Raw genomic sequence first — 52,560 nt, forward strand, 5'->3', positions numbered from 1 at the left:
GAGGCGGATTTAGGGGGGGGGGGGGGGGCAGGGGGCCCTGGCCCCCCCCTTTTTGGGAAAAAATTTGGTTGCTTATATAGGGAATCACTGAAGCGTGACTGGAGCGGGCCCCCTCTTAGGTCAGTCAGTGGGCCCCCACTTATGAAAATTTCTGGATCCGCCACTGCTGTCCCAGGCTGGGGGTGGGGGGTGGGGAGTATTTGGAATCCCGCTAGCAAGTTTAACCCCGCCACATTCTGTATGTATGTGCCTGTCCCAACTTGGCAAGTCAGGAGTCTGTAATTCAGTGGTTGTCGTTTGTAAATGCTTTACATATTTTTTCTCGTTCATTTTTTGTATTATTAATTAGGCCGTTAGTGTTCTCGTGTGAATTGTTTTACATTTGTTATTTCAGGGCCTTTTATTGAGATTTGCTCATTGTTGAAGGCTGACGTACGGTGACCTAAAATTGTTAATTTCTGTGTCATTTTGGTTTCTTGTGGATGAGTTGCCTCATTGGCAATCATACCACATCTTCTTTTTTATATTATGAATAACCGGCCGCTGCTGTAATTTGAAATAACAATATATAATAAAAAATTAAAATAAAAGGTAAATCAGTGTGCTCGTTTTCGAAAAACAAATCTTATTCTTCAGTTGAAATGTATTGAAAGAAGCACCAGAGATATTATAAGGATATTTTTTTAAAGTGAAGCCAAGTAAGACACCAAAAAATATAATTATCTGAAATATTAATGAGGGCGGGTAGTATTCGGAGGGCGGAATTCGGATTTTTCTTCAAAAGAAACTTCGTTTTCGTAAATTATTTTTTAGCTGGATCATACCAGTCCGTTAACTATAAAATGGAATGGCTTGATTGATTATATACAAAGTATGCCAAGAAATTCCACCAAAACCAGCAAACTGTTCACTTGGAACTTCCTCTAAGACGGGTTTAGTTTTATCAAGATATAATAAGTGCATTCTCTAAAACTATAGTCAAATTTTATCATCGATAAATATTGATAGTATAAGTAAAATACCATTTTAATTAGTTGAGCTTTATAGTTTCTAAGTATTTGTTTAAAATGTACTAAAATCAGAGCAGGAATCTTTCAGCTCCTTAGCTAAATACAAAAAAAAAAACACTTTCGAGAAAATCCGCACATTAAGTCAGATTTATGTAGTGGAAAACTAATGTTGTTGAGTTTCATTGCAGCTGGGATGAAGGATTCATAAACAAAAGTAAAAAAAGTACTCTCTCTAGCTTTAAAAGGTGAAAACAGTGTATACCTCTCTATCGTAATAAAAGAAAGACAACTCCGAAATATTTAACTCGGAATGCATTCGGAAAAACTACACGAAACGATCAATATGTTTGTACCAATGATTTGTATACTATACAAATCCTTGTTAGTCTTGTTTATACCACGTTATTAACAGTTTTAATATTTGTACAAATTTGAAGATATCTTCTAAAGGATATAAGATATCTTGTATTCTTTATAATATATAAAATTGAGAATGGGAATGGAAATGGGAATGTGTCAAAGAGACAACAACCCGACCAAAGAGCAGACAACAGCGGCTTCAATGCAGCGAAAAACTCCCGAACACGGAGGTGTGCTTCAGCTGGCTCCTAAACAACTTTCAGTGATAATGGACGTCATACTAAACTCCGAAATATACACACGAAACTAAAATTAAAAATCATACAAGACTAACAAATGCCAGAGGCTCCTGACTTGGGACAGGCGCAAAAATGTATATATAATATCATTTATAAGTGTCATTTAAACAAATACGGTATGAGATATAAATAATAGTCAACGATTTTTCCCACGAGGGCGCTGGATCGTTACGTGTAACAATACATGTACACAATAAATAAATTATATTAACGCCTAAAAAGTGCACCGAAAACAACACCAATAACAAAATAAGGAAACTATAAATGTAATTATTTATAAATATTTCCAGACGGATAACAGTTATCCTTCAGTATGATTGTGATGTTAGATAAATCATATCAGGCTTATCTGATTAAACTATAACAATCTTGAAATTTATACAATAAAAAAGTTAAACTGAACATCAGTTAAGACGCTAGAACCATTCTAAAAGTCTGTTAAATATATAGGTCATATGACTAATTACAACAGAGACTGCAAATATATGCTTCAAATAAAAATAATAATGTGCGATATGAACTAGCACAATTCTAAAATTTAAACGGTGACGACCGTTACGATATTTCAAATTTGACAACGGCAGAGTAGTAAACATAGTTTTAAATTATACAGCATATCTTATTTACTGTATTTGATATCTTAATAATCTCATAAGGTAGCTTATTAATCTTTTTTTTTTAACTTAAAAATCTTATAAATCTCATAAGATATCTTAATTCTATAAAAACTCATCTCAATTAGTTTATGGAATATATCATTTAGTTTATAAAACATGAATAAAAAAAAATACTTGCAATATATGACATATAGTTTTCCTCATCTGCAATACTAGAACCAAATACAAAACTTTTTCTCAAAGGAAAGATAGTCAAACGTCTGCCTCTCTTGGTGTTTTTTGATAGTAGGAATATATTGTTCTCATGTAGGATATGGTCTGTGGATTTTTTTTTAAATAATGTGACGTGGTTTCATTGTCAATGAGACACCTATCAAACAAAAACCAAAGGACTATAGTTTTGTTAATTTCCTTTTACCGTCCTCTTGGTATGTTCAAGGATTTGTATAGTAAGTTACTAAACAAATCCCTGGTATGATTTGTCTCTTTTTTCATTACCCGAGGTTATCAAAACCAACCATATAGACATGTAAAGTCAAGATTGAGACTTTTATCGGCATTTGCTGAGATTACACAGACACTTGTCTTTGAAATTTTTGTCCCCTATATACATTAATATAACCCAAGACAACTGCATGTGTGCGATTGGCCGATAACTATGAAACACTGTTTTTATTGAAACGTGCTGGAAAAGCACACGTTAACCAAAGCAGAATTATAAGATAACTGCAAAAGTCGTCATGTAGCTCCGAGGAAAAGGAAATCGTACACGTTTGACACCTTAGATAAGGTATCATATCGACATTATAGTGACGGAATAAAAAATGTCGATTATTATAAGAGATTAAATTCACCTATTATTACACAGTGAAACTTTTACACAGTCATGGAAAAACAGATTTTACTCTATTCATGAAAGTAATATTTAAATATTACTTCCATGCTCTATTTAAGAAAGGTCGTCATTGAAAGTCGTATGGTGCTGTTTTTGTTATTTTATTCAGTTAGCGTTTTGCTAGAAAAATTGGCAAAATTTGTGTACAATGGGTGCCATGCTTCTCGATTGGCTATTGAAAGACTGCTAACAAACCTGTTTTGGGTTGTTTTTTTTTTATTATTATTCAAACCTTACGAATACTGCTTTATTCTTTTAGCGAAAAGGCTAATCCAAGAAATCTTTTGATAAAATAAAAAATGATGTCAGTATACATATAAACATCGTTCCATCAGATTCCAGTAACATACAATAAAGCTTGTGTAAAAATATTGTATCACAACTACTATAAATCAAGAAAATTACAATTTCTTAAAACGATTTTTAAATAATTTCAAAATATATTCATTTCAATCATTCGAAAAGTTGTGTCCGGTGCATGATTGAGTTTTATAATACTTAGTTTTCATTTTATAGTCTATATAATTTTACTATACAAACTCAGACGCAGTATTTAAACTGCGCTACAGGAGCATCAATTATACATAGTACATTATAGTTGCCATGTTATTCAACGTTTCATTGACGGCAGCGGCAGCGACAGCGTAAAGTATATAAAAATCTGTATATTTCAAAAGGTAGTAAAGCCATTGGTGCTTTTATACCATGATTGAATGCAGATACCTGTTGTTACATTTTTTTGTCAACCAAATGTCCATTGTCTTTGACCTCATTTTCATGGTTCAATGACCATTTGAAAAAAATCTTCTTGGTAGGAATGTGAAACGCTCACTTTTTATTCAGTAATAAGATAACTAGTCTTTATCTGGTATATATTGGTTTCCTTGCAAGGTCCACATGTCTGTCATCAGAGTTAACCTGACATCGACCTCATTTCATGGAGCAGTTATCAAGGTAAGGTTTTCGTGGTCAAGTCCATACCTCAGATACTATAAGCAATAGGTCAACTATGATTTTGTATGTGCAATGATTGTAAGGTGTACATATCAGACAGGTTTTTTCACTTAATCTCGATCTCAATTTCTTTAACCAAATTTTAGTTTTTAATTTTTAGGGTTTGGTCTATTTTACCAGATCACCACTACATTTGGTGTATATGTAATGATATAAGATGAACATGTCTGTCTGGCAGGTTTCAAATGACTTTAACCTCATTTTCATAGTTTATTTGTCACTGTTAAATTTTTATGGATTTTCAATAGGCCAATCATATTTGGTGTTTGGAATGATTGTAAGGTTTATGTGTCTTTCATGCAGATTTTATGTAACCGTGACCTCATTTTCATAAGGATAAGTTGTCGTGGTCTTTTCTATAAGCAATAGGTAAACTATATTTGGAGTATTGAATGATTGTAAGTCCAAATCTACGTCACATGCTGATTTCAACTTTCAAGTTGATAATTTTCCAGTTCACCCAGTAACACATCCTCTGTCCTATCGTATGTAAGATATCCATTTTACGCTCGTGTACGCTGACATAGTACCGACTCCACAACCTATACCACAAAATATAGATCAACACCAAGGATATAGTCAGCAACAGACAAACAGAAAGGAACAAAGTCAAAGAAACATCAATAAAAGAGTTTATGACCAAAGAACAAGCATGCCAGTAATAGCTAAACAAAGTCATGCAGAAGAACTTGAAAGACAAAATCAATTGCAACAACTAACAAATCAGGATGATAATACTAACCAAATAGACAAAGAACCAACAAAAGAAGCTAGAATGACCATCAATCTGACAAATTCAGCTGCCGCCAAAAATAATGAAGCCAAAGCACATACAGAAGTAAGCCATCAAGTAGATGTCATGCCCAGAACTGGTCTTATAACAACGGCTTCTAGTGGGGACGCCCCGCTGGAAGCGGACTGCCATCAGAAGTTCCTCTCTCAAAGGGGGGCCAATGTTGGTGGTCCTAAGCATCTAAAGGGACTAGTTCAGGCGGACAATCTAGAAGCAAAAGAAGATGGGAATAGAAAGAAACCAAACCATTTTTTAGGCAGTGGCCGATCAAACAAGATAAAAGGGAGGATATCATTATAGGTACACTCAATGTACAAAATGTGAAATCAAATGCCCTCTATATCAAAAACTTGTTAAGGGATGTACATGTGCTATGCATTCAAGAACACTGGCTTTTCAATGCGGAAAAGAAAATCATAGCTGAAATTACTGAAAATAGCGGATACATAGCTAAAAGTGTTGATGATAATGATGATCCTGATTTCAACATATCAATGAAAAGGGGATATGGTGGAGTAGCCATAATCTGGAAAAAAGAAATTAATGAAAATATAAAGGAACTGATAGACGGTGGAAATAGAATACAAGCCATACATATTCAACAAGGAGACAAACCAATATGTCTTATAAATGTATATATGCCATCAGATAGCAAAAATGCAGACATCGAATACAAAGACACATTGGCTCAAATTGATGAAATGATAGAGAAATATAAAGACACACACGAAATTATAGTATGTGGAGACATGAACGGGTCCCTGGATAGAAGCTCGACACCTCATGATAAAATCCTAAAGACTTTCTGCAAGGAAAAATGTATAGGAAATACTGAGAAATGCCCAGTAAAAGAGACATTTTATCACCAGAATGGTATGTCGAAAGGACAAATTGATTACTTCCTCTTCAAAAGTAACTCAGAAATTATTAACAAAATCAGACAAATTGATGTCCTTGATACTGACCCAGAGAATACCTCGGACCATGTACCTGTTATCTTGACACTGAACAGCCAACTGAAAAAAGTCAGGGAAAAAGCAACAACTATCATAGCAAAACCTAAATGGACTGATTGCGACCATCAAATTTATAAGGAAGTCATCAATAAAGAACTACCAAAACTCATGCAAAAATCAAAAGGAATTATTGAGAAAGATATAAAAAATCTAGAAAAACTGCTACATAAAGCCGGAGAAGCAGCAATCCCAAAGTATAGAAGAAAAATCAAAATCAAATCAAAGGGAAAGGCGATATGGAATGAACAAATAGATAAGGCATCAAAGCAATCAAAAAATGCATTTAAAGTTTGGAGGCAACATGGAGCACCTCAAGAAAGAAGTAATGAGCTCAAAATCAAAATGACAGCTGCAAAGAGAATACTTCGAAAAGCACAAAGACAAGCTTATGCCTCGCAGAGAGAATCAACAGCGGGAAAAATTATGAAAGCTTCAAACTCAGATACAAAACTTTTTTACAAGCTTATCAACATGCAAAGAAAAACACCACTTATTAATACCAAGATACTAAAACTAAACGAAAAGACTGCAGAAGATGGACCAAGCATAATGAACATCTGGTAAGAACATTTCCAACAACTAGCTACTCCAACAATAGAGGAAAATTTTGACACTGAAAAACTAGAGCTAGTAGAGATACAAAACAATATAATAGAATCCATAGAAAGGGAAAAAGGTCAAGGCATAGATCTTGTTAATGTAAAGGAAGTAAATAAAGCTATAGAAAAACTTAAAGCAGGAAAAGCACCCGATGAAGATGGAATTTCGGCAGAACACTACAAACATGGGATGGAAGAGTTAACTCCCTTTATAGTACATTTGCTAAATTTAATCTTAACCTATTTGGATGTACCAATCTTCCTAAAGACAGGGATTCTAACACCAATCTTAAAGAAAGAAAAAGACAAAACATTACCATCTAGCTATAGAGGAATAACTGTAACTAAAACCTTTGCAAAAATATTACAAAGTATATTGAAGGATAGAGTTGACTCTGTATTTAACAACATACAAAACTCCCTGCAAAGAGGCTTTACAGAAGGAGTATCATCACTATGTGCAGCATTCCTCACATCAGAAGCAATCGAAGAAAGTAAGAAATTAAAGATACTGCTGATCTTAGTAACTCTTGACGCAGAAAAGGCATTTGACAAGCTAAACCATGAAATACTATTCAACAAACTGTACCATTATGGAATAAAAGGAAAACTTTGGATATTACTGAGAAACTTGTATAAAGGAATGAGCATCAAGGTTAAATGGGAAGGGCAATGTACAGAAGATGTCATGGTTCTACAAGGAATTCAACAAGGTGCAAAACTATCTACAACGCTATATAAATGCTACAACAACGTCATACTTGATAGCATATTAAAAAGTGGACTTGGAGCATGTATTGGTGATATACAAGTCCCTGCACCAACATGTGCCGATGACATTGCTGTCCTGGCAAATAGTACTGCAGATGCACAAGGAATATTAGACATCGTACAACACCATACGAGCAGAGATCTAGTCAAAATCAATCCAACTAAATCTGAAGCGGTTCCATACAATGCAAAAGGCTCAAACATATCAACGTTGAAATTTGAAGACAATGACATCAATATAACCAATGAAACCAAACATCTAGGTATCAAAAGAAACGAGCAAAACCGTGCAAATATCTCAGAAAGAATAAGAACCGGAAGGGCCACAATATACAGCCTTCTTGGAGCTGGGTTACATGTCAGAAGGGGATTCTCACCCATGGTTGCATACAAGCTATGGAGAACATATGCAGTACCAAGAAGCATATACGGACTTGAGGTGATGAACTTACTTGCAAAAGAAAAGGATATGCTAGAACTGGCAGAGAGAAAAATCCTCCGACAAATTCAAGGACTTCCAAATAATACAGCAAATATGGCTGTATATACCCTGGTAGGAGCAGAACCTATTGCCATCACATTAGACAAAAATGTACTTACCTTCTTCATGAATATTGTTCGAAATCCAGGAACCATAGAATGTGAAATTCTGCGCCGACAAATAGTATTCTCAGACCAAAGAGGAAAAGACTTTATCAACAGAGTAGAAAAAACTCTATCAAAATACAATTTGAAATCCAGTAGCTACTACATAGAAAATCCACTGAATAAAATGGAATGGAAAAGACTAGTAGGAATAAAGATCAAGGAATACTGGAAAAATGAATGTCATAATGAAAAAATGGAAAAAACATCACTTAAATACATAGAGATACAGAACAATCCATTAAATGAAGCTCACAATATATGGAAAAGTGTAAAAAACAATAGTAAAGATGTAAAGGCAGGAGAAATAAAAGCAAGAATAAGTACTCAAACGTACATATTCCAAGCCAAAAGAGCTAAGTTCGATCCAAAAGTTAACCCTTTGTGTACAATTTGCGAACAGGAAAATGAAGATCTAGAACATTTTATTCTACACTGCAAAGAACTAGAGCAAATAAGATCTAAATACTGCTCAAAAATCGAACAGACAATGGATGAAATTGATACGTCAACATACAAGAAGATCAAACAACAAGGGAATTTACTGCAGCTCATAATAGACTGTACTAGCAAGGACATAAACTGTTACCCAACTGTGTATGAAAACATTGAAACTCTGGCTAGAAATATGTGTTATGAGATGCACTTGCTGCGCACAAAAAGGATAAAAAACCTGATCACAAGTACAGTATAAGTAAACTTCTTAAAATTGTTACTTACAAATAGTATACCATCCAACTATTTTACGGCTTATAAGTTTTTAAAAATAAATCTTCCCTTTAAAATTGTAAGATATCAGTTATAATTTAAAAAGAGTAATGACAAGATCTCCATATAGAAATGAAACTGTAAAGAAAATTTTTGTATATATTATACCTTAAATTTATGTCCAAACCCCAACAACTTTACATAAGTCTTACAGGAAATTTTCATTATTATTCCTGATATATGTATAGCACCCTCAGCTATGATTATAAGTAATTTTAAACTTTTGACCATTTTAATTCTTGTAAATACATGTATATGCAGTTGTTTTTTAACATTTTCCTACACCCTAGCACATATAAATCATTATATATTTTTTAAAAACTTTATGATGACAATCCTATGAATTAATTATGATATCTATTATTTAGTGATCATTATAACCAAATTCAGTCATCTGTATATAATATAATAAATTGTTTCCCTATGTTTTAAGGTGTAAATAGTTGCTCAAACTATACCCTTTGGGTAGTGCTCCACATTTAATGGAGGAATATACAAGAAACTGAACTGAATTGAGGCTACGGTTACATTGCGTTATTGTTACATGAAAAAAAAGCAATGTACGATGGGACTAGTATAATATGTACTCAATAATAAAAGTTGAGGACATTTATTACATACATTTATAACATACAATTTATTTACTGTAATTTTTTATTTACAATGACAATTTCTACAAATCCAGTAAGTTGTTTTTAAAGTCCAACACATTTTTGATGAACGAAATTACGTCCTCCACGGATACGTGTACATACAGAATTTCTTAGTATTGTTAGCAAACTTTGTTTTTGATTATCAATATGCGTCAAGTTATAAAGTGTATGAAATATATGTCTTGATATTGTTTCAGTTTCGTTTAAAACGCATCCCAAGTTTTATTTTTTCACCATAAACAAAATTGGTCCAAAGTATAATGACAGTAATAAGAGTAAGTGTGCAGTTAAATACTTTAAAAAAGTGAAACCATTGAACTATTTTTTTCGCCTTTGACAGTCACACTCCTAATCTTGAGTAGTATCTTTAAGAACATCAAAACCATTTATACGTAAGTAAAACTATTCAAGTTGTACACCATTTGTTGAATAATAATATTTTATTATTTATGAGGCCCCTCATGGGGGGGGGGGTCCTAGTAATCACATAATCACCATTTTTTTGCCAATATAATCACATAATCATTAAATATTTGCTTATCTTTAGTAATCAAATAATCATAAACTAAAAATACAGTCCTATAGGTAATCAAATAATCATGAAATATTTGGCTTAATAATCAAATAATCATTAAAAAAACGGCCAATCTGTATCTGTATGTTACACAGTGCAGGATCCGATCGCGGATATATGCGCACTGGAAGGAGAGCGGGTTGGTTAGTCCAACCGTTGGAGGGCAGCCGTGAAACCCTCAACTGTCTTTTGACATGCAGTTACCTCGTCCAGATGGTTCCACTCAACTATTGTTTTTGGAAAAAAAGAGTTTTTACGAATGTCTGTTTTGCAGTCTATTAATTTATACGATCTGCTATTTCTGGTTTCTTGTCTTTCCACTATGTTTGAATATTGGAAGTCACTAAAGTTTTTTGCTTTCACTTGGCGTTTATTTCTTGTCTTTTGTAGATAATCTGTTGGATCAATAGCCGGCACCAATCCCTCAACCACTTTGTAGAACATAGTCAGCCTCTGATGTTTCCTTCGCTCTTGGAGAGGTGGCAGTTTTAGCTTAGAAAGCATATTTGTGACGCATCCGGTGTCTCTGGATTTATAGTCGTGCAGAATGAAACGTGCTCCTCTTTTCTGTATGCTTTCTATTTTTTCTATTTCCCTGATGGTGAATGGGTCCCAGATGACAGCAACGTATTCTAGTAAGGATCTAACCATGGCTAAGTAGGCAAGTTTTTTGCACTCTTGGGGGCACTGGCGTAAGTTTCTTCTCAGGAACCCCAGTGTACAGCTTGCCTTGCTTGTTGTTTTCCCTATGTGGCTGGTCCATTTTAGGTCATCAGATATGTTAAGACCTAGGTAAGGATTAGTTTGTACCTGTTCTAGTATGTGGTTGTCTAGTTGGTAGAAGTGTGTTGATTTTTGTTTGAAGCTCATTATATAGCATTTTTTTGCGTTGAATTTCATTCCCCAATTTAGTGCCCATACTTCCAGAGCTTTTAGATCTTCTTGGAGAGTTTGGTGGTCTTTTGTGTTTTTGATCTCTCGATAGAGTAGGCAGTCATCTGCAAATAAACGAACTTGAGATTTTACGCTTTCCGGGAGGTCGTTGATGTGGCATAGGAAAAGCAGCGGTCCTAGTACTGTGCCTTGTGGTACGCCAGAGTCTACGTGGGCATATTCTGAGTGCTCACCTTCTACGACAACCCGCATTGATCGTTTTTGCAGAAATGCTGCTAACCATTTGTTCAGATTTCCATCTATTCCGAAGCTGTTTAGTTTTGCCAGAAGTTTGTTATGCGGCACAGTATCAAAAGCCTTTGAAAAGTCGAGTATAGCCATATCAAGTTGAATGCCACTGTCGAAGCTCTTTAGTAGGTCTTCTGTTGTGACTAAGAGCTGTGTTGTACAAGAGTAACCTGATCTGAATCCATGATTTAAATTTGTCAGTATTTTGTGCTTTTCCAGATGTTTAAGGATGTGTTTACAGATGATGTGTTCCAAAAGCTTACATGATACACAGGTCAGTGAGACTGGTCTGTAATTTTCAGCTGCGTGGACGTCCCCCTTCTTAAATACTGGAGCTATGTTTGCACTTAACCAATCTTCAGGGAGAGTGCCTGTGTCAATTGATTTTTGAAAGATGGCGGATATACTTGGTGCGAGTTCTTCTGCACATGTTTTAAGGACAGTGTTTGGTATTCCGTCTGGTCCCATTGCTTTGGATGGATTTACGTTTTTCAATAATTTATGTACTCCTTCTGATGTTATGTCCAATTTTGAAATATTTGAAGTTGATCTTTTCTTTAGTGGTGGTATTTGTGAGTTCGGATCTAATTTAGTGAATACTGATTTGAATTGGTTGTTTAGAATTTCTGCCTTTTCTTTGCTGTCGTTTGTAAGGCCTCCATTTGACTTTAGTGGTGCTACTCCTATATTATCTTGTTTCTTTGCTTTCATGTAATCACATAATCAAAAACCCCATGAGGGCCCTCATTTATCAGTATTAAATTACATGTATTGTTTAGTACATATGAAAGAATGAAGCAATACAACTATAGAAGATTTAAATTTAATCAATCTAGCGTACATTTCTGTTTTTCGTGTAACAATAACGTAATGTAACGGTAGTCTCAGTAATTATTGTTACATTTGTAATTAATCGGTTCCTCACCCAACTTTGCATTCCGGCAATTAGTCTCCAATGTAACAATAATATTTTTATTATTGTTACATTTCCATGTAACCGTAGCCAGTGCCTTACTTTTATCAGAGACATATATACATGTGTAGATATGTCTCTGCTTTTATAAATAGTATTTGTCTTATATGTCTCTGATTTCTCTGATTACTTCGTGATTTGAATTTGGAGAATTCTCAAGAAAGAAAAAAGGACCGTATATATATATGGTCAGCCCATTAAGTAATTCTGACGATTAATTGTAGCAATTTTGACTCTAGTGGAAGAAATATTTATTTATCAGTTTGATTTTGTTGGGTACGGATATACACGTGATCGAACCGAAATTGTTTTTTTTTTAATTGTGGAACGGTACGCATGCGTAGTTGGTAAATCTGTGCAGGAATGGCTCTGCTACTTTTTCAGCGGTGTTTACCGCGACTTTCATCACGATTTTCGACCCAAAATGTCAAGTATATTGCAACTGAGGTAAATGGTCACAGAAACTGCATATATATAATCTCGAAAAAAACGTTTGCGAAAGAGATCCCCCTCAAAATTTTACAAAAACACCAACTTTTTGTCAAGGTCGTTTCGATATGATGAACATTGCAACATTTTACAATGTTTACCTTATTACTTGTCTTGTTCAGGGGAAGAATATAATCCTCCATGATCAGTTTGCATGCTATTTCTAAACTGATGAAAATTAAACATATATATATCGTTCTCAAAATCTAAATGTATATTCTTGAAATAAACATATGAAATGTTGGTAATAGGTTTAAAAAAAATAAAACCTGAGCCGACCGGGTCTTAATTTTGCCCTTATTCTGTGTCTTCTTCCATAGTTCAGACCACCATCTGGTGTGTTTTCGAACTGTTGCATGGTGCAGACAAACGGGTACAAGTCAAATCGGCACCCACAGAAAAAGTCAAATTGGCACCTGGTTAAATCGGCATCTAGTCAAATCGGCATCATTTAAAGTCAATTCGGCATCCAATAATATTTGATATAATATATGGGACTGGGACTATTATGCTAAGTTAGTAATTTAAGTATACTAGCATAATAGTCCCAAATATATATAGATATTTCTAAAAATGTATAAATTCGATCATGATTTATTTTGTTAAAAAGCATCAAGCTGTAAAAATGCAAAAGTTGATTATTTAAAGTTTTCTCAACATTATGTGACTGATGTTTTCATGGTTTTGATAAGTTTTCTTTTCAATTAATAAATAACTTTAATCAAGTACATAGTGAAAACACAATGTAACACCAGCTTTTGTTTCGCATATTTCTGTCATATTTTCACAACTATATGATATAATCTAATAGCGAGAATTAATACACAAACATGATTAGACCACAAAAAGACTTTTTATGGATATATGTGGTATCAGGAGAAATTAAAATTCGAATGTAAACTATTCGGGTATCCTCATTTCCATTGTGAGGACAAGGATAATAGTACGAAATGTTAAGTTAAAGTATATAAATTTGAATTTAAAGATTGAACTAGAACATTTTTAAAGATAAACTTGTATCACCTGGTGTAAGAAAATGTGTGTCAAAAAACTTATAACTTGTACAAAAACCCTGTACAAATTATAAATTGTACAAAGTTATATTTTGTACACATCATATATTAAACAAATTTAACATGGGTGCCGAATTGACTACATCAAGTGCCGATTTAACCAGGTGCCAATTTGACTAGGTGCCGATTTGACTATACTGGGTGCCGATTTGACCAAGTGCCGATTTAACCAGGTGCCGATTTGACTAGAATTCCAGACAAACCAATATTTACAGTGAAGTTAAAAATAATATGTACAACTAAAATTGTGCACAGGCCTGTCAAATATCCTACCGTAGTCTAAAATCGTTCATCTTGTCAGTTCGTTAGGTATTTGTGTTTGAACTTAACACACGGGAAAACTCCGCATTGACGTCACTACGCTACTTCCGGCGTAGAAAAACAATGTAGAATACGTTTTTTCTGCACTTTTGAATAAAAAAACATTTCTGAAGGTAAGTTTTCATTGTTGTTCTCAATTATTGCTAAAAAATGCCAAATTTCTAATGCCCGTTTCAATCCCGACTTCCGAATGTCTAAAAACATTCTAGAACTTCACAAAATCCCACTTCCGGCCTCCATTGCTTTGTGTACATTCCATTCAGCGTCATCAATCTTGTGGCAGGCAATACAGGTCAAGCAAATCGTATTTTTAGGAATTTTAAAATGACATGCTCCTTACGTCTTTCGCGATTTTCCCGCGAAAAAAACCCAACCAAAATGAAAGGAAAACTAATTGAAAAAACGATGCCCATGCCATAATTTTGAACAGGAATATAGAGTAGGTTAATGAAAATAATTTACATTTATTTTTCATAGAATTTTCTTTTTATTCATTATAAAAAGATCGATATTCTGACCATCATGACTGTAGATAAATATTCATACAGAATTCCATTGATGTCAAAAGGGATGGCAAAAAAAGAGTTTTCCTGTTGAATAAAACCCAAAATTATTGCAAACTATTTTGAAGCAATATCCCACAAAGAAATAACGTAATTGTCGTAGACTGGAAAATCCCCTAATTGACAGTAGAACAATTTGATTGGGTAGAACGAATTGACATCACATGATTTTGACGCCATTGAAATTTAAATGTAAACAAACAAGGTCAGAAGGTTCAGTATGGGACAGCATCGTACATTTAGTTACTGACAAATAATTATGAGTTACCAAGCTTGACAATGCATGGTAATAAAAAATGAAAGCTAAGTGTACAGAAAAAATAAGAAAAAAATAGCCTTAGGATAACGACTTATCATTACACCTGGATACAACTCTGTCTTCTGCAACTCGCACTTGAATGTGTCAATAGATCTATTTACCCTTGTATGCAAATTTGTCTGCCATTACCTGATTACCTAAAATCACACAGGTTTCCATAAACATTCACATCATAATTCAAAACATGGAGTCACAATTCAGAAGTGACTGTTGCTTGACTTCAAAAGGTGATCCAGAGTCAAAATACAGATAAGTACCCAAAGTGTTAATACATTTATTGAGTTGCAGACTACAGTAGTTGATTGAAGGCTGTTCAATAATCTGATGCTGTCTTGGAAGAAGGAGTGCAGGCTTAGCCAGGAATCTTTGGTTGTGTCCTCTTAATGTTGCTGCTGTTGGAATAAGCATGATGTTGGTATTAATTGCAACCGGGTAGTTAACCATGTAGGACTTCATTATGACTTTGTTCATAGCGTTATTGTAGGGTTGGCCTTTGCAGCTGATGTAAAAGGTTTGTTTCACTGGTGGTTCGATGGTAGTCACCAGTAATACATTTTGCTGCCCTATGTTGTACCACTTCCAGGTTAAAGATATTGTTTGCAGTGTGTGGATCCCAAATGATGCTGGTCTACTCCATCTTTGGTCTCACAAGGGTTTTTGCAGCAGAGTGCCTTGGTCTTTCATGGGCATTGGTATATGTTTCTCTGCAGAAAAGCCCTGATGTTGTTGGCTTTACTTACTACTTGGTCTATGTGCATAGTCCAGTTCAGCTTGTGGTTGATGTTGGCTCCCAGATATTTTGCTGATTCAACTTCCTCTAAGACGTGTCTATGGATGTTATATGGCTGTTTTATATTTTCTCTTGTTGGTATTAATGTGAATTGACATTTGTTGGGATGGAATTCCATGAGCCAATCATTCTACTATTTTTGTAGGGTCTCCAAATCTTTTTGTAGTGCTGCGTCTGTGGTTTTTTTTTTATTTCCCTGTACAAGAAGCAGTCATCAGCAAATAGTCTAAGGCCAAGGTTGTTTTATTAAATGGTTTACAGATCCACCGACCCGATTTTGCCGATTTTCAGAATAAAAATAAAATTGACTTTTCATGCTTTTTTAGTCCCGCCGACCTCAACAAATGCATTATCCCTGAAAAAAATAAAATTTTCTCTTTTATAAAATGAAATGCATTAATCACTTACAAAATTGATAACACTTTCTCTTGTGAAAAAATGAAACTTCCAGTTTACGTTTCTTAAAATAGACAAATCAATTATAACTGATCTTGAAATGTCGTTTGCGCAAATCATTTTGCGAAACGAAACCTGTGTTTAAGACCAATTACACAATAAGTTTGTTTCCCTTATTTGTCATCATTCGGCATTCCGTAAGGTGCCTCCTCTCATAGAAATAGACTTGTCCAAATGTGGACAGAAAGGAATACATCAAGTTAAAGTATTGAACATTAACAAATCACTTGGAATTTTCTTGTTCGATAGATAATAAAAAGAAATATTGACCATTTGGATAAAAACAGGAATGCATGACTACAGATTAACCCGATATTCTCGTTTCTCCAGTGGACGAGTCTATTACGTTTCTTGGCACGTGTGTTCAAACTTATTTTCGTACGACGTTTTTACAGTTTTTCTAAATCAGATTTTTGTGCATGAGGATCATTATTCACCAAGTTTTCTGGAATTGATTAAGAGCTGCGCGAATCTGTTTTACTTGTTTTTGAAATGACGTTTTAATTTTCGTCTTTATCCGTGCACCCCCCTTTTTTAACCTGAAATTATTAGACAATGTCATGCGATGTTTATGACAGCTGAGCAATAATATTTTATCTAACTAAAATTCAAGAAATTATGACTAAATAGCATAACAAACATATTGTTAGAAAGGTAAAATATATATTTATTTTGCATATTTTTCTGTCTTAAAAGATGCTTTTTTTTCCGGACCGACCAACCCGACTTTTTTATGGGGAAAATCCGTAAACCAACAAATTAAAAAACCGTGGCCTAACTGATCAGGGGTCAAAATAAACAATTTAAATTAAGGGCCAGTAGCCAGCTGGGCTACTAGACTTGAATATCAGTTAGCCCAGACAAAAAAGTTAGTGATCCACTTTATTTCACTATCACCATGTAAAGCCTGCTTTGCGCGCTGAACTTGCTTACAGGGTTTGCCATTGGGGTCATCTGACCTTGACATCATTTTCAATCATGGTTCAGTGGTTATAGTTTTTCTTGTACTGTTTGCAATAGACCGTCTATATTTGGTGTATGGAAAGATTGTAAGGAGTACATGTACAACGGGTCTGTATCATCTAACCTTGACCTCATTTTCATAGTTCAGTGGTCAAAATTAAGTTTTTGAGTTTTGCTCTTTTTAGCTAATACTGTATGCAATAAGTTTTTATTGGGTCAACTATAATTGGTGTATTGAAATATTAAATGATATACATGTCAGTCCCACAGGTTTTATTTGACCTTGACCTCATTTTCACAGTTCATTGCTCAATGTTTAGTTTTAGTGTTTTGGTCTGTTTTTCTAAATTTATAAGCAATAAATCAACTATATTTTTGTATGTCTGTCTGTCAGGTATCATCTTCATTTAAGCAGGGTGTGCTGACCACCTTCTTTTCAAAGTCGACCACCTTTCCATTTTAGGAGGTGGTCAGCTTTTTTTTCAAATTATGTTTTTTTTTTCGGTTCTGCACTGTGAAAATTTGAATACTATTCACGCCTCGCTGATTTGTTTTCATTGACTAAAATGGCGGATCGTCAAATTTCAATGTTTTCTTTTATTAATCGTGTGAATGGAAAGGCAGATGACGATGTTGATAAGGGAAATTCTTGACCAAATAGGTCAACTTAAACGGCTAATTCTGTTGAATTGAAAAAAAAGTATCAAAACAACAGAAAAGGCATGCAAGAGATTGTGATGATAAATAGGTTGGGAACAATCCCCCAAATGAGGGATATCCCTTAAATAAAGCCTTTAAGGACTGCCTCCTCAGGCAAGAGGTCATTTTACTGTTGAAGAAAAGAAAAAAAGAAAACCTTAGAATTTTTAACTTAAAAGGGGGAAAATCGTTTCATCTGGTTCAACTTTTCTAAATGAGGATCCCATTATTTTTAATGTACAAATTCTTGGACATGTTTTGACCAGATAGCAGGCCTGGGGTAATGGTAATTTGTAATTGTAATGCACTGTAATATTACATTTTTTGGATGTAATGCAAAGTAATTTGTAATGCACATTTTCTGCATTACAATTACATGTAATGTAATGATTACTTTAGTTAAAAATTGATGTAATGCCTCCATTACAGTACATTACTTTTCATTACAAATTGGTAATACATAAAATTGAAGAATATTGTATAATAAAAATTAAATATTAACAAAAACAAAAGAAAGTATGGAATAAAATTTTTGTCACAGTTAATTACTGTATTAAATATATTACATCAATCTTTAAAACACACATTAAGGTAATAAATATAAAATGGTTAAAATTATCAAGTCTTGATTTTGGTTTCTGATATTTGTTTAAAATGATATTAGGAATATTTTGGTGTTTGGTGGTTTAGTGTTCAATGAAAAATCTTATAAAAATTTATCAAACAAAACTATTTAGATGAATGGAAAAAACATGAAGATGAAATTTTCATAATTCTATACACACCTTACATGTATTTCAGTGAAAGATTGAATATGTCAAACAACATTTTTAAACCAAACTGTGGTTTGGGTCCTGTCTGTGTTGTTATTTCACCTAATTAATATCAAAATGTTTTTATTGCAATCAAATCTTCTCAACTTATGTTTGTCCTCACAGAGCCCTTAAGCATTTCAAAAGATAATCCTTTAATGACACATTTATTATATTCCTTTGAAATCCCTTAATGATGTCTTAATGATTAAGTGATCAATGTAAGAAACAAAATTATATGATAATTTATTTATTTTTTTACCACCACCTAAGAATTTTAAAAGTGACTTTTCCAGTTTCATGCCTCCTACTACTCCATCAAAGAGTATAGACACAGGTATGGTGCAGTACATGATGTTGACATCTACTTGTCTGAGCCATGTGAAGAAATTTCAATCAATGCACTGGAATGATGGAAGTCAAATTCAGTGTGCCTTTCTTCTTTGGCTAATACAGCTATCAAGTATTTAGCCATTTCACACACATCAGCTGCTGTAGAAAGGCTTTTTAGTATTGCCAGAAAGGTGTACAGAACTGATCGCTTTTCTCTTAATGACATCACTTTTGAACCTCTTATGATAATAAAGTTCAATGGACATATTGATTAACCAGTATTTGAAGTCTATGTCACTAACACTGTATATATATCTTCATATACCCCTGTATTATTTATCAATTTCTTATAAAAATCTGTTTTTTGAAATGTTTTTAGTTTTTATATTGAAAAAGTAATGTGTAATGTAATGCATTACATAGGCAAAGTAATTGTAATGTAATGCATTACATGTGACAAAAATGTAAATGTAATTGTAATTGTAATGGAAGAATCACAAAGTAATTGTAATGTAATGCATTACATTGCAATGTTATGGCCCCAGGCCTGCCAGATAGTACCAAATAAATGTAGTTCTTTGGGAAAAGTTTCTGTAAATGAAATATGTGCTCATGCATGTGTATCTCTTGAAATGTACCCCTCTTCAAAGGGTATAGTCAACATTTAGAGGTTACTCCTCATTCGTGGGGTTGTTCCCAACCTGATAAATATGAACAGGAATTTAAATGGCTAATTGTCACAGAAGGATATTACTGTTCTGGGTGCCAAAAATACAGCACTGAAGCGAGGAACAGGACAGAAACTTAAATCAATAGGTCATGCATTCACAGGAGGGAGTCCTGCAAAAGCCATCTGCTATCCGCATACCTGTCAAATCACCCGTTATTTTCACCTCTCACCCGGGAGTTTTTCTTTACCCGGCGGGTCCCGGGAATTTCTAACATTACCCGTTTCACCCGGATTTCTGACCGGAATTGTTTCCGGTATTTAGAAGTAATACGACCTTCGGTTTTATCGGTCTTTTTCAATGTAACCAAAAGTCAAAATGTAGGACTGTTTACCTGAGCTACGTAACGATATGAAGAGACAACAAAGCTACAAGATGAGTTCAGTGACTATCAGTTGACCCCATTAGATGAACTTCCACTTTGCACTTCCCCTGAAACTGACATTGGTACATTTTGGGGAGAAATGTCCAAGTTGCATGACATTTTTATTAACAAGCCAAGATTTTTTGTTTTGTCAAAACTTGCTAAAACATTACTGGTTTTGCCAAACAGCAATGCAGACATAGAGAGGGCATTTTCTTTAGTAAAGAAAATAGCTACAGAGTTTAGGGCTGATCTTAATAAGGATACTGGATACACTGTGTGCTCTTCTTTCTTGTAAAATGAATACACATTTGCATTGCTATGAACTGAAACCAAGTACAGTTCTTTTAAAGAATGCCAAGTCTGCTACTATGGAATATAACAATAGTCTGAAATAAACTTGTATACATGTTCTAACTGTTTCATATACATATTGACTATATAAATTATATGTAAACATATTTTTGTTCTTCAATTGAGCCCGCAAAATGTCGTACGCGTTATGACCTGAGATTTTTTTTCTCAATGCAGGTCATGACCTGACTTTTCATTTTCAGAGGTTGACAGGTATGTATCCGAGATGTACAAAACTAATTTGTCAAATGAAAGGCTAGCAGTGATAGCAGAAGAATGGTTCAATTCCATTAAACATGAATACAATACTAGTCCTTCTTTTTGTGACCCCCACCCACAGTAAAAAAAATAAACCTAGTTGAAAATATTTATAAAAAATCACCCGGTTGCAAGTGTTTTTTTCAAAACACCCACCTTACCTTAGTGAAAAAAGGAGAACACTGCCTCATTTTGGTGGTTCATTGGTCAATGTTATGTTTTCATGGTTAAGCTTTTTTCTTAGATACTATAAGCAATAGTTCAGCTATATTTAATGCATAGATCGATTGTAGACCTTGACCTCATTTTCATGGTTCATTGGTCAATGTTTAGGTTATTTTGTTACATGTACGTTTCTTATAAACTATAAGCAATAAGTGTATTTAAATTAATGATTGTAAGTTGTACCTGTATTTCCTGTTTGGTTTATCTGACTTGGACATCATTTTCTTGGATCATGTTAAGTTTATGAGATAGTTGTAGTAAAGCTTTATATGTAGGACTTCAATATAATATCAATGGTACCGGTATATAAAGAAGGCGAGACATTTCAGCGTATGCAATCTTGTTCACATATTTTTTAAGACAACTCAAGAATTCTCTGTCCTTAAATACTTGTAGATGATAGATGAAATATTTAATTTTATTTATATAATAAACTTATTTATGAAATATCATGGTCATTTTATTTTGCGTAACCACATAAATGACCCCTTTTTTTCTCAAGACATGTACACTATTTCAAAAGCATTGTCATAAAATTGATATCTCCTCTAATTTTCTCTTTTTTTGTAAACTGTTCAGTAAGTAGGAAACTAACCTCATTTTGAGCTGATGTTATATATTTGTGGGCGACAACATTCTACTTTCGTTATTTACCTTTATTCTCTGGAAACAATGTGGACTATGTAAAGGGAACTACAGTAGGTACTGTTGTCCAGATTCTTAACAATATTATACTTTCTTTTATTTGACTGATATTATTTAAGTATTGTGAGCCCTGAATTGTTAATAAGATATCTTGATGTTAAATTTACCTTTTTGTGGCTAAATTGAACTTCTTGTCATTAATATAATGACTGAGATCCCACTAATTAAAATTTTACTTTTATTGTGTTATAATGACCTAATTCTCAAAGTTATATACTAACTTTAATATCTGTTTAAGCAGTTCATCACTATACCATATAAAGTTTTCGGGAAAAATTTATTGATTATCTAGTCAAAGTTTAGTTCTTGGGTGTTCCTGAGAAATTGTGGTACCCCCCCCCCAAAAAAAAAAGTAGAACAAGTTTTGAAGTGTAAAACTCTATTATGAATTTATCAGTAAAAGTGATTTTCTCATTACAATGCAACAATGGGAAGATTATTGATGTCATGTCGAAATAAGAAATGATCATATAATGCAAAGGGCAAGTCACGTAAACCAAACATACTTATCAGATGGTCATTATAATGATATCCAATATGTTAGTGACAAGTGAAAATCATGTACCTAAGTCCTTAATTTTAACTAACTTGTTATTAAATAAATTATTAGGTTTGGTAATGATAACATGTCATATAGATCATGTAGATAATTTAGTATGAATTAGTAAGCAATAATCATACTAGTTTTACTTCATAGGTTATATTTTCCTTTATTTATCTTGAAGAGAAAAGCATTTGTATTTATATACATAAAATTTATGTATATTTGAAAATATGTAAATATTTCGAAGAAATTACTTTTTTTTTTAATTGTTAGCTTCCAGCTAACAAAATCACCTACATGTTTTCCGTATGTAGTAACCTCAGTGTGTGTGAACTTTCTCGTAAAAATCCTAGATTGCAATATGCAAGTACAAAGGGGAAAACATGCAAATTTTCAGAGAGAATAAACAATCAAAACATTTGTTTACATCCAAGTAAACTGTTACATCAGGATTCTCCCCATGACGCCTGTTAATTTTTACAAATATAAAAATGGAAGCCATTATAGATAAGATGGGATTCTAATTTAGCTCTTGAAAACAATAATTTATCCACATAGCACTATTATGATCTTTATACTCCCATTGTATATTAATAGACAAATGTATTTACTAGCTATTGTGCATCATTTACTGGACTCTGCATTCAATCAACTTAAACTATTGACTAATCACTTGTTAGATTGAATTTTCAAAAGTTTATAAAAAAACATTTAAAATAAATCTTAATTGAATATTTCGATGAAGGGCAGAATAAAAATTTTCAGAGGTTGAAGACCATAAACCCTAGATATCACATACAATAAAGAGACATCGTTTTTTCTGTGAATCTTTTTAATGCCCAGTTTGTTTTAGACATTGTCCACATATTCCATTTTTCAGAATATTTATAGTTTGTAGCACTATTAAGTTTTGACAGTATAAAGGCTCCTTCTTATGATGACATTACAATTATTGTAAATGGAATTTTCTCATTAAGTACACATGAAGATGTTTCTGTATTGTTGCATGATGTGCAGTTACTAGATTTTAGGTTCTGTTTGTACTGTATAAATTGTGTAACAGACTTTTAAAGGTTGTAAATTTCTTATTTTTCATGAGTATCTACATTAGCGCTAACATATTGAAGAGAAAAGCATTTTCTTGTAATTTCTATATTCTTTTATTGAGAAGAACTCTTGGCAACTTCTATGACATTTATGACAAAACATTAAGAGTACTTTGAATGGATTTTCATGCCAATCTGAAGACAGTTTTGATTTTAATCATAGCTAAGTGTCTGTAGAAAAATGGATTTTTGACGGGAGAAATTACACTTATACATGATTAGCTGCTATTTGTCATCTGTTTAGCAAAATAATTCACTTTATTTCCTATAGTAAATATTAAATCTTAAGAGTTGTTTGGTATTGATTATTCATTACACAACAAGCGAGAAGGAAATCATCCCTAAGCGAACATTAAAGGTTTTTCAGATAAGGAAAAGTTAATGATTAGAGCATCCTGTTTTACTTAAGATTGTGGCTAATACTTTAATGTAAAACCAAAAAAACTGTTAACAATTGAATTTTTATGTCTCTAATTACTGTTGCTGTTGTGTTTGAAGAGAAATGATGCATGTTACAAGTGATAGAAGTTTGTCTGTTTAATTTGTCTTTTGATTGGGATTTGTTTATACAATGTGCATTAAGTGACTGAACACAAAAACTTTTTTCTGCCTCATTAATGCTAATATTGCATGTCTTCTTTCTTCTTTCAGACAAGCCAGAGTTTAAGAGTAAAGAGTCATATCTGCTGTAAGTCTAAGAATTGATGTCATTACAACATGAAAGGTTAAAGAAAAACATCTCATCTTCCTCATAATTATGTACATTTCAATGGAGTTCATGCCAGCGATAAATGTTAATGGTTTTCTTTTTATTTTGGTCCATTTCCTATTGACTACCTTCTAGAATACCACCCTATTTCGTGACTCATTAACTTGGAATGGTTTTATTGTGATTAATGACTATTTTTAGTCAAAAGACACTAAAATTACATAAGGGCATAATTAACTAGCATCCGTTCCCACACTTAATATTTTGTACCAGAGAAAATACAGGAGAAGGGAAGATAAGATAATGAAACCTTTCAGTTGAGGTTACTAACTTAGAATAACAAGGAGGTGAAAATACAAATAAAAATTATGTTTATTTTTCTGCGAAAATTGTCAATGACATCTTTTAGCCGACCCTTGAAAATGATATCTTGGGGAAAAAAGAAAACAAAGGAATTTATCACTTCATATATTGGAATATAAACATAAAAGACAAACCATAAAAGTTTTATGTACAGAAAAACTGGTCAGCTAAAATTTTAAACTGTGTCAGAATAATATAAAAATGTGCATGACAGTATCTGATGCCTGATGAATGCCTTTGGAGAATACTGACAGATAGTTGGGATAACTTACAAGAGACAATATCCCATATATTTGTATAGATAGCACCATTATAATTCACACAGATCATATGCTAGCCAAAAGTTAGTGTTCAATACTCTTATCATATTGCACTACTGCAAATATACAGTAAGAGGTCGAAAGTGTTTCACCATTTGAAAATTCTGTTATACATTCATATGAAAACACATGTTCCGTAAAGTGATTTCTTATGTTTTTAAATATTTAGACAAAAATGTCTGCAATTTCTTGCAATAACTATGAAAGATACATGTATTTATAATTTACACTTTTAAGAAAATATTTTTAAAGACAAATTATAATTTCTGCACATATATGGTTATATATGTATAGGAAAATATTACTATTTTAATATTTGTGTATAAATAAGAATTTACCAGTAACAACATGTAGAAAAAGAAATCCTAGATGCTGTATATATTACATGTGTATCAGTAAAAATTTCATGAAAATCAGATTAAAGATAAGTTTTTGGACAATGTTTAAAGAAATGAGTTTTATTTGAAAAGATAAAATGGGAATTTCTAAGTGTTGAAACACTTGACCTCTAACTGATTAAAGCTTCAAGTTATCATTGTGATCGCTGATCAGTGACAAAATATGTTTTAAACAGTTTTAATAATGGAAGAATAAGGAAGGCCATTTTAAATTGTTAAAATTAAAATTCAAACGATAGTTTACTGGTACATTTAAAATACTTATTATGTATGTCGTTTTATCTTTCAAAATTTTTTTTCTTCGCATGTCTGGTTCTTCATATTTTTGAAAGGAAAAACAAAACAGACCGAGTTTACATTGTTTCAAAGCTTGATAGCTAGAAAATGGTACAGATATGTTACTTGATTTGATTCATTTGATTGATCACAGCAAATATATTTCTTATTTTAGGTTTATCACAATGTAACAAGAATACAGATTTATTAAATTTTGACAAGTGAGTAATCTGTATTATAGTTGAAGCTAGGTCTTTTTCTTTTTCTGAAGTTCATAGATCTCTATTTTTCATTTAACTTTTCCTTTTTATGTGAACACAGTTTTAGACAACTGACAAAATCAATTGAATAAACATATCATGTCAAATTCCGCTTGTATGAATAAACGTTAATAAGACAGCAGCCCAACAACACAACAAAACTAAGGAGACATCTACAGAGTAGCCATTAATCAGCAAGGAGCTTTCTATAAATAATGATAAAGGTTTGGTATATTTTGTTTCGCATTTTACAAATATGAAATTCATGTAATAAAGAAATTTATTTACAGAATATCAAAGTCATGTTGCAACCACAGTCAGTTTATTTTTACCAGGAAATTCCATGTGTCTAATTGTTACTGTAAGTATAACCATACTAATTCATTACCTTAAAAGTATATATAGTCGTTATGTCTTAACTACATTTCTAAATTTATAATGATACAATAGTAACTTTTTTTCAGGAAGACACCAACATGAATAATTATTTGAAAGCTGATTAGATTCATAAATAAGGGTTAACATTGTGGTTAATTGTTTACAGTACTTGGTTACAGCATTCTTTTATTTTTTGGAGGACAAAAAACACCTTTCAAATGCAAAAATATACATATTATCTGCATATATTTTTAGTATTTCAAGGTGTTTTTTTCTTGAAATTTATAGCAAAGGTTTAAATCTGCGATGATGTAAAAGTTTTCAAAATCAGTGCTAATCAACTATTATTACAGAAGTTTTGTCCAAATGTAAATTTGATATTATGGGAAATTGCATGGGAAGTGCTCTAACTTTCATTTCTTTGTCATATTTATAGGAAAAATGTTATCATTACAAAAAAAAGGTTAATAGTATAGTTATTGTCATTGGAAAGATACCCAATATGTAGTGCTTTTCAATAAAAAGAAATATATTTGACCTAGATTGAAGCTATGATAGTTTAAGAATGTCTGATTCAAAAACTGTGGAACCCAGGGGAGGCTCTGTATTTCACAATGCAGATTAGCTTTGTGTCCACAATTTGAATCAATTGATAGAAGACTAGATAGTTTAAAACAATGTGTAATGTCTTTATTATTTTATAGCATGTTTCATTATCTTTATTTTATATTACCCGAATGTTGTCTCATGGCAATCATACCACATCTACTTTTTTATATGACAAAAGATTTGTATCTCTCTTTCAGATAATGAAGTTGTGGTAGTAAATACACCTAGCTTTGCTGACTCTATATCTGATGGAGATGTAAAACTTGAAAAAGGTAGAAAACTCATTTAAGAATTGCATCGTTTGCAGCCAAAGATTTGGTTATCAGAATTCTCAATAACGGTGACATTGTATTATAGGGTTTAACACATTTAAACTCTGCTGAAAATATTATATATTGATGAATTATGAATAACAAATTTTTTGTCTGTGAAAAATATTTTTATAAGTACCATCAAGACCATTTGTCCTTGTTAATTTTATTCCAGGCAACATATGGTACCTCAATCCAATTTAATGAAATAATATATGTACAGGTTTGATGTTCTTACAGGCTACCAAAGTCAAGAAATATATGCTTTTTACCCCAAAAAATTCTGGTTGACTCATTTCACAAGTTCTTGGTCTTATGGACTTTTTGATTTTATTAGAAGAACACATTTAATAAATTTGAATTCTCTTGAAAAATGAATAGCACATATTCAAGCTGTTATATTGATTTGAGAGAGTTGTGTAATATTTACTAAGTTTATTTTTATCTAATTTTAGCGGTTGGTGACTTTGTAAAGGAAGATGATGTTGTTTGTGAAATAGAAACAGATAAGGTATTCATTTGAAAAAATATATATATCAGGTCAAAAGTCGTTCATTTAAATGGTTCCGTAAACTTTTTTAAGCAAGCATAAATTTGGTGAAATAAAAAATGCTATTCAATACATTACAATTACCCTTTACTTGCATTAGCCAGGGATCTCCATGGATGAAAATTGAATGATAACGAGAAACTTTCACAATGACAAAATCCCAGGTCTAGGCGTGGCGTGATCGAAAATATTTTATTCCTTCATTTCCATGTAAGGAATGGTGAGCAGGCTGTTAATATTGCTTATTTTATTTATTTCAACATAAAATAACAAATATTTTCATCTATTGTCTTTTGTAATAATTCTAATGCCAAGCCCGCATTGCTCCCATTTAGTCAAGAATGATGTGCTGTCCTTGGGTTTCCCTCTTCATTTTCTTGCTATTTTGGTAATTGTATAGTGCTTTAAAATCAGTTGGATATTATTTTTTTTCACTGTTAAAGTCAAAACAGGAATAGTTGATTTCACCATCAAATACAAGAAGTTTCGTACTCGTTTTGTAAAACGCTTAAGAAAATTTTTGGAGGGTAAACATTTACAAATTATTTTTTTAAATGACTTTAGATAGCTTATTTCATAGAAATATATATACTATGCGACATTCATCTTTCGATTCTGAATGAAACTGGAAGACTGGATGTATCAATTTGATTGTAAATTACAGAACTTGTAAAGATATTAAATATTATCGATAATTGCTGTGCTCGTGTTTTATGGCATGGATAAAGTTTAGTTTAACGTCATATTTTGTACTACTTTAAAAAGGGGGATGCTGATTGTAAAAGTTGTCAATATAAGCACGTTTTCGACTTGAAAAGCTATTTTTCTTTATTACTGGATTTAACATTTATTATTTTAATCTAAATTTCCATTTGCTGAAAATTGTAATTAAATAATGCAATCAGTCGTCTATCTTGTTCTCCTGTCAGGTGTGTCGATCTACCTGTACAAGTAATTAGTGATCTTTGGCTGGATATCCCTCAGGGCATTAAAACTGCAATGAGGAGGACCCTTTGAATTATAATAAAATAACCTAAGGGTTAAGGTAGCACAATACAAAGATTTTTTTACTTCCAATCTCCAACCTTTAAAATGCTGTTACTTTCTTAAAACTGCATATAGATTAATAAAAAAGGTATATATAGATAGATAAAAGATTAATCTTGTAAATTAATGCAATATTTTTGTTATGCAATCATTATGTAATCGATTGTTATGCAATTAATGGCAAAATCTTGGTCAGTTCACTTGAATAATTTAGCTCTTTCATCTCTATAGCTACACAAGAAATGTTAACGTTATCTTAATCAACACAGCAGGAGCTACAAAAGGGTGTCTCAAATTATCGCCATCGTATTCCATTCCCTCATAAATTAGTAATTAGTGTAAACATCCTTACCACATCAAAGTAGATAATGTATGATTAGGTGTAAAATTTGATCTAAACATTCTATCTAAAATCTGAGACACCCTTTTGTAGATATTGGCTCTAGGAACAACATATCATAAAATCAACCCTCTCAGGGGATCAATGAAGAAGCTAATTCCAATTGAAAGTGGCAATTTCTTGTAAAATTTTGTTGACACAGTTATCTTTATAATTGATTACATAATTGTTGTATAATACTAACATTGCATTAATTTAAAAGAGTAATCTGTTAGCTATCCATAGATACCACTTTTATAAATTTTCAAGCATTATAGAGAAAGTTACAGCATTTTAAAACTGGGGAATCGGAGGTATAAAATCTTTGTATCGGCTGCTAGAAAAACGAAAAAATAATTTGACAATGGCGGATATCATTTGACGATGGTGGAAGATAATTTAACAATGGCGGGCAACTTTTGACGATGGTGCATGATATGTTATATATATATATATATATATATAAACAGGCCATGGAGATCCCTGATTAGCCATAATATTCACTGAATTGAATGTTTGTCAAATGTCCAATACTGCCACCAAATCTTTTCTGTTTTTATTTTTTTTGCCCTTTTCCTCAAATAAAATTTTAACATGCTCCATACATTTTCAACATATGCAAGTTCATAGTTAGAATTTTTTTTGCCTCTACCACTCAGTAGCTATAGAACGAGAGAGCATAGTTAGATTATTTTTTGCCTGTACCACTCAGTAGCTATAGAACGAGTAGCAATATCAACCTAATATCTACATTTCATGACAACTGGCGAGAAATTTTCCACCATAAGTTTATATTTTTTTGTGAATTTATACATACCAAATACTGGTACAAACATTCATCATCCATCATAGGGGATATACCATCAAAACATGACAAAAGTCCTACTGTTAAATAGAGATAAGCCAGGGTCAGAGTGTTCACAGACACATAATGGCAGCAATTGTAACTGGCCCTTTATTTATTTATTTTGCAAAAATCATATTTCTAATTTAATCCTGGGTAATATCAATGATCATTTTAATTGAAGATACACTGTTCAAATTCCATTTTAAACTCATAATGAATTTATTTCTTTTTATAATTTTCAGACTTCGGTACCAGTTCCATCCCCTAAAAGTGGTATAGTAGAAGAATATTTAGTTGAAGATGGACAAACTGTTACAGCAGGGACACCTCTTTTTAAATTAAAAATAACAGGTAAAAATTACCATGATAATTACAAAAAATTGTTCAGTTGGCTGATAGCAAAAATACCAGAAAAGAACTGCAAATACGCCAGAGAATTGTTACGCTGACATAAAAATAGCAGATGAGGAATTCCCAAATTGCAGATTAGATTCATAATCATTTTGTCATTGAAAATGATATAAAAATTATGAAAATTACCACAAAAAGAAACATTTGAAAAATGATGTTGAAAAAAATACTGTTTATCAGAAAAATTTCCATTAGGGTCTTATTTTTTTTTATCTAAGAGGTATTTTACAAAGTAAATGTGTCCTTTCCCAAAACAAGATATTTTTATCTGTTGACCATTCTTTTTGTATGAAAAAAAGTTTTTTCTAATTCTTTTAATCTGCCAACAAAGAGGGATATTTATCTACTTTGCTGTCAGAGCACAAGATGACAGGATAGAAAATCCAGTCTGACCACCCTCCTAAAAAATGAATGAAACTACCATACCAAACCCTTCCATTAGTAACCAATTAGAATGATGTTAAATAAAAAATATATATTTAAATGATAATGTATGAATATTATTCATTCGTATTAATTTATAACATAGGATAGATATGGATATGTACTTCTGTTAATCTTTGCAAAAAGGATTCTTTCATTGTTTACATTTTCGCCAATAAATTAATAATTACTGAATGTACAGTATGTATCTTTGTTTATTTCAGATGCTCCTGCAGATTCAGCACCAAAATCAGCTCCTGCCGCAGAAGCACCATCACCTACACAACAACCAACAAAAGCAGAGGCAGCTCCTGCATCATCAACAAGTGGTCCCATACCAACTACACCTCCACCTGCCTCACCCCTCCCTAAAGAACCAATTAGTACTAAACCCTTAGACTCAATTAAACCAAAGTCTGCACCTGCATCACAGAATGTTCCACTTTCAGGATCTAGATCAGAAACAAAAGTAAGCATTTAAATAACATTTATAATTTTAATAGAATTGGGAATCATTAAAAGATATGGAGGTGGAATTTTATTAAACCTCTAAAGGATACCAAGACTTTAGTACAGAAAAAAACAATCTTCAAAACATACAATTCTTAAAAAAGAATAAGTATTATCAAAAAAGAAATATCTATTGACGTCAGTGTTCTAGCCAGGATTTGAAAAGGGCAGGGTGCTAGTCAGAAAAAGGACAATGTTATGCGTAATGTCATTGAAAAAGGGCAATTATTCAAGCTTCATAATTAATTAGCATATAACTCGGGCACTATGGTAAAATCAAGTTTCAGTTAAAATGGAGAATTAAATTTATTACTTCTGGCACAATATTTTTCTGTTTGATTTTGAAAATCTCCCATCTTTATGGACACACACTCTTTAGCAGCTGAATTTTAGAATTTAGGAGACTTTTGCTTCTATTTTATATGATATTGTTGCCTCAGCATTTTTAGAAGGTGAAGGTATACTTCTTCTTTTAAAGCTTTAAATTACATAAATGCACTTGATAGATCAATTAAAGGACATGAGCTCCTTTTGGATTTTTATGAATTTTAGATTTTATTTTTCTAAGTTATGGAGTTTAATTCATTAAATAAGGGGGATTTTTCAGTTTTCAGACAATAGCTCAAAATTGCTTCCAGCAGTTTTCATGAAACCTTTGGCAACAGGATGATATCTATTAAAATCACCTCACTTTTGTTTTTTAAGAATTTTTGATATGACATTGAGGAGTTATGGAACATCATTCTTTGAAAAAGGGAAGAGTGTATCATGCGCTTATGGCACAGCTATTAATTAGGGCTTGGAAAAACAAAATTATGTACAGGAAAGTGGCTTCTTCGTACTATTTGCCCTGTAGAATGAATCCTGTACTTTAATTGAAATAATGTACAGTTTTACTAGACATTCAAAACATTTTAAAAGACTGTTTCAATCTAACAATGAATGATATTTTTTCAGGTTAATATGTCTAGAATAAGACAGAGAACTGCTCAAAGACTAAAACAAGCACAGAATGAATGTGCTATGTTAACAACATTTAATGAAATAGATATGAGGTATGTTAACCTTTCTGCAATATGATATATAAGCTTAAAAATAAAGGTTTCTTTAGATTCAAGTATAAGTGGTATTCAAGATCAATTCAGTCAATCTCAGAAATCACAGAAATAAAATTAAGGGATAGGTCTTACTGCAGCAGTCATAATTAATTAGAGATATAGTACAAGGCTGTATTTTATTGATTTTATTTCAAATTGATTTGTTTTGTGTGTCGGTTCTGGTGTGTAATAATGGACACATTTTGGCGAATAACAATTATCGGATACCTTTGGGGGTTCTGAAATCAGACATGTTTGGGGAAAATACAGGTTTGGGAGTGTTACATATATAAAGGGGACACTTCGTGCAAAGAATTATTATTTATATTTTCTTTGCATTTAGTAGAAAAAGAGAATTTCGTGAAAATAAAACCAACCTGCAAATTTTAATACAGAGATTTTTATTATAAAATTTAAACATAGATTACTCACTTGTTTTTCTATGATAATCTAGTGTTTATTGTTTACAAAAAGTCCTAAACAACCGTTAAATTCCCAAACACCTGGTCACTAAAGTCTAGCTCACCCTAAAAGGTGTACTTGAATTGGTCCATATTTATATTTGTTTTAACCAATATCTTAATTTATAAACTTGTTTAAAGGAAATTATTACTAGCACTGAATGCAATAATCCCTCATCTATCAAGCATCGAATTGCCAAAAATGAGAGTAGAAGGAGAAAGACTGTGGATTTTCTATAAAATTTCCATATGTTTAGCATTGAATCAACACAAGGGTACATAGAGGATTCTAAAATGTTACAAAGTAAAAACGTATAAAATCATAACTTTATTCAACTTCATGTGTATGTCATTTCATACAAAACACACTTGAATTAACAATAAAAACAGTAAAAAAAGCACAATTTATCTAGTTAAAAAAGCAATTTTTTTTTACTATTTTCTTGGAATTGCATAGAATATACTACTTACAATAAAAAGGTTATTGCATGACATTAAATATAACAAATCTACCAAATTTCATGTAGTGAGGAAAACTTACATTTTTGTGGAGATTTGATTTCATGGTTGGCAAAGTTTGCTCATATTCCTATACAATAATTGTATTTCAATGAGCATTGAAATATGTGGTTCTCCTGTTCCCAAGATTTCCACAAAGATTGGTAACCAAAACAAAAATATTTCACAATATATTATAAAAAAAAAGTATGATAGTTTTGATCAGAAACAATAAGTTAAAATTGTCAAATTGTATTTTTCAGTAATGTAATAGACCTGAGAAAGCAGTATAAAGATGCCTTTTTAAAGAAATTTGGACTTAAACTAGGATTCATGTCAGCTTTTGTGAAAGCCTCAGCTTATGCTCTGACTGATCAACCCGTTGTTAATGCTGTGATAGACAATAAAGAAATTTCATATAGAGACTACATTGACATTTCTGTAGCAGTATCAACGCCAAAGGTACTCCGGAAAACTGTGGATTACGGTTGATTTATTTCTTGTGTAACTTCTTTCAAGGAAGTTTAAATAACATCGGCAAAGAAGATGGTCATGAACATAAACTTAGTTGACCATGATTTATGATCTTGGGTTATTATATACATTTTAAGAAGTATATCAGTAGATACTTTATAATCACATGGTTTGTATGTCAAGGTGATAAATATAGGTCAGTATTCAGAAATTTTCCCTTTCCTACATAATCTCAAGGAACTCACTTTTTGTTCAAAATATTTGTATAATCTTTTGAATTTTGATAGGTCTTGTTGCTAAATTCAGAAAACTAAACCAAGTATGTGAATAATTCATTTTGTGTGACTAAGGATAGGGAAAGTTTAGTTAAACTAGATGTTCTAGAAGCCAACTTAAAAGAGTATTTGTAAACCAAACTCAAAGAGTAATAGAAAAATTGGTTAGATGAACCCTTAGTAACAGACAAGTTCAATGGCTTGATAAATCATGCTATCCAATTTTGTACTAAATTCTTTTTTTACAAAAACATCAAATTCCTTATCATTCTGAATGAATGAATGAATCTTTTATTGCAGAAGCATAGACATGCTATGGCAAAATTAACAACATATATTCTGTAAACTTATCCTATTTTAATTATTTAAACATTATGTCATGACTAAATTGGTTTGATTGAGATTTAAGATTTATTAATATGCAGTTATTTAATTGACAATTCAAACCTTTTAGTGGTAAAGTATGGAAAAGTTTAATTTGTATATATTGTACTTTGAAATGTAAAGGTAAATGACATAAATTGCTAGAATTTGATTGTTCTTGATAACAATTGGACAAAAAGCTATGTAAACATCGAAATGACACTAACTTTAAGACAAAGGACTTGTAGCACCTAGATAAATGAAAGTTAAATGCATCTTTTGATTTTGAGATTTCTTTTTGTTTTTTATCACTGGTGAAGATGGTAAAATAAACAAAGACCTGAATTTTGTGTATGCTGTCCACTCTGACAGTTAAATCACCCATTGCTATGCAGATGTCGTTTATATTCCATTATCAATATTATAAAATGTTACATCTAAAAGATTTAACCTAACTAGGGGTTTATTTTTGCACTTTCTGCAGGATTAATAAAAATGCCCATCAAATCCAGGGAAGGTGGTTTTAGTCTTTTAAAGATTTTATTTTTGCATAGAAAAGTTTTTTAGGTTTTTTTTGTAAAAAAGTTCAGATGAATCATAACAGAGTAGTTAGTCTCATACAGGATAGAGGAAATTTGGTACCTTTAGCCTTACTTGTAAAATCTTTGCTTTACATTGGATATTGCTGTCAAAAGCATCCAATTCATTTTTGCAACAATGCAATTCAGTAATAGGAAGTGATTGCCAAATCATGTATTGCTGGAGAGAAAGGTAAATCACTTCTGGGGACCTGCTTAATAATTCTATAATTGAAGTTTATGATCTAATGTTTGCCAGTTAACAGCAATATCTGTTGTACCTGAATTAACAATGATATAAGTTGGCCATTTGGATCATATGAAATTCAAAAACCTGATTTATGTTTGTATTTTTAATGCACAGGTTTGTAACTTATTTACATATATTTTTCAGGGTTTAGTGGTGCCTGTTATACGAAGTGTCGAAAAAATGAATTATGCCGATATAGAAAAAGAAATAGCATCATTAGGTGAAAAGGTAAAAAAGGACTACGGTATTTGCATTAGGCCATAAAAAAAGAATATGTCTTTTTGCCCTAACCCTACCTACCCAAAAAATAGCTGCCGTCTCAAAATCTTTTATTGCTCTGATGTAAAAATGTTTTTTTTAATCAGATAGGCTTGAAGATTTAAAAACATCAATTTCACATTTTATGGGGAAAAAAAGAAATTGCTAACCTACCTACACAATGTCTCTACCTCTGGGTAGGGTTTGGGCAAACCAAAATATATTTAAGTGTGGCCTTAATGGTTTTTTTGCTCAAAATATGGCACAAAGATATCTCAGTAGTCAGTAGACAAGATAATATTACAATGCCATTACCGGTTTATAAGTTATGGTCAGAAAACATTCTTTATCTTTAGGTAGGTAGGCAACAAGGAAAGAAAGATCAAGGTAGCATATATTGAACTTTCAAAAGAATGTGGATTAGTTTTTATATGAATTATAATTATTTATATATATAAAAATTAATTTTGCGGTAGTATATTGGTATGACGTCGTATTCATCGTCCGAAGACACATTGGTTTTCGCTTTATAACTTTAGTTTAAGTAAATAGAAATCTATGAAATTTAAACACAAGGTTTATGACCACAAAAGGAAGGATGGGATTGATTTTGGGAGTTTTGGTCCCAACAGTTTAGGAATTAGGGGCCAAAAAAGGGCCCAAATAAGCATTATTCTTGGTTTTCGCACAATAACTTTAGTATAAGCAAATAGAAATCTATGAAATTTAAACACAAGGTTTATGAACACAAAAGGAAGGTTTGGTGATTTTGGGAGGTTTGGTCCCAACAGTTTAGGAATAAGGGGCCAAAAGGGGCCCAAATAAGCATTTTTCTTGGTTTTTCGCACCATAACTTTAGTATAAGTAAATATAAATGTATGAGATTTAAACACAAGGTTTATGACCATAAAAGGAAGGTTGGGATTGATTTTGGAAGTTTTGGTCCCAACAGTTTAGGAATTAGGGGCCCAGAGGGTCCAAAATTAAACGTTGAATGATTTCATCAAAAATTGAATAATTGGGGTTCTTTGATATGCCGAATCTAACTGTGTATGTAGATTCTTAATTTTTGGTCCCGTTTTCAAATTGGTCTACATTAAGGTGCAAAGGGTCCAAAATTAAACTTAGTTTGATTTTAACAAAAATTGAATTCTTGGGGTTCTTTGATATGCTGAATCTAAACATGTACTTAGATTTTTGATTATGGGCCCAGTTTTCTAGTTGGTCCAAATCGGAGTCCAAAATTAAACTTTGTTTGATTTCAACAAAAATTGAATCCTTGGGGTTCTTTGATATGCTGAATTTAAACATGTATTTAGATTTTTGTCGAGCCTGCAACTTTTGTTGCAGAAAGCTCGACATAGGGATAGTGATCCGGCGGCGGCGTTAGCTCACTTCTTAAAAGCTTTATATTTTAGAAGGTGGAAGACCTGGATGCTTCATACTTTGTATATAGATGCTTCATGTTACGAAGTTTCCGTCAATCACATGTCCAATGTCCTTGACCTCATTTTCATGGTTCAGTGATGACCACTTGAAAAAAAAGTTCAAATTTTTTGTAATGTTGAATTCTCTCTTATTATAAGTAATAGGATAACTATATTTGATATGTGCGGACCTTGCAAGGTCCTCGTGTCTGTCAGACAGTTTTCACTTGACCTCGACCTCATTTCATGGATCAGTGAACAAGGTTAAGTTTTGGTGGTCAAGTCCATATCTCAGATACTATAAGCAATAGGGCTAGTATATTCGGTGTATGGAAGGACTGTAAGGTGTACATGTCCAACTGGCAGGTGTCATCTGACCTTGACCTCATTTTCATGGTTCAGTGGTTATAGTTGAATTTTTATACGACCGCAAAATTTGAAAATTTTTTCGTCGTATATTGCTATCACGTTGGCGTCCGCATCGTCGTCGTCGTCGTCCGGCGTCCGAATACTTTTAGTTTTCGCACTCTAACTTTAGTAAAAGTGAATGGAAATCTATGAAATTTTAACACAAGGTTTATGACCACAAAAGGAAGGTTGGTATTGATTTTGGGAGTTTTGGTCCCAACATTTTAGGAATTAGGGGCCAAAAAAGGCCCAAATAAGCATTTTCTTGGTTTTCGCACTATAACTTTAGTTTTAGTTAATAGAAATCTATGAAATTTTGACACAAGGTTTATGACCACAAAAGAACGGTTGGGATTGATTTTGGGAGTTTAGGTTTCAACAGTTTAGGAATTAGGGGCCAAAAAAGGGCCCAAATAAGCATTATTCTTGGTTTTCGCACAATAACTTTAGTTTAAGTAAATAGAAATCAATGAAATTTAAACACAATGTTAATGACTACAAAAGGAAGGTTGGTATTGATTTTGGGAGTTTAGGTCCCAACAGTTTAGGAATTAGGGGCCAAAAAGGGACCCAAATAAGCATTTTTCTTGGTTTTCGCACCATAACGTTAGTATAAGTAAATAAAAATCTAGGAAATTTAAACACAAGGTTTATGACCATAAAAGGAAGGTTGGTTTTGATTTTGGGAGTTTTGGTCCCAACAGAATAAGGGGCCCAAAGGGTCCAAAATTAAACTTTGTTTGATTTCATCAAAATTGAATAATTGGGGTTCTTTGATATGCCGAATCTAACTGTCATGACTGTGTATGTAGATTCTTAACTTTTGGTCCCGTTTTCAAATTGGTCTACATTAAGGTCCAAAGGGTCCAAAATTAAACTTAGTTTGATTTTGACAAAAAATGAATCAGTTAGGTTCTTTGATATGCTGAATCTAAAAATGTACTTAGATTCTTGATTATTGGCCCAGTTTTCAAGTTGGTCCAAATCGGGGTCCAAAATTAAACTTTGTTTGATTTCATCAAAAATTGAATAAATGGGGTTCTTTGATATACCAAATCTAACTGTGTATGTAGATTCTTCATTTTTGGTCCTGTTTTCAAATTGGTCTACACTAAAGTCCAAAGGGTCCAAAATTAAACTTAGTCTGATTTCAACAAAAATTGAAATCTTAGGGTTCTTTGATATGCTGAATCCAAAAATGTGCTTAGATTTTTTATTATGGGCCCAGTTTTCAAGTTGGTCCAAATCAGGATCTAAAATTATTATATTAAGTATTGTGCAATAGCAAGTCTTTTCAATTGCACAGTATTGCGCAATGGCAAGAAATATCTAATTGCACAATATTGTGAAATAGCAATTTTTTTTTTAATTAGAGTTATCTTTCTTTGTCCAGAATAGTAAGCAAGAAATATCTAATTGCAAAATATTGTGCAATAGCAAGATTTTTTTTTAATTGGAGTTATCTTTCTTTGTCCAGAATCAACTTAAATCTTTGTTATATACAATATACAATGTATATTCACTTTTTACTACCAACTGATAAATTATAATAAATAACATTCAGTGATAACAAGCAGTTTTTTTTACATCTTAATATTTTATGATGTATTTAAATGAGTAGTTATTGTTGCAAACTCCATTAGAAATTTTAATTGAGATTAGTTGTGGAATAAGGGAAAGGGGGATGTGATTAAAAAAATTGGGTTCAATTTTTCTCATTTGAAATTTCATAAATAAAAAAGAAAATTTCTTCAAACATTTTTATGCCCCACCTACGATAGTAGAGGGGCATTATGTTTTCTGGTCTGTGCATTCGTCCGTCCATCTGTCCGTTCGTTCGTCCGTCCGTTCGTCCGTCCGTCTGTCCCGCTTCAGGTTAAAGTTTTTGGTCAAGGTAGTTTTTGATGAAGTTTAAGTCTAATCGACTTCAAACTTAGTACACATGTCCCCTATGATATGATCTTTCTAATTTTAATGCCAAATTAGAGTTTTTACCCCAATTTCACGGTCCACTGAACATGGAAAATGATAGTGTGAGTGGGGCATTCGTGTACTGAGGACACATTCTTGTTTTGAGAGGATTAATATTCAACAGCATAGTGAATTGCTCTAAGAGAAAACAAAAATTTTAAGTTCATTAGAACACATTCATTCTGTGTCAGAAACCTATGCTGTGTCAACTATTTAATCACAATCCAAATTTAGAGCTGAATCCAGCTTGAATGTTGTGTCCATACTTGCCCCAACCGTTCAGGGTTCAACCTCTGCGGTCGTATAAAGCTACGCCCTGCGGAGCATCTGGTTGTGTTTTGGTCTGTTTTTCTCATACCATATGCAATAGGTCTACTATATTTGTTGTATGGAATGATTGTTAAGTGTACATGTCTAGCGGGCAGATGTCATGTGACCTTGACCTCATTTTTATGGTTCAGTGGTCAAAGTTAAGTTTTTGAGTTTTGGTCTTTTTATCTAAGGCTATATGCCAATGGTCAACTATATTTGGTGTATGGAAATATTTTATGATCTTTATGTCAGTCGAGCAGGTTTTTTTAACCGTGACCTCATTTTCACGGTTCATTGCACAGTGTTAAGTTTTTGTGTTTTGGTCTATTTTTCTTAAACTATAAGTAATGTGTCAACTATATAATTATGTTGTATAGAAGCAATGTTAGCTGTACCTGTCTGCCTGGCATGGTTCATCTGACCTGGACCTCTTTTTCAAGGTTCATGGGTCTTTGTTTAGTTATCTTGGTTAATATTAAGTTTATGTGACAGTTGTAATAAAGCTTAGCTTTATACTTAGGACTATCAACATAATATCAATGATTAGTATAGAAGGCGAGACATTTCAGCGTGTGCACTCTTGTTGATTATAGGCCCAGTTGTCAAGTTGGTCCAAATCGGGGTCTAAAATTAAACTTTGTTTGATTTCAACAAAAATTGAATATATGGGGTTCTTTGATATATGCTGAATCTAACCATGTATTTAGATTTTGGATATTGGACCATAACAGGTAAATGTCCAATTTAAAATTTTTAAGTTTTTAAGTTTAAGTTCTTAGACCATATTCATTCTGTGTCAGAAACCTATGTTGTGTCAACTATTTAATCACAATCAAAATTCAGAGCTGTATCAAGCTTCAGGTTAATTTTTGGTTGAGGTAGTTTTTGATCAAATTGAATTCCAATCAACTTGAAACTTAGTACAATGTTCCTTATGATATGATCTTTCTTAGTTTAATGCCAAATTATAGTTTTTACCCCATTGAACATAGAAAATGATAGTGCGGGGCATCCATGTAATAGGGACACATTCTTGTGTGTAAGTGTCTTGGGAATAATGTTGTATTATATTTATATCAAAGAAGTTACAGATAGGTTCAAATTTTGTTCAGGTTGAGGTATTATTGTGGCTGTTGATCAAATTTGAGTGAGTGGTTTTTTTTTAAAGGTTGAGCATTTTTTGGTGGCAATTGTAGCTTCAGGATATTGAAAATTACTTGAAAATATTAGTACAATGTATCAACAGAAACTGAAATGTTAAAATTTTAACCAAAGTTGACATAAATGATTCTTTGTTTGTGTAGATTTTAGTTTGAGAGTTATATTCCCATCTAGCAATCACAATAATAGAAATCAGGTGTAATCACATAATACGTAAGATTCAGATTATCCGTTCCGTATTTGAGGTTACCGTTAGTCTCGCCCTAGTGATAACGTTTACTGCGAGATTTTGCGTTATTATGGGCATGTTTTGTGTCAAAACACATGTATAAAATGTACGTCATGTAAAATTATTATGATAGTTTTTGAGCGGTAAAGCTTCGAAAAGAAGCATGGTGAATTTTCACTGCATAGCGGAGGGTTGCTCCAACGATTCACGAAAGAAACATAATGCTGTAAAGTATCCTGATATGATTTTAAATGGATGTATCGTCGACTTTCATGTACTTCCTTCAGTCATAAAGAATCCTAAACTAAGGAAGCTCTGGTTGTCTCAGATAAGAAGGGAAGGGTTTAATCCCGACCCAAATTGTCACTGGCATGCACTTTGCTCCCGTCATTTTATTGAAGGAAGACCTACGAAGGAAAATGCAGTCCCAACCCTATTTGCCTACAACAACTACAAAACTGGAACACCAAGAGACACCAAGAACAGTACCTTACGTCCCATTGAACAATTGATATTGACAACACAGTAAGTAACAAATAGTTGAAATTAGTGTCCTCTTCCTTTTTCATTCTTCAATATATTTTTGTCTTGTTTGCCTATTATGATGAAACAGTAAAAGAAAATTGTGTGTGTTGGGGGGGGGGGGGGGGTAGAAAACAGATGTTTGTCCCTTTTATCTGTTTATAAGAGGCGGAAATTACCCCTCTTATGTCTACGAGGCTCCAAGATAATAAGCTTTGACAACTTAAAAAAAAGTTTTCATGTTTACGAACAGTGTTTTTTAAATATTGGACTGTATGCACATGAAGATATATATTTATTTTTTTAATATATTTTACAGACCAGCAAACATTGTTACAGTTTCACAACTGCCAAAAGTACCAAGACAAAAGAAATACATACCAGATATTCCAGGTAATTTTAAGTACAACTAATAAAAAATGATGTCATGACTAAATAGTCAGTGTGCCACCATGGTACTGTTAAATCAGAGGGAGCTACATGTACATGTAACTGAACCAAGGAACATAGGGGTCAGTCTATTGTATGACTGCATGTTCTGATAGGCATATATATATATATTTATAGTTAAAATGCATGGATGGTTTTCATAATTTAATTTAACAATAACAATTGTGATTAATCAGTCAATGACCACATAAAATCAATTAGTAAACAATGCTTAATAACAATTATAATATAATTCTAATTAAAATACAAATATAAAAGTCATACATTAAATTTTAAACAATTTATCTTCACAATTTCAAGATAAAATAATTGCCAATATTATTTTATCACAAAATAAACTAAACTTCAAAAACAAAATTTAAAAAGTATTTTGCAAAGATAAATATGAGTCTCAGATTAATTTTGTCTGCACACTACATGTACACCATCAACTGGTATACTGGTGGACAGTCTTAAAGGTCCAGTAGAAAAGATATGTGTTCTGAGAGTTATGGCTCTTAAACATATGGTTCTAGTTCCCATTTATAAAATGATTACCTGCATTTTTGTACTTCAACTTTCTAAATTACATGCACATTTCGTACGTTTAATTCTTTTAAATCAAACAGTCTATGATCCTGACTGATGTACATTGTAGTCAAATAATTCTAATTTAAATAGTACATATTTACTTACTTTCAGTAATTTCCTACATTGAAAAGCCAAGTTTGGACCACACTTATTGCACTAGCACTGAAGTTAGTGAAGATGTCTCCATTGAGGAAAAATGTGTAATGTTAATTGAAAATAGCAACACCTTAGAGGTACGACATTAATTGGGATTTTATTTGATATTGAAAATTCCTCCATTGGATATAAGAGTCAAAAGCCATGTAAAAGATATTTTTTAATCTTATGAACTATAGAAATAATATGTATTTCAATCAAAAATTGATTCGTTTTAATTTATTAGTTGGCAGTTCATACATCAAAAATTATATAATGTAAGAAGCAAGGTGCTTTTATATTCAAATTAATACATCAATATTAAATATGATCTATTCAAACATTTTACTAAATATATATTTACTTTTAAAATTTGTAATCCAACTTGAACATGTTGAAATATAGTATTACATGTAAATGTTTTTTTTTAGTCATTATACCATATAACTGTATTTCATTCTGAACATGCATGAAATATTTGCCACTGAAAGTTTAGCAACCAAAAATCAATCAATCATACAACTGTATTGTTTTATTGTTACCAACTTGACTTAAGTAAACAAAAAATACAAAAACAATATCATAAATTGTTTGCATTGATTTATGTATTTATAATTATTACTTTTTTTCACAGCAAAAATGTCAAAGATATGAGACAGATAATAACCAGCTACGGAAGCAAGTTAAATTGCTACAAGTTGAACTACATGCTACCAAAGAGGAAAATAAAGTTTTAAATGAGAAGTTTAATAATACAGATGAACTGCTAAAGGACAAACTCGTTGAAAAGTTGACTAAATCCAATAGTAATGTTAAATGTTTTCTTGGACTGCCAAGTATTTCAATGCTTTTTGGAATTTTTAAATTATTAGAAGGACATGCTTCAAAAATGAAATACTGGATGGGTCCCGACTCAAGTGACGGTAAAAGATGGCAAGTAAATAATAAGAAAAAACCTGGTGCTTCAAGGAAGTTGACTTTTTTTGAAGAATTTGTTATAACTCTTTTGAGGTTGAGGCTAGGACTAAACACATATGTGTTGTCTCTTTTGTTTGGTGTTTCACAGTCAACAATTAGCAGGGTTTTCACGACTTGGATATCTTTAATGGCACAATGTTTAGGACCACTTATTAAATGGCCATCTAAGGAAAAGATTAAAAAACATATGCCTCTATCATTTCGTAGAAAATATCCTAACACTCGTGTAATCATCGATGCTACTGAATTTTATGTGCAGAGACCAAGAAACCCAACAGCACAGTCAAAAACGTGGTCAAATTACAAGTCAAAGAACACTTTTAAAACGCTTGTAGGTATAACACCAAATGGAGCTTTTTCGTTTATATCTGACTTATGGACTGGTAACATTTCTGATAGGAGCATTACTGAAAGAAGTGGATTCATTGATCTGATTGAAAAGGGGGATCATGTAATGGCTGACAGAGGTTTTTTAATCAAAGACTTATTATTATCAAAAGGTGCCACCTTAAATATGCCACCATTTACCAGACCATGTAAACATGGAAAAGGACGATGTCTTACGGCAAAGGAGATTAAGGAATCAAAATCCATAGCCTCTTTGAGAATACATGTAGAAAGATCAATCCAGAGACTGAAATCTTATAAATTCTTAAGTGGTGTTATGCCAATAAATTCACTTTCTGTTGCTAATCAGGCTCTTAAGGTTGCAGGATTTTTTTGTAACCTGATGAAACCATTAGTTCAAAAGTTATAAAAACTTGTTTTGTTTAATAAATCATTTGAAATTTATTTGACATATATATTAATTAAAGGAGCAATGATTGGCAATTTTTTATCCAGTGTTTCTTTTTTTCTTTTATGATTCATGTTAATACTAAAAATTATATTCCTTGATTAAAAAAAATCAGCAGCTTAATAAGAGAATTATTCTGTTCTAAAATTTTCTTTCAAAAACCGATAAGTAGTGGAAATATGGCTTTATCATGTATTCAAAATTACAAAACTAACAGATGTACACGTCTATGCACAATAGTAGGTTATCTCCCATTTGAAAGAGTTGTCTTTTCTAAATTTAGAAGAATAGAGACTATTTACATTATCAGCTGATAATGTTTTAAATAATGAAAGCGACATATATCATAAGTTGTCTTAACATAAAAGATGATATTTATTATGTTTAATATTGTTTATTTTAGTTATGTTTAATCAAATTAAATTATATAACCAAACTTTATCACTGTTTTATATTGTGAATTGTAATGAACTTCAAACAAAGTATTCAACTGGTACATGTATGTGTAATTCTGACTCTATACTAGCAGAATTTTTGGTAGAACATATGAACTGTAGAATGATGCAAGTTTTGGAAAAACATTAGACCAAAATTGTTCATCAAATGGTATTCTCTCATGATGTACACCTTTAAAAGTAAATAATACAAAATCACACCATTTTCGTTTAGTAACTGCAAGCTGACATTGAATTTGACAGTAATACGGAGATGTGTCATTTCTCTTCATAAGTGGAGTATCATTTTCTATGTGAAAGTTTGTTTTGTCTAAACAAGCAGCATTGATTGGTGTTTCTTCTGAAAATTTATATGGACATTTTATTTCCAAACAACCTTGTCCACAGCATTTACACTCTAATAACCCATCAGGAGAGCAACCTAAGTAAGGACTGTTGTTGTCAATTACAAACCCAGATAATTTACATTCTAAATTATCATGCAAATTTTTTTTGTCATGAAGATAAGACTCTCTAGCAACATGTTCAAATTTTTTTCCATGTCTTAAAGCAGGCAAGTCTGAATTAACACTGTTTGTAAGACCTAAAATGAGTTTGACTAGATGGCCATCAGGGTTTCTTCCTGAAAAATGAAGACAACTATATAAAATGGAAGCTGTTATTCTGCCATGTCTCTGATAAAACCACAAATCACTATCACTCTGACTGATAGTCTTTTCGAATATATCAGTGAAATAATTATCAGGGATATTTCTATGTATGTGCTCAATAAAAGATTCAAGTGAATCATCTGACGAATCATCATTATTAAATTGTGTTGCTAGATCTAGTATGTTGACAGGCAAACACTCAAAATCATACTCCGAACCAGAGCTATCTGACAGAACATATGCTGCGCATGCTGGTAAGTTTTCTGATTTTATTAACCGAAGCATTTCTTTTTCTACAGCATGTGGTGTCATGTTATGACAAGAAGGCCTATAATGGTCACTTGTTGGTTTGATTGGTGGTTGTCCTGTAGGCTCACTCCTCAGGTCTAAAGAGGTTATTTTTACTGGAGCTGATGTTCTGACTGGGTTAACCCATTTAGCAGCCTTGTCAGTAACAGAAATAACCGATCTATCGGACAAATCCTGACAAAATCTTTGCATCCCGAACAGGAGTGCTGCCACGTGCTTACATGTTCCATCACCACTGTAAAATAATTATATACACTGAAGTATTCATTTTTTAGAAGTGCTCGAGGGATTAAACAATTTCAAAAAACAATGTTACCCTATATTTAAAAAATAAAAACAAAAAGTTGCTTGAAAAAAAAAATCTTTTGTCTCTGAAAAATCAACATTGACTATCCCCGCTTGTTTGCATCTCTTTTTTGAAGGTGATAATTCTGAGAGAGAAAAAAATGGAAATTAATTTTATGTGCCCTTTACAGTAATTTGGAGTGAACTGATAATATGGTATTCCATGTAGGTTAAAAATCAAAAACAGATGACATAATAAAAATACACATTTTTTTTGGCAATTCTTGATGAGATTATTCATCTTTTTTAATCTTTATTTTATTTTTCTCGCTCATTACTTTCATTTTTGTCTTAAACAGATATGGCTAATCAGAATTCTACAATTACATGTACTTGATAACTGTATTCTTGATATTATTATTCTTTTCTGTTTTCAACATACTTTTTAACCAATCTATTCATTATTTTCTTGCGTTATTCTTTATATTTTAACACCCCATTATTCTCTATTCTGTAAACCCCATCGGCACCCACACCCTCGGACTCGGATTATTCATGTAAGAACTTACGCCACACATGTACATTCTGCTGAATGTATTGACCCATCAAATAGGAACACTATCCAAACTTCGTACGGGTCAGCAGACTGTCTCTCTTCTGGTACACATGCTGCTTTTACATAGTGTATATCGCTGTGAAATTTTGACTGCCTAACATCACGGATATGTCCATTAGAATGAAGACGGTAACTGTTGTCATTTTTATAGCCTTTCAAACGTTCATTTGTCCAGTTACAAATGTTTTTTAAATAATGATTAACATCAAACGCTTCAATTATTGGAATTGTATTTAAATCATCAGACCAATCAATAACAGTCTTGGGATGCGGCAACTCGACACCATCTACAGTTCGCCGTATTTTATTTGCGAATATGTAATTATCGGGTTCAAAGGCGGGAATCTTTTGTAATTCCGCTTCTTCAGCTAGTTCAACTAATTTACTCTTTTTATAACCCGTTGTTTTAACACCTCTGTTTTTCAAGAACTGTTTGATTTCCGGGACGTTTTTATTCTTAAAATCAGAGTCCATTGTAGTCAATGTAAACAAATAGTTGCCCCGACGTCACACGACTTACGTACCTTCATGTACAAAAGAGTTCTTGACGTTCGGTAATCTGAATCTTACGTATTGTTAATTGTTTTTTTGCAATTGCCATATTTCTTAAAATTATCAGCAACATAAAATGTAAGAATTTTATCAAAGGGAAGTAATTCCAGTATCTTTATTTTACAGGCAAGGACAGGAAGTTTAGCAATAGAAGATATGGAAGGTGGAACATTTACAATTAGTAATGGTGGTGTATTTGGTTCTCTGTTTGGAACACCTATAATTAATCCACCACAATCAGCTATTTTAGGAATGCATGCTATAAATGATAAACCTGTCGCAATTAATGGAAAGGTAATATGCTACATTTAACTTTTATGTTGCATGCAATATTTAATGATAAATTACCAGGTAACATTCAGCTATAAGTTAGTCTTGGCTTTGACATTGTCAATCATGCCGTTTTTGGAACACTGGCAGTTAGACATGTTAAAGCTTTTGCTCCTATCATTAACACAAGTAATTTGCACAGTATTAAAATTCTCTGTACCTGATTTTGCCCCCCCAAAAAAATCTTAGTTTTGCAGTTCCAGGGGCGGACCCAGCCATTTTTAAAAGTGGGGTTCCCAATCCAGGACGGGGGGGGGGTTCAACTATACGTCCCCATTCAAATTAATTGATCGTCCCCCCAAAAAAGAGGGGTTTCCAACTCCTGGAACCCTCCCCCTGGATCCGCCACTGAGTTCTCATACTATAATGCCAACAAGAATCACATTACTCTGGCATTATTTGATCAGGCCAGAATTTCCTATCATGTCTATTATTCAAACATTATTTAATTGTTATGCATGTAATATCCATTGGTAAAAGGTGGGCAGTGGGAACAAATTACAAAAAAGCAGGATTAGGGAAAAAAACACCCTGTATCCCTCCCCCCTTTTATATTTTCATAGTCTAGATAAATCAAAATGGTCAATGGTAATATATGAATGAAATCATTAGATAGTTCAGTAATGAGTTAACATTGTGACAGTATATAGGAAAAAAAATAGTATATTTATTTACATTTTGATCAGAGGGACAAAAATCCCTTTAATTTTGGCTAACTATGACATAAACTGGTCACTTAAAGTGATTAAAAAGAAATCTATTATCTATAAATAGAATCATACAAAAATCAACATAAACAAATAATTGTGATCTTGCTTTAATTTTTACAGGTTGAAATTCGACCGATTATGGTTGTAGCCTTGACTTACGATCATCGACTTATTGATGGCAGAGAAGCTGTTACTTTCCTGAAGAAAATCAAATCAGCAGTTGAAGATCCCAGAGTGATATTGTTAGACATATAATATAAACATTAAATTATATATTTTATTTATTAAATGATTAAGGTATTAACTCCTTGATGTGGTGCATATAATAGTAATTTGAAAACTAAATCTTCTTTAATGAAAAACAGATCTGAAAATATTGGACATGTTTATTATTAGAACAACAGGTATATATCAGACATCAGGAAAACATTTATGCATTTGTAGTTCTTTTATTATTAATAAGCAAATTGGCATTGTCACTTATCCTATCAACAAGACTTCATAGTTATTATGTAAAATGGATATTTTTCTGTTCTACTGTCCAATTGAGTTTTGTAAAAAAAAAAAAAAATGGTAATAAAGATATATGCTGTGTTGTACATTTATTTAGGTCTGTCTTTTATATCACAACTTTCTCAATTAGACAATTTCATTCTAAACCACTAGAAGAAGTGATATATAGTTCCTTGTAGACTTTTGTCTTATTAGTTTCCTACCAATGAAGTTGAAGAGGACTTTAGGTTTGAACTCTGTCTGTCAGGCCATCTATCATTCAGTCCAGCAAATCAGTTTCCACACTTTTTTAGCTCACCTGGCCTAAAAGGCCAAGTGAGCTTTTCTCATCACTTGGCGTCCGGCGTCGTAGTTAACTTTTACAAAAATCTTCTACTCTGAAACTACTGGGCCAAATTAAACCAAACTTGGCCACAATCATCAATAAGGTATCTAGTTTAAAAAATGTGTCCGGTGACCCGGCCAACCATCCAAGATTGCCGCCATGGCTAAAAATAGAACATAGGGGTAAAATGCAGTTTTTGTCTTATAACTCAAAAACCAAAGCATTTAGAGCAAATCTGACATGGGGTCGAATTGTTAAACAGGTGAAGATCTATCTGCCCTGAAACTTTTCAGATGAATCGGATTGCTGCCCCTGAATTAGTAATTTTAAGGAAATTTTGCTCTTTTTGGTTATTATCTTGAATATTATTATAGATAGAGATAAACAGTAAACAGCAATAATGTTCAGAAAAGTAAGATTTACAAATAAGTCAACATGACTGAAATGGTCAGTTGACCCCTTTAGGAGTTATTGCCCTTTATAGTCAATTTTTAACCATTTTTCGTAAATCTTAGTAATATTTTACAAAAATCTTCTCCTCTGAAACTACTGGGCCAAATTAATCCAAACTTGGCCACAATCATCTTTTGGGTTAGTAGTTTGAAAAATGTGTCCGGTGACCCGGCCATCAAACCAAGATGGCAGCCATGGCTAAAAATAGAACATGGGGTAAAATGCAGTTTTTGGCTGATAACTCAAAACCCAAAGCATTTAGAGCAAATCTGACATGGGGTAGAAATGTTAAACAGGTGAAGATCTATCTGCCCTGAAATTTTCAGATGAATCGGATAACTTGTTGTTGGGTTGCTGCCCCTGAATTAGTAATTTTAGGAAATTTTGCTGTTTTTAGCTCACCTGGCCCGAAGGGCCAAGTGAGCTTTTCCCATCACTTTGCGTCCGGCGTCCAGCGTCGTCGTCCGGCGTCGTTAACTTTTACAACAATCTTCTCCTCTGAAACTGCTGGGCCAAATTAAACCAAACTTGGCCACAATCATCATTGGGGTATCTAGTTAAAAAATGTGTGGCGTGACCCCGCCTACCAACCAAGATGGCCACCATGGCTAAAAATAGAACATAGGGGTAAAATGCAGTTTTTGGCTTATAACTCAAAAACCAAAGCATTTAGAGCAAATCTGACAGGGGTTAAATTGTTTATCAGGTCAAAATCTATCTGCCCTGAAACTTTCAGATGAATCAGACAACCTGTTGTTGGGTTGCTGCCCCTGAATTGGTAATTTTAAGAAATTTTTGCTGTTTTTGGTTATTATCTTGAATATTATTATAGATAAAGATAAACTGTAAACAGCAATAATGTTCAGCAAAGTAAGATTTACAAATAAGTCAACATGACCGAAATGGTCAGTTGACCAATTTAGGAGTTATTGCCCTTTATAGTCAATTTTTAACCATTTTTCGTAAATCTTAGTAATCTTTTACAAAAATCTTCTCCTCTGAAACTACTGGGCCAAATTAATCCAGACTTGGCCACAATCATCATTGGGGTATCTAGTTTAAAAAATGTGTCCGGTGACCCGGCCAACTAACCAAGATGGCCGCCACGCCTAAAAATAGAACATAGGGGTAAAATGCAGTTTTTGGCTTATAACTCAAAAACCAAAGCATTTAGAGCAAATCTGACGTGGGTATAAAAATTTATCAGGTCAACATCTATCTGCCCTGAAATTTTCAAATGAATCAGACATTCTGTTGTTGGGTTGCTGCCCCTGAATTGATAATTTTAAGGAAATTTTGCTGTTTTTGGTTATTATCTTGAATATTATTATAGATAGAGATAAACTGTAAACAGCAATAATGTACAGCAAAGTAAGACCTAAAAAGAAGTCAACATGACCAAAATGGTCAATTGACCCCTAAGGAGTTATTGCCCTTTATATAATCATTTTTTTTTAACAATTTTCACAAAATTTGTAAAATTTTACTAACATTTTCCACTGTAACTACTGGGTCAAGTTCATTATAGATATAGAGATACTTGTAAGCAGCAAGAATGTTCAGTAAAGTAAGATCTACAAACACATCACCATCACCAAACCACAATTTTGTCTTGAATCCATCTGTGTCCTTTGTTTAGTATTCACATAGACCAAGGTGAGCAACACAGGCTCTTTAGAGCCTCTAGTTGGTTATTATCTTGAATATTATTATAGATAGAGATAAATAGTAAACAGCAATAATGTTCAGAAAAGTAAGATTTACAAATAAGTCAACATGACTGAAATGGTCAGTTGACCCCTTTAGGAGTTATTGCCCTTTATAGTCAATTTTTAATCATTTTTCGTAAATCTTAGTAATATTTTACAAAAATCTTCTCCTCTGAAACTACTGGGCCAAATTAATCCAAACTTGGCCACAATCATCTTTTGGGTTAGAAGATTGAAAAATGTGTCCGGTGACCCGGCCATCAAACCAAGATGGCCACCATGGCTAAAAATAGAACATGGGGTAAAATGCAGTTTTTGGCTGATAACTCAAAACCCCAAAGCATTCAGAGCAAATCTGACATGGGGTAAAATTGTTTATCAGATCAAGATCTCTCTGCCCTGAAATTTTCAGATGAATCGGACATTCCGTTGTTGGGTTGCTGCCCCTGAATTAGTAATTTTAAGGAAATTTTGCTCTTTTTGGTTATTATCTTGAATATTATTATAGATAGAGATAAACTATAAACAGCAATAATGTTCAGCAAAGTAAGATTTACAAATAAGTCAACATGACTGAAATGGTCAGTTGACCCCTTTAGGAGTTATTGCCCTTTATAGTCAATTTTTAACCGGATTTTTGTGACAAAAATGTCGGTTATTGCTTTGGGGATGTACGGCGGGCGGCAATCAAATGTTGTCCGTGCATTTACTCATGAACCGTTCAACCAAAGCTTTTAAAATTTTAATATGTTGTTACTGACAACTAAATGAAGGTCAAGTTCAATAATGGCGATTTTGACTTTTATCGTTCAGGAGTTATGGTTCTTGAAAGATTGAAAAATGGAGGTTCCAGTCGTGTCCGTGCATTTACGCATGAACTGTTCTACCAAAGCTTCCCAAATTTTAATATGTTGTTACCGATGACAAAATGGAGGTCAAGTTTAATAATGACGATTTTGACTTTTACCATTCAGGAGTTATGGTTCTTTAAAGATTGAAAAATGGAGTTTCCAGTCGTGTCCGTGCATTTCCGCATGAACTGTTCTACCAAAGCTTCCCAAATTTTAATATATTGTTACTGATGACAAAATGAAGGTCAAGGACAATAATGACGATTTTGACTTTTACCGTTCAGGAGTTATGGTTCTTGAAAGATTGAAAAATTGTGTTTCCAGTCGTGTCCGTGCATTTTCTCATAAACCATTCAACCAAAGCTTTTGAAATTTTTATATGTTGTTACTGATGACAAAATAGAGGTCAAGTTCAATAATGACGATTTTGACTTTTACCATTCAGGAGTTATGGTTCTTGAAAGATCGTAAAATGGTGTTTCCATTCATGTTGTTGCATTTACTAATGAACCATTCAATCTAAACTT

The 52,560-nt window shown here is 32.5% G+C and overlaps 3 protein-coding genes across 4 annotated transcripts; 2 read left to right on the forward strand and 1 right to left on the reverse strand.

The window, feature by feature from the left end:
* Window positions 1-12,467: 12,467 nt before the first annotated feature.
* On the forward strand, window positions 12,468-48,774 carry LOC143068346 (dihydrolipoyllysine-residue succinyltransferase component of 2-oxoglutarate dehydrogenase complex, mitochondrial-like). The gene is made up of 13 exons (XM_076242319.1): window positions 12,468-12,616; window positions 23,923-23,959; window positions 25,513-25,558; window positions 25,888-25,958; window positions 26,782-26,856; window positions 27,351-27,406; window positions 29,961-30,069; window positions 30,777-31,021; window positions 32,020-32,117; window positions 33,382-33,580; window positions 35,203-35,286; window positions 47,269-47,436; window positions 48,303-48,774. Exons 1-13 carry the CDS (start codon window positions 12,533-12,535, stop codon window positions 48,435-48,437), a joined length of 1,407 nt encoding a protein of 468 aa, XP_076098434.1. The 5' UTR covers window positions 12,468-12,532; the 3' UTR covers window positions 48,438-48,774.
* On the forward strand, window positions 40,808-44,716 carry LOC143068341 (THAP domain-containing protein 1-like). 2 transcript variants are annotated; one of them, XR_012976154.1, is made up of 4 exons: window positions 40,808-41,349; window positions 41,666-41,739; window positions 42,478-42,599; window positions 43,136-44,716. XR_012976154.1 is itself a non-coding variant. In XM_076242314.1 (3 exons), the coding sequence occupies exons 1-3, from the start codon at window positions 40,988-40,990 to the stop codon at window positions 43,153-43,155; spliced, it is 456 nt and encodes a 151-aa protein (XP_076098429.1). In that variant the 5' UTR covers window positions 40,811-40,987; the 3' UTR covers window positions 43,156-44,716. The 2 variants fall into 2 exon arrangements, 1 of the variants encoding a protein (XP_076098429.1); XM_076242314.1 differs by lacking the exon at window positions 42,478-42,599 and having other exon boundaries at window positions 40,811-41,349.
* On the reverse strand, window positions 44,785-47,159 carry LOC143068342 (uncharacterized). The gene is made up of 2 exons (XM_076242315.1): window positions 46,544-47,159; window positions 44,785-45,924 (listed from the first exon to the last, which is right to left on the reverse strand). Exons 1-2 carry the CDS (start codon window positions 47,062-47,064, stop codon window positions 44,793-44,795), a joined length of 1,653 nt encoding a protein of 550 aa, XP_076098430.1. The 5' UTR covers window positions 47,065-47,159; the 3' UTR covers window positions 44,785-44,792.
* Window positions 48,775-52,560: the final 3,786 nt, after the last annotated feature.

This window comes from Mytilus galloprovincialis, chromosome 3, assembly GCF_965363235.1.
Source record: "Mytilus galloprovincialis chromosome 3, xbMytGall1.hap1.1, whole genome shotgun sequence".
NCBI classification, from domain to species: Eukaryota; Metazoa; Mollusca; class Bivalvia; order Mytilida; family Mytilidae; genus Mytilus; species Mytilus galloprovincialis.

Bases quoted from the DNA above. Each gene is read 5' to 3' on its own strand.
- LOC143068342 (XM_076242315.1), bottom strand. From the start codon at position 47,064: ATGGACTCTGATTTTAAGAATAAAAACGTCCCGGAAATCAAACAGTTC. The intron at 45,925-46,543 runs GTAAGTTCTTAC...ATTATTTTACAG, and splicing joins GCAGAATGTACATGTGTGGC to TGGTGATGGAACATGTAAGC.
- LOC143068341 (XM_076242314.1), top strand. From the start codon at position 40,988: ATGGTGAATTTTCACTGCATAGCGGAGGGTTGCTCCAACGATTCACGA. The intron at 41,350-41,665 runs GTAAGTAACAAA...TATATTTTACAG, and splicing joins CAATTGATATTGACAACACA to ACCAGCAAACATTGTTACAG. The intron at 41,740-43,135 runs GTAATTTTAAGT...TTTTTTTCACAG, and splicing joins ATACATACCAGATATTCCAG to CAAAAATGTCAAAGATATGA.
- LOC143068346 (XM_076242319.1), top strand. From the start codon at position 12,533: ATGGCTCTGCTACTTTTTCAGCGGTGTTTACCGCGACTTTCATCACGA. The intron at 12,617-23,922 runs GTAAATGGTCAC...TTCTTCTTTCAG, and splicing joins TCAAGTATATTGCAACTGAG to ACAAGCCAGAGTTTAAGAGT. The intron at 25,559-25,887 runs GTGAGTAATCTG...ATTTATTTACAG, and splicing joins GATTTATTAAATTTTGACAA to AATATCAAAGTCATGTTGCA.